The 70,106-nt window shown below is 49.8% G+C and overlaps 4 protein-coding genes across 4 annotated transcripts in view; 2 read left to right on the top strand and 2 right to left on the bottom strand.

Annotated features, from left to right (window-relative positions):
- Positions 1–9,225, top strand: part of LOC311187620 (T-complex protein 11-like X-linked protein 1) — a gene marked incomplete at its 3' end in the record, with an annotated part of 10,699 nt that extends 1,474 nt beyond the window's left edge. Inside the window, exons 3-7 of the mRNA XM_084258966.1 lie at positions 357–493; positions 739–953; positions 1,049–1,230; positions 8,005–8,168; positions 8,990–9,225. Coding sequence (XP_084115092.1) covers positions 357–493; positions 739–953; positions 1,049–1,230; positions 8,005–8,168; positions 8,990–9,225 — 934 coding nt within the window. The remainder of the gene's footprint in view (positions 1–356; positions 494–738; positions 954–1,048; positions 1,231–8,004; positions 8,169–8,989) is intronic.
- Positions 9,226–16,009: 6,784 nt separating this feature from the next.
- On the top strand, positions 16,010–30,739 carry LOC311187619 (nuclear RNA export factor 2-like; the record flags this gene model as incomplete). The annotated part of the gene is made up of 19 exons (XM_084258965.1): positions 16,010–16,081; positions 17,994–18,105; positions 21,159–21,351; positions 21,577–21,730; positions 22,018–22,101; positions 22,221–22,325; positions 22,646–22,715; positions 22,851–22,939; positions 23,078–23,185; positions 23,340–23,449; positions 25,038–25,074; positions 25,469–25,537; positions 25,622–25,677; positions 25,814–25,921; positions 26,039–26,094; positions 26,222–26,381; positions 27,566–27,754; positions 30,499–30,559; positions 30,695–30,739. The coding sequence occupies 19 exons, from the start codon at positions 16,010–16,012 to the stop codon at positions 30,737–30,739; spliced, it is 1,878 nt and encodes a 625-aa protein (XP_084115091.1).
- A 7,678-nt stretch (positions 30,740–38,417) lies between these two features.
- Positions 38,418–53,147, bottom strand: LOC311187618 (nuclear RNA export factor 2-like; the record flags this gene model as incomplete). The annotated part of the gene is made up of 19 exons (XM_084258964.1): positions 38,418–38,462; positions 38,598–38,658; positions 41,403–41,591; positions 42,776–42,935; positions 43,063–43,118; positions 43,236–43,343; positions 43,480–43,535; positions 43,620–43,688; positions 44,083–44,119; positions 45,708–45,817; positions 45,972–46,079; positions 46,218–46,306; positions 46,442–46,511; positions 46,832–46,936; positions 47,056–47,139; positions 47,427–47,580; positions 47,806–47,998; positions 51,052–51,163; positions 53,076–53,147. The coding sequence occupies 19 exons, from the start codon at positions 53,145–53,147 to the stop codon at positions 38,418–38,420; spliced, it is 1,878 nt and encodes a 625-aa protein (XP_084115090.1).
- A 4,523-nt stretch (positions 53,148–57,670) lies between these two features.
- LOC311187617 (melanoma antigen preferentially expressed in tumors-like) lies at positions 57,671–60,450 on the bottom strand (the record flags this gene model as incomplete). Its single annotated transcript, XM_084258963.1, has 3 exons — positions 60,020–60,450; positions 58,989–59,588; positions 57,671–58,184 (listed from the first exon to the last, which is right to left on the bottom strand). Exons 1-3 carry the CDS (start codon positions 60,307–60,309, stop codon positions 57,671–57,673), a joined length of 1,404 nt encoding a protein of 467 aa, XP_084115089.1. The 5' UTR covers positions 60,310–60,450.
- Positions 60,451–70,106: the final 9,656 nt, after the last annotated feature.

Genomic DNA, 70,106 nt, shown 5'->3' with positions numbered 1-70,106 from the left:
GACTGAAGGGACAATATCATCTAACAACTACTCAAATATAGTTGTTAAGGCCCTGGTCATTTTCCTTCCACTGACTGCTCTTTTTCTGAGAAGATAGAATGGCTAAACCAGTAAGAGCCCTAAGACTATTAGCTAAAAGATGAGAAGACATATATGTCCCTAGCTCTGCCAGCAACTGACTCCGTGGCCTTGGGTCTCTGACGATTGTATCTTTATTTGTAAACTTAAGTGTGAGTTTTGTTTCTGAGATCCCTTTTAATTCTAAAATACTGTGCTTTTAAGACTCCTTGCTTGTTTCATCTCTCCACACTAGATTTCTATTCATCTCATAAATATTTGATTTCTCCCTATGACAGAGGTATCTTCCGTGTTCTGGGCCTGATGAAAATGGACATGGTCAACTATACAATCCAGAGCCTTCGACCCTACCTACAGGAAAATTCCATCCATTACGAAAGAGCTAAATTCCAGGAGCTCCTTGACAAGCAGCCTAGTATGTTTAAAATTTAAGGGCAGGAAAGGGAGATTTGACCTTGGCCTGACTGCTTAGAGTGATAGAGTATTTTCTATTTTTTAATAGAAAGTTTCTTTCTTAGGTAAGGGGTAGGGGAGAAAGGGTATTTCTCTAAGATAAACATGGGCAAAATCATTTCTTTATTGACTTAAAGTTTATCTTCAAGCACTAGTATTCAAGCCTTGAAGTCTGAAGATACAATTTTTTCCCCTTGTATTTTATAGATCTCCTTGATTGCACTGTAAAATGGCTAACCAAAGCAGCATCAGACCTCACTGCAACATCTCTGAGTTCCTCAAACTCTCCCACCTTCAACATGACCTGTTCACTTACCAGTCAGGAAGCTCACAAATCAGAGTGCCTCACTCCCACAATGATATTATACCAGGGTTACCTAAACATCCTTCTCTGGGATTCTGAAAATGGAGAGTTCCCCGAGGTAGGAATGTGTGTTGGAGCATTACCTTTCTGTCTGTATTCAATGCTTCCTTTGTAGGCTCCCTCTCATAGTTCCGCTCTTCCCCACCTTTCCAGACACTGATGATGGACAAAATCCGGCTGCAGGAAATGGAGTCTCAGTTGCACCACTTAACCATCTTGGCCTCAGTCTTGTTAGTGGCCAGAAGTTTCTCTGGTAATGTTTTATTCAGCTCACCTGAATTTGTGGATAAACTGAAATATATAACCAAGACCCTAACAGAGGAATTTAATTCCAGGTACGCTTCATAGATCTTTCTTAGACTTGAACATATTATGTGGTGGTTTTTTGGTGGGGAGGGGGACATAGACAGATCATGTATTAGTGCTTATTCTTTATCAAAGCCAACACAAAGGACCTTGGGAACCATTTGCAAAGATTGTTGATATCTTTTGATAAGTTGTATTGAGGCTTGAAATAGAGAAAAATAAAACTTCCAAAGAGCAGAGTGTGGAGGCTAGTTTGCTACAAATAATTCATGATCATGTTGCTAAAAATGAGTCATTATATACTTGACTGGGGAGCACTATATTTGTGTGTATGTTTACATAAATATATATATATATATATATATATATATATATATATATATATCTCCAGAAGTTGACCAGTTGGTCAATAATATCAATTGATCACTGCATGCAGGATACCATAACTTAAGTAAAAAGAGAAACTGGAAGTTCAGTTCTTAAATATATGTGGTATTAAATAGTGAAGTAGGAAAAACAACCATGAAGAATAGTCAAGGATATCTTAAAACAATAAGTAAAGTTTATGGGGCTAAAGAATACTGAAGAGATCCAAGTTTCAAACCAAACCCCTGGCCAATTTACCTTGTTTTCTTTGAAATGGAATATAGTACTATATGTATGAATTAGCACTTTTAGGGTAGCAACAAAGGTAGTTCAGCTGCCCACTAGGTCCTCTTATCGGTTGGGAGTTGGAATTTCTGTTGCGTGGACCTGGCTTTGCCCCTACGCCAGGGTCACTCTTTTCTTTTTTTTTTTTTCTTTTTTGGTGAAAATAATGGACTAACTGCACAGATAAGTAATCTAGGAAAGGATTTATTGATTGACCATTGTTTTTTATTCATTTCTCATTTTTTCAAAGATATTTTTTTTATTTTTTATTTTTTTAAATAATAAATTTTATTTTTATATTCCCCCATACAATTGCAAACGCCCCATTCTGACCCCAATCCTTCCCCTCCCGCCCCCCACCCCCCAAAAAGTGTCTCTGGTTCATAGTTTTTTGTTGATTTTGATTTTCACTTTCTTATATTCATTTTCCTGGTCCCTTATTTAAGTTTTCTAGATTCCTGCTATGAGTGAGACCATCCGGTATTTTTCTTTTTCTTTTTGGCTTATTTCGCTGAGCATGATCCCTTCCAGCGCCATCCATGTTGCTGCAAATTGCATGTGTTTATCTTTTTTGAATGCTGAGTAATATTCCATGGTATATATGTACCACATCTTCTTGATCCAGTCATCTATTTTTGGGCATTTGGGTTGTTTCCAAAGCTTAGCTATTGTAAACAGTGCTGCTATAAACATAGGGGTGCAGGTGTTCTTTGGAATTGATGTTTCTGTGTCCTTTGGGTAAATACCTAGGAGTGGAATTGCTGGATCATATGGAAACTCTATGTTTAGTAGGTCCAGAAATCTCCACACAGCTCTCCATAGTGGTTGGACCAGTTTGCACTCCCACCAACAGTGCAGAAGAGTTCCTTTTTCTCCACACCCTCGCCAACATTTGTTGTTGCTAGTTTTTTTAATATGTGCCATTCTCACTGGTGTGAGATGGTATCTCATGGTAGTTTTGATTTGCATTTCCCTGATGACAAGTGATGTTGAACATTTTTTCATATGTCTGTTGGCCATTTGCATTTCCTCTTCAGAGAAGTTTCTTTTTAGCTCTTCTGCCCATTTTTTGACTGGATTATTTTCTTTGTTGTTGCTGAGTCTCATCAGCTCTTTGCAGATTTTTGTGATCAGTCCTTTATCATTAGTGTTGGGTGCAAAAATGTTCTCCCAGTTGGTGGGGTTTCTCTTTGTTTTTGTTATTGTCTCTTTTGCTGTGCAGAAGCTCTTTAATTTGATGTAGTCCCAGCTGTTTATCTTTGTCTTCACTATCACTGCTTTGGGTGATGTGTCTGTAAAGATGTCTTTGATGTGCAAATCCCGTAGTGTTTTGCCTATATTTCCTTCTATGTATTTTATGGTTTCAGGTCTTATGTCTAGTTCTTTAATCCATTTTGAGTTGGTTTTTGTGTATGGTGTGAGGTAGTGGTCAAGCTTCATTCTTTTGCATGTAGCGACCCAGTTTTCCCAGCACCATTTATTGAACAAACTTTCTTTGCTCCAATGTATAGTCTTTGCTCCTTTGTCAAAGATTAGTTGACCATAAATCTGTGGGTTTATTTCTGGATTTTCTATTCGATTCCATTGGTCTGTATGTCTGTTCTTGTTCCAATACCATGCAGTTTTGATGATTATGGCTTTGTAGTATAGTTTGAAGTCTGGGCGTGTGATGCCTCCATTTCCTTCTTTTTTTTTTTTCAGTAGAGCTTTGGCTATTCGGGGTTTTTGGTGATTCCATATGAATTTCATCAATAATTGTTCTATTTCTTTGAAGAATGCCATTGAGATTTTGATTGGAATAGCATTGAATCTGTATATTGCTTTTGGTAGGATGGCCATTTTAATAATGTTTATTCTTCCAATCCATGAGCAGGGGATGTATTTCCATTTCTTTGTGTCTTCTTCTATTTCTTTTTACAGTGTTTTATACTTTTCTTTGTGTAGGTCCTTTACCTCTTTTGTTAGATTTATTCCCAAATATTTGATTTTTTTTTGTTTCGATAATAAAAGGGATGGTTTTTTTGATTTCTTCTTCAGATTTATTGTTTGTGTATAGGAAGGCTACTGACTTTTGCGTGTTGATTTTGTATCCTGCCACTTTACTGAATTGATTGATGAGTTGAATTAGTTTTTCTGTGGAGATTTTGGGGTTCTCTATGTATATTATCATATCATCTGCAAATAGTGATAGTTTGACTTCTTTTCCTATTTGGATTCCTTGGATGTCTTTCTCTTGTCTTATTGCTCTGGCTAGGACTTCCAGTATTATATTGAAAAGCAGTGGTGAGAGTGGACATCCTTGTCTTGTTCCAGATCTTAATGGAATTGCTTTCAGCTTTTCCATTGAGAATGATACTGGCTGTTGGCTTGTCATAGATGGCCTTTATGATGTTGAGGTATGTTCCTTGTATCCCAAGAATTTCAAGGGCTTTTATCATGAATGGGTGTTGCACTTTGTCGAAAGCTTTCTCAGCATCTATTGATATTATCATATGGTTTTTATATTTCTTTTTGTTGATGTGTTGGATAACGTTGATTGATTTTCGGATGTTAAACCATCCTTGTGCCCATGGAATGAATCCAACTTGGTCGTGGTGAATTATCTTATGGATACATTGTTGGATTCTGATAGCTAAAATTTTATTGAGGATATTTGCATCAGTGTTCATTAGGGAGATTGGCCTATAGTTTTCCTTTTTTGTGTTGTCCTTATTCGGTTTTGGTATTAGTGTAATATTGGCTTCATAGAACGTGTTTGGTATTGTCCCTTCCTTCTCAATTTTTTGGAAGAGTTTGTGAAGGATAGGCACTAATTCGTCTCTGAATGTTTGGTAGAATTCATTTGTAAATCCATCAGGTCCTGGGCTTTTGTTTTTGGGGAGGTTTTTGATTACCATTTCAATTTCGCTGCTTGTAATTGGTCTGTTTAGGTGTTCTATTTCTTCTTTATCTAGCTTTGGGTGATTGTAGAGTTGTAGGAATTTGTCCATCTCCTCTAGATTGTTGAACTTGTTTCCATATAACTGTTCATAGTAGTTACTGATTATTCTTTTGATTTCTGCTGTGTCCGTTGTGATTTCTCCTCTTTCATTTATGATCCTGTGTATTTGTGCTTTCTCCCTTTTTTCCTTTGTGAGCCTGGCTAGGGGTTTGTCTATTTTATTTATTTTTTCAAAGAACCAGCTCTTGGTTTCATTGATCTTTTGGATTGTTTTTTTAGTTTCAATTTCATTTATTTCTGCTTTGGTTTTTATTATTTCTTTTCTTCTACTGGTTTTGGGGTTTTTTTGTTGTTCTTTTTCTAGATCTTTGAGCTTCGAGATTAGGTTGTTTCTTTGAGTTCTTTCTTGTTTTTTGATGTGAGCTTGTATTGCTATATATTTTCCTCTTATTACTGCTTTTGCTGCATCCCATACATTTAGGATATTGGTGTCCTCCTTGTCATTCAATTCAAAGAATTTTTTAATTTCTTCTTTGATCTCCTCGTTAGTCCAGTGGTCTTCCAGTAGTGTGGCTTTTAATCTCCATGAGGTAGGATAGTTCCTTGCCTTCTTTTTATGATTTATTTCTAGTTTGATGCCTTCGTGGTCAGAAAAGATGGTTGGTATGATTTCAATCTTGGTGTATCTGTTGATGTTTGTCTTGTGCCCCAGTATATGATCGATCCTGGAGAATGATCCGTGTGCGCTTGAGAAAAATGTGTACTCCGTTTTTTTTGGGTTTAGTGTTCTATAGATGTCTGTTAAGCAAATGCTCTAGGTCCTTATTTAGAGCTTTAGTTTCTTTACTTATTTTTTGTCTTGTTGATCTATCCATTGTTGATAGTGGTGTGTTGAAGTCTCCCACTACGTATGTGTTTTCTCTGATGTCTGTTTTCAGAGAGGACAACAGTTGTCTGATATATTTTGGTGCTCTTTCGTTTGGTGAGTATATGTTAATGAGTGTTATTTCTTCTTGAAGTATTGTCCCCTTAATCATAATGTAGTGACCATTGGGGTCTCTTTTTATTTTTTTGAGTTTGAAGTCTGTTTTATCTGATATAAGTATAGCTGTTCCTGCTTTCTTTTTTGGCCCATTTGCTTGTAGGATTGTTTTCCATCCTTTGACTTTGAGCCTATTTTTATCTTTTGTAGCTAAATGTGTTTCCTGGAGACAGTAAAAGGTTGGGTTTTGTTTCTTAATCCAGGCTGCAACTCTGTGTCTTTTTATTGAAGAGTTTAGTCCATTTACATTTAGAGTTAATATTGATATGTTAGCATCTGTATTTGCCATTATGTTTGTCTTTCCTTTGATTTTATTTATTTATTCTTTTAATAACTTTTTTTTTTTTTTTTGGTCTTCTTTCGTTGTTATTCTTCCCTCTGAGGTTCTGGCTTTAGGATTCCTTGTAGTATTTTTTGGAGTGGGGGTTTAGTCGTAATGAAATTCCGGAGTTTCTCTTTGTCTGGGAAGGTCCATATTCTTTCTTCATGGAGGAAAGAGAGCTTTGCGGGATAGAGTGTTCTTGGTTGGCATCTGTTTTCTTGGAGTCTATTGACTATGTCCCTCCACTCTCTCCTGGCCCGTAGTGTTTCTTCAGAGAAGTCTGATGTCAGCCTGATTGGTTTTCCTTTGAATGTTATCTGTTTCTTCCCTCTTGTTAGCTTCATTATTTTTTCCTTGTCCTGGACTCTTGGGAGCTTTACTATTATGTGTCTTGCTGTGTTTTTCCTTTCGTCGTGGAAGTTTGGTGTTCTTCTTGCTTCTTGTATATCAATTTTCAGCTCCTTCTTCGCATTTGGGAAGTTCTCTTCAATTATATCCATGAATATTTTCTCTGTTCCTACATCTCTCTCCTCTCCTTCTGGAATTCCTATAACTCTTATATTTCCTTTCCTCATGGAGTCAGATAGTTCCCGAAGTCTTTCTTCATTCTTTTTCCTTCGTACTTCTCTTTCCTTTTCTGTTTTGGTTCTTTTTATTTCTGTGTCTTCAAGAGTACTTATTCGCTCTTCCATTTCACCTATTCTGCTTTCATTGCTTTTCCCAGAGTTCTTTAGTTCCTCCATTAATTCTTTGATCTCCTGCATTTCTTTTACTTCCCTCTTTAGGGACTCAATTTCCTTCTTCTGATCTATCACTTTTTTAATCATGGCAATTTTAAATTCTCTTTCTGGAAGGCTCAGAAGTTCTTCCAAGTTGCTGTCGTTGCAATCTGGGGAGTGGTTTTCTTTTTGTGGTGTGCTTCTTTCCTGAGGAGTTGTTAGGTTGCGTGTAGTTCTTCTACTCCCTACTGTCTGTTTTCTAATTTGTCGTATGCGTTGGGACACTGTGTTGCTCGGACTGACTGGCATCTTGGGTGAACTTCTCCGCTCCCCTCTGTCTTCCTCTGTCTTCCCCTCCTCTTCCAGGAGCCATCTCTGTCTTCTGGGGGAGCTTTCTGCTGGTTTTAGGCAGTTTTTACTGAAGAAATGTCCCTGTTCTAAAATGGCGAAGCGGGATGCAGTCCCTGTGCCTCCGGTTTCAGGCACACTCTTCTGCGCACCCGGTCTGCCCCGGACGTGGGTGCCTGCTCCCTCTGTGGGCTCAGACTGCTGGTCGGAAGGGGCCTGGCGTGGGCTAACTTCCCGGCTGGCCACTGGGTCCTCCAGAAGCCTTCTGCCCTTTTCAAGCAGTCTTAAGAAATTTCCTGTTCTATGGGGTGTTAGTGACTTTTTTTTCCTGGTCACTAGGTGGCGCCAGAGATCTCTCCTATTGTCCTTGGGGGGCTGTTTTTCGCCTCCCCCCACCCCGTGGGACAGGGAACAGAGTGGGAATGGTAGGGTACACCTCAACAGCTTTGGGGTCCTGTGTCTGCCTTGTGCCCCACCGTCGTGTAGAACCCACGCCCCGAATTTTCGTGCCCCGGGTCTCAGTTCAAAGCCCTCAGTTCCAGGACGCGGGCTGTAGCCCAGTTCAGTGGCACGGGAATGGCGCCTTTTGCACCGCTCCCGTGCCTGGGCGCCTGGTTCCTGCTTACTCAGGGAGGGACCTTCACCTCAGTGAGGACCTCCGCGCGTCTCCCCGCAAGCCTAGGTCGCAGGCGCGGGTACCTGGGCAGCCGCGATCCAGGTCTGCATTTGCTTTTCAAGCGCGCCAACCAGGGTCACTCTTTTCTATCTTTCATTGTCTAGACCTGATGAGGTTATGCTGAATGTGAGTGAAAAAGTGACTCAGGAAATCCATGACGGCCTCAAAGGCATGGGCCTCACTGTTCTGACCAACGAAAACAAAGCATCTCTTACAGGGCAACTCCAAAACATTGCCAAGAAGGACAACTGTGTTTGTAATGTCATTGGTAAGAATCTTCATGGTGGTGGTGGGAAGGTTCAAGAATGTGTAAGAGGTGTAAGTCGATCCAGCCCTGTAAGTCAGTTACCAGATTATTTGAAAATGGAAACGTATGATCATTGGGAATGTTTCTTCATCCATAATGTGCAGGGCTGAAATGGATCTCTTTCAGTTTGAAGAGTGGATGTATGGTTTTAAGGTGGACCTGCAGTTAAGATATGTCACTTATATGTGTGAGAAACTAGCTCCCTAATCCTACTATGCCAGCCTGGTCATTATTTAATGACTTTCCAAAATGTACATTGGGAAACTTTGTCCATCCCATATGGGCCCTGCTCCTCCATAACTGATGTTGACTTAGTCTGTAGGATTCCATGGTGAGATGGAAGCAGGGAATTTGGCCAGCTTGCCTCTAACTTTTGTACTTTAACATACTCTGGTCTGGGTGTGTGGGCCTGAATTTGGTACGCTGCAGTGTGTACCCTCAGAATTTCAGGTACAGTATCTAGGGTCCTCTTGCTAGGTCAAATGAACCACAGGATCTCACTTAAGGCAATGAAATCTTAAGAATAGCCAGAACTTTACTAGCTCATCATCTTTCAATAATGCATTCTTTAGGAGCCTGATAACATTCCCTCCTCCCAAACAAAAACAAATCTTACATGTTTTACTTGAATAGGTCAGTCAGTGAATATCTCCTTTAACTTAAAACCTTAGTGAAAAGAGAGTACAAGGAGATTGTGAATTTCTTCTGAAATTTCTTTGATTTTCCACTTGTCTCTCTCTCTCTCTCTCTCTCTCTTTTTTTTTTTTTTTGCTTTCTTATAGATCGACGGATTCGTCTGTTTCTCAAATGCTGTTTGGTTCGTGGCATGCAGGAGTCTCTGCTAGACTTCCCCAGAAGCTTAATGCTCATTGAAGGGGAGCTGACAGAACTAGGCTGGAAGTTTGTCAATCTGATGCATCACAATCAACAGGTCTTTAGCCCTTACTATACTGACATCCTGGAAAATATCATCAATCCAGCTGAGGCATGTAAAACAGAATCGAAACCTACCCAATAGTGCTGGATCCCAGTTATGGATCCAGGAACCAAGGGAGAGGGCTTAGCATGTTCCTGGGAAGAGAACACCTGTGGCCAGTGAAGCATCCTATCCTCTTCCTCACCGCAGCCAGCAACCAGCACACAGAGCTGCAAGGTTCAAGCACACACTCACACTAGCTGGCCCAACCCCCTTCATTAAAATAAACTTTTGAGCTGTGAGAAAACCCTTTTTTCTTTTGTGTTGCAACTGAATCCAGATTCTGTGCCCTGATCCCCATACTAGCTGAGAAGCCAGTGGGCCCTCAGTTTTCCTTTCATTGGAGGATCACTCTTCAACACACTGGCTTGAGAAGGCAGCATAGCATCAGGGGCAGCATTTTCTCCAGTAGAAAAGTCTTTTTCTTGGGGGATAAGCAAACTCTTTGCGAAATTATTCAGACTGTTAGTGAAAGTGCTTCTGGAAGTCAAATTCACTAAGTCAAATTCAGTTCAAGAGGAGACATAGATCCCCATTTCCAGCACCACATTTTCCCCTAATTTTATTTATTTTAAAGATTTATTTATTTATGCATACAATAACTGGGGTACAGGCCAGCGGTGCAGGGGGTGAGAGGATTTACCAGAGACAGAGCAGGGAACAGAATAGGCAGATTGACTGAAATACACTGCTGAGGGGAGCAGCGGGCGAGACAGGAGAAGTCATCTGCACCATGTGGGTCACTTCCCTGGCCAGCTGGGGATCGAACTCATACTGCAGAGGCTGTGGATAGCTTCATAGTGCTGTGCTTAACCCTATGCGCCACCAGGGAGGCCCTCCTCTTAATTTTAAAGGATGCAGCCAGTAGTAAGAGCTCCCACTTCCTATTCAAGTACATGGCTTGAAGCAGTATGGAAGTTGAGAAGTGGGTGAAAGGTGGTTACTAGCAGGCATTCAATTCTCTTTTGTTCCCCTCCCTCATGTGAACCTCACGGCAACCACAAAGCAAAAACCTATAGTAAATGCACAAAAGATCAAGGGAAAGTAATATGCACACACCACTAAAGGAAGTCCTAAACCACAAAGGAAGAGAGCAATGAAAGAAAAGAGGAAGAGAAGGCCCACAAAACTTAGCCACTTTTTTTTTTCCTGCTTGGTGGAATCTGCAGTTGATGCTCTCTTATATTTTGCAGTTCATTTGTTGTATTCTTGAGTTCCAGAATTTCTTTGTGGTACTTTTTAAAGCTTTCTATCTCCTCCTTGACCTTCATTTCCTAACTTCATTTGAGATGTTTATATGTGTTTCTTCGTAGCTGGCCAAGTCCTTAAAACAACTATTTTGAATTCTTTGCCAGGCAGTTCTTTGCTTTCATTTCTATGAGGTCAGCTACTGGAAAATAACCTTGTTTCATTTATGCTTTTGAGAGTTACCTTGTCCCCCCAAGGCTCATGTTGCTGTCTTCACATTTGAGGAAACAATCACTTCCTCCAGACTTTATTGATTTTCTCCAACACAGAGAGGCCTTCCCAGGTTAGCCAAGCTGGGGGTCCTGGGCGTCTCAGAGACCTTTTCTATGGGCCAACCTGCTGCACTCCTCTATTTTCTCATCGAAGGAAGTGTTAGGATTGTGTGCCTTCTTTCTTTTGCACAAAGCCAGAACACAGCCTGAGAGCCTCAAGTCTTTTTCCCTAGGGCAGTACCCTGAGGCAGTCAAGACCATGCCTTCTCCCAATTCAGCAGGGTTGAGCCGGCTCTCTATAGGTGCTCAGGCATGATCTCCAGAGGCTCCAGTGCATGATCTACAGGGGCATACCTGGGGCATCAGCTGGGGGTGGGGTGGGGAGAAGGGGCATGCAGAGTACTGGGGCGGGTCATGGGCTAGTGTGGTTTCCAGAGCCTTGCATTCTCTGTGGTTTGCAAGTGAACCTCTTGGTAGAGTCCATAAAGGGGTTAGTAGAAATTGGGGCCCTTTGTTGAATTTCAAGTTCCATTTGCTGTGAGCCCTTGCAAGAGTCCCCTGCTCTTTGCTGTCTGCAGACAATTCAGCCGTGCCACTCTTCTCCGTGTTCTTGGTGTGACAAGAAGGAAGTGGGCCTTTGGGGAGCATCCTGCATGGAGGGGAAAGCCAGGTGCTCACTGTACACTCCCTTTCCACCATGGGAGGAATAGAAGTTTGAGGGTTCTCTCTCTTGCCACTGAGCTATGCAGTCTTGCAAGAGGGGTGACCTTGGCAAAGTGAAATTGTTCTTCATACCCTCTTCAACGTGTCTGCTCTTGGGTTTTCTTTTTATTCCAAGAGGGTAGTGGACTGAACACCTGAGCTGCCACAAAGGTCCTCCTGCCCGTGTATGATTGTCAGAGTCAGCCTTTATTTGGGGGGCAGGGATAAGGACTGAAAACTATTCTGGCATCTTGTGATGTGATGTCACATTCTAGATGGATTATTTGAGCAGCAAAATGTTTGAATGCAAACGAGGCAATCTGGAATAATGTTAATTCTCTCAAGTAATTTAAAAATGGATGAGCCACAGTTATTTATTTTTAATAAATTTATTCGCATAGTTTTTTTTCTTCCCAAAAAGGTACTGGAGGGCCTCCCTGGTGGCTCAAGGGGTTAAAGCACAGCACTATGACGCTATCCACAGCCTGTGCAGCATGAGTTCGATCCCCGCCGGGCCAGGGAGCTACCCACATGGTGCAGCAGAACCTCTCCTGTCTCACCTGCTGCTCCCCTTAGCAGTGTATTTCAGTCAGTCTGCTCTTCTGCTCCCCACTCTGTCTCTGGTGAAACCTCTCACCCCTTGCACCTCTGGCCTGTACCCCCTTTCTTGTATGCATAAATAAATAAATCTTTTAAAAAAGGTACTGGAGAATCATGCCCTCATAATTGACACAGCTCAAAGTGTGGAATTCCTGCCTTCTCACTCCCATCCATCCTTTGCCTGGAAGAAGTTTGCACTATGGATGTGATTTTCCATGTATATGCTTTGGAAAGTCCCCAAGGAGTCAGCCTCTTGCCTACATCTGAAATTTAAATTGTGAGGGGACTACCTTCAGCACTTTGCCATGGAGCAGAATCTGCAACTGCTTCTCTTTCCCAAATTGCTTAACACTGGTAATAAAGTTACTTCAAGATAGTTAATTTCACAAAGGAACAACAAAAAGCATGTTTTGAATATGATTTCCATAACGATACAGACCCATCTGACGATATCTCCTTATACTGTTGCTAGGTGAGTCAATCTTGCCTTCTGAAAGTAAACTCCCATGGGACATCTAGATTAGTTTTCCACATTTGCATTTGAACCCAAAGCATTTAACTTAACATCACAGCTATCCTGTTACGCCCATTTTCCACTTCTGTGTTAGACAAGCCACTCTTCCCAAGCCACTAACATTCATCTCAAGATGCCAAACAGAACAGAAAATCAGAAAAGAGAAAAAAATTCTTCTCATTACGTAATGAGGTCACATGCAAGGGAAATGCCTTAGCATCCTGCCACACCTAAATAAGCACAGCGCCTGATAAACGTCGTTCCTAGCCGGGACCTGAGACGTCCATCATGCGCCAGAGTCACCTCCTGCTACAAGGTATTCTAGACAGTGCTCACCGCTTCCCATGGAAGTAAGCAAATGACTTTTAAGAGGACCTGAGAAACTTCTGATAATCATCTCACAGAAAGATTGATTTAAGTATCAGGTCTGATGGAGCTGAACCTGAGTTAAAGAAAGCCATTGTTAGCATCCCTAGATTTGCCTTTTGGTGAAAGAAGCTGAACACAGGTGGGCTAGATGAAGTTCTCGGGCATCTTTGGCTGTTCATGTCTATTACTACGTAATCTTGGGAACCGGGTGTGGGACTGGTATCAGGTCTTCATGTCAGGTTCCATCCTGTATAGTGGATGCGCCCTCTACCCAAATGAATGTTCCTCAATAGTCTCCCTTGCAAACAAGTATATGCCTCCAATTTTGTATCCTGAATTGACATGTGTCCAAAATAATTCTCCCAAATTAACCAAAACCTACTGACCTGCCCACACACTGTCTTTGTATTCTTCACTCCAAGCATCGCGACTTCCTTCAATAGACCAAGAACCCCACACAAATCTCTAGTCCTCCTTCCGTACTTCAAATTGAAACACAAAAGAAAAGGCAGTTAATTTATACAGTCATGCCACATTGCCGAGAACTAGCCAACTAATTCCAACACTTGGATAGTACTGCTTGCCTAGGCCAGCAAATCAGAAAGATGGCATCACATGTAATTCGGACAGATGAAGTTGCTGTTTCTCATGCCAATCAGCAAAAGTGGTATTCCTGAAAATGCTGTTTTAAAAATCCGACCACATATGTTTTGTCACCTGTTCTCCTTTCTTCAGCATTTCTGGGGAGGCACAGACAGAATATCAAAATGTCACACTTTAACGAGTTCAGATTCCATGCATGTGTAATTGTTGTCATTCCACAAGGGGGCAAGTATGATGTTTCACTTTAGGATAGTTCACTTCTTTGCTTTTATTTAAAAGAAGGGAATGTTTTCATTAACATCAAGCACTTTATATGCTCCTCTAATTAACAACTGTCTCACCTATTAGTGATAGGTTTGTATCTGGACATAAACCTTAATTAGAGGGCACCACGTTGATACAGCTTTGGTTCTAACTACTGAGAGAGAACACTTTTTAGTGGTATTTCAAAGAACTCTCCAACAGCTCAACTTTTTATGACCTGGGGCTAGTAGTCCTGATTTTGTGAGTCAGTAAGACTGAACTAACCTTAAATTCCTACGAGGAACCAGGTGAGTGACCAGAATACAGTCTGGAGCCAGACTGCCTGTGGGCAGCTCTTAGTTTGCCACCTACATCTGTGAACACCTACATCTGTGAACACCTACATCTGTGAACTATTAGGTGAGTGATTTAATAAGTAGCTACATACATCCACTTCTTCATCTGGAGAGTTCTGTAACAGTGTCAAATCCATAGAGTTAGTTGCCTCCCTCAAGAGTTGTCCTTTGAAAACACAGGGCACATAGTAATCATTGCAACATAATTTTTGTCAAACCAACCACTAAAATCAATGAGATTTGCTTGATTTCCTTTAGATATGCATGAAACTGAGTCAACGACACTTAGAAGTATCAACCGCTTAGGCTCTTACAGTATCTTCTCTAGTGTGTCAGTGATTACAGTTTACAGAAGAATGTGTTTCCCTGTTATGTCTTTCATGTGTTACGTATTAAAATTCATTTTATTTTGGGAAATGGACAAAAAATGAACACATTAGGTAAAGCTCAACCCCGTGTGCTGTGGGAGGACACAGGAGGGACCCACACCGCAGAGAAGACCAGGAGAGCGGAAAAGCTCAGAATCCCCAGTCTCTCAGGGTCCATGTGCTCCTGAAACATGAAGACCAGGACACCCCAATAGGAGCAGGGGGTTGGCGGGGTCACACGACCCACTGTGGTCACCGGAGACCCATCCTTTGAGTGACCGGAGGGTCTCCCGAACCGCTGCAGCCTGGCTTAGCCTTCTCAGGCGCCACCCCCATCTCCACCCAGGGGGCAGAAAACCTTTAGAACGGTGGCGCCCGCCCCGGTTCAGCTGGACTTCCGACAAGGCTGTGGCCCAGGTGCCACCCTTCCACAAGAGAATTGGGCTGTCAGGGGCAACGAAGCAGCCTCAGGCCCAGGTCCGGCCCAGAGCAGAGGGCCTGGCAGGGGGAGGCTGGGCCCTGTTCCATTAAAGCCTTATGAACATGGGCGTAGGAAGTTCAAATCATTTTCAAGAGTCGGAAATATCATTGCTTTGATTATTCTACAGTTCAGGTCAATAAAACCCACTCTTGGACGGCAGGCGGCGCACAACAGGCCTGCAGCCAGGTTCGGCCCACGGGCCATGCTTCCCGAGCCCTGTTCTCGGCTAATGGGATCACTGGGTCCCCAAAGCAGCACCGGGTGGAAAGTCAGCAGAATGAGGATACAACCACTCTCGGATGTGCTGATGAGCACAAGCCAGAAGCCGACGCTTCAACACAGTGGCTTTCAACCTTGGCTGTGCCCTGCTGGCACGAGCAGAGTGGAGAAACCGTGGGTCTGCCCCCAGTCCTGCTGGAAGTGTTGCGGGCACAGCCTGGAGACAGTGACTCTTTCAATGTCCCCAAGTGGCACTTGGGGAGAAACAAGGTTAAAAACTAACCAGGCCATTAAATGATGAGCGAGCGAGAATTTTACTCACTTAATATGACAGCTTTATCCTTGTGGCTCGGGAGCAACAACAGTCCAATAATAAGCACATACAACCTTCCCACAGGAACGGACACGTAGCTATGCTGGAAAGCAGACGTGCCCTTGTAAGCGAGGGAGAAGAATCTCCTTAAAGAAGGAAGGATATGGTCAAAGGCAGGGGTAGGGCGGGGAGGAGGAAGGGGGAGGGAGGAAGCCCCAGGCACTGGCAGGGGCAGAGCAGGTGTAGCGCGGAAAGCAGCGCCCGGGAGCCCAGGGTGCACCCGGCAGCCGAGCCGCCCCTGCAGGACAGAGTCCCAGCCCAAGCTAAGTGGGGAAGGGACTGAGCACATTCAACACGCGGACTGACTTGCGCTGAGGGAACAGAAACAGCAGAAGAGGCTGAAAAGGACCCGAAGGTGCCAGGTCCCTAGAGACACGGGCCTGGTAAGGGAGGCAGTTGTGCTCACCAGGTAGGCGCAGAGGACCGACCCAGAGATGGGTGACAGGCACCAGGCTCCACTTGGCTGCCCTCCTGAGACCTCATCACAACGGCCTCGGCAGGATATTAAGCAGCCCCCAAAGAGGCAAGAGCACGGACGATGGGAGAGCAAAGGAACAAAGAAGCAACCGACTGTGCCGAGGTGAAGAAGGCGGACATGAAGGAGTACAGGGTGTGCGACTCCACTTCAGCCAGGTTCTCGAGCAGGACAGAGTAACCCACAGACGCCAAGCAGACGGAGGCTTGCAGGGGCCCGCAGGATGCAGGGGCGGTGGGCCGGGAACGTTCAGGGGAGCGGTAAATTGTCTGTACTTCGATAAAGGAGGAGCTAGGCCCTGACCCGTGACGCTTTACAGATGAGGGATGTAGGAATAGGAGAAGGTGGGTGACCCTCACCCCTGATGCGGCTTATTGATAGCGAGAAGATACATCTTCTTCTCAGCGAAACACAGTTTCTCTCATGCTGGGCAACGAGCACCTGGCGAGCAGCCGGGCAACCCCGACGCGGGCACAGCCGTTCTTGGGCGCAAGGAGAGCAGAGATCTGAAAGTGTGACCCTCCAGCCTTCCATGCACGCGCTTATAAGCACGGTGACCCTGACACGTGTCCCTGCACGGCTTTCTGTCACTGCCCACTGCCACAACGTACGCAGTCGCCACGATCTTCTGAGAATCACGCGGCAAGACTCTTTCATGGCCTGGCTTCCTTCTCTCCGGACTCATGCGCGCTGGGGAATAGTCCATCTTGTGTTCTGTGGCCTACCACTGCATCCCGAGCCATTCCTTGAATGGCACATTTCCCCGCAAAGACTGGAAATGGGCGCACACGTCCCCCACGCCGCTCAGTCCTCCATCAGGTTTCAGACGCTGACCTGGTTCCGCGGGCCCCCTCAAGCAGGAGGGCGGCTCATTCGCACAGGGCTCCCCTCCTTGTGTGCCACCGTCACTCTCGGTAGCACATGCTCAGTGCTGCCGCCGCCACCCTCCCCAAACACGCGACCACTTTGCTCCTCGTGACGCCAGTGCAACGGCACACGGGCGTGGCGTCCTGTAGGCCAGACGTGGCGCCGAGTGCCAGCTTCGTGATGGCGAGCTTCTCTGTAGTGGTTGCTAGGTCGCGGCCTTGACCCGGGAGCCTTCCGTGCATTTCCACATGTGAACTCACGGGCCGCTCACGCTAGCCTCATGGGAGAGAACCCATCACTGTCTCTGCTTTCCAGGGAGAAAAGAGAACTCGAGTCACCCTGAGGTCAAAGTCACTTGGCCCGCGCCATGGAAGTTCCCACCAGGATCCAACTCTCGTGGAGCTGACTGGAAACCCTACGCCGATAACCCGCCATGCCACGGGCTGGGACTCACTCCGAGGCTGATGGGCAGTGACGGGGGTGGTATGTGGCACCAAGACGCGCTGAACTCCAGCCTCGTGCCCCCGAGTGCCCTCGCCGTGCACGGCTGCCCTTCACTGTGCACGGCTGCCCTTCACTGTGCACGGCTGCCCTTCACTGCCGTCCTTTCTCAGAGAGCCCGGGGACTGGCGGGCAGGTCTTCTCCTGCAGGTGAAGTAGCAGAGGCAGAAGGGCTGTGTCCATGGAGGGGAGAGAAGGTCTCCGGAGGGGTGCGGGTCCCCAGCGTGGCATCAGTGGCTCAGCGGCCTCTTCTGTTTGCGTTTCATTTTCCTCCCAACACACTCCCTCGACACCCTCACCTGCACATCCCGTCCCTGTCTTTTCCCTCTGTGTGTGCCCACACTCAAGTCCCGCCTCTCCCACCCGTCCCGGGTGCCAAAGACGATCATTCACCCCACTTCGGACACTTCCCCGGCCCCACTGCCGTTCTGTGCCGAAGAGCCGATAAAGCACGGCCAGAAACTCACGGGCAGATATTGAGGCAGCGGACATTGTGTGCGATCCCTGGAAAAGTGAGATGTCTGGGTGAGAGCACAGAATGAATTGCGAATGGGCACACATGCTGCGGGACATCAGCTCTGGCGCGTTGCTGGTGGAGATGTACGCTGGTGAAATTTCAACACATATTCTTAGGAAACTGCCTCTTGCGCTTAAAAATATTCACGTCCTTCTTCCCGAGGGCTGGAGAGCAGGCTCTCAGATCCTGGGCCTGCCCCGAAGCCCCAGCTACGCTCCGCGGGCTACCCGGACCTCCCCACTGGGGCCGCTCTGCAACCCTGGTCCGCGCTCGGGTATTGTGCCACTATCGTTTTGTACAGAGAACTCTGTTCATTTCTTAACTTGAAAAAGCCATTCAAACACCCATGTGTTTTTTTCAAAGAACGTGTTGGAGAGCACGTCAAGGAAACGGAGAAAGACCGGCCATCGAGCTACACTAGGGCCCCGTTTTGTGTGGCAGTGCGTTTGCTAACATGATTTGGACTATGTGGGTTTGTGTGCTGATTAGAAGCACGGGTGGTGCAAAACACTAACATGCAACGTGTGTACTCACGAGTGCCTGCACACATGTTAAGCACACACCCGTGAATGGACACGTGTGCAATCGCACACGCCCTCACACGCACACCTTTTCATTCCTTCTGAGACAGGGGCGGCGGGCGTGTACCGTGTGTCACAACGCTGAGCGCCCACGGGCATGCCCTCAGGACCGGAACTCTCTGCCGCCACAAGGCAGATATCCCGGAAACCGCGTCTGCTGGGTCCAAGGAAAGCCTCTCTTGTTTCTGCCAGCGCTATTTACACACACCACTCCCCACCAAGATCAGAAAAGCTGCAGTGTTGGAGTGCCAACAAGAGGAACTTAACTCTCTTTCTGACTGCCCAGTAAAGGGAAAACTGGAAGGTTGCCAAAGAAAACGTTTTCGAGGCATGCTGGCTTTACAAGCCGGTTGTGGAAAGGTGGTGCCGCTCTTTGCATCTGGAACAAGCAGATGGGGTGGAAGTGGGCTCTCAGAAGGGGCTGGCTGGCTGATCTCCAGTCCGCAGGATGGGCACTCATGTTGCAAATGTCCAGGAATCCTGGGCTCCTGGCAGCCACAGCCCCCCCCCCCCCCCCCCCGTGACTCCTAACTGCGCCCCCTGGGGTCCAAAGCGACTTCGCCATCGGGCCCAAGGCAGGCCGCAAGCTGTTCCCCAGACGCCTGGTCCTACCCAAGCAGGCGTCCCTAGCTCCTGCTCACAAAGCATCAGCCCTGGTCTGCTCCCAGAAATGTTGAGCCCGAGAGTTCACCGAGAGAGCAGATCCCGTGCTGCGGCGGCGGCAGAAACACCGAGGAGGTGACGGCCGGCCAGCAGGCGAGGGCGCGACTCCTGCGCGGCCACTCACGCGGCCGCGGAAACCCTGGCCCTGGGAGGAGCCCCGCGAGGCCGGCACTCGCGGTCTGAAAAGGGACCGTGGACCGGGTGCTCACGCGGCTGCCGTGAGGACTTCGAGAACCCCCGCGCGGCCGCCTGCGCCGAGCAAAGGTCGGGCCCGCTGGGCACGCGCCGGCTTCGTGTCCACCCCGGCCTCGGCCGGCGCAGCGGGGCTGCCGCGTGCGCCCCGCGGCCCACTCGGTGATGCAGGCAGAATTCCACAGGGACACGAGAGGGCACCCGTATGAACGCACGTGATGTCACACAGGTTACTCGGGACTGACTTCCTGGAGACAGAAGTCAACACTGGCGGAGCCTGAGGGGGCACCCAGGCAGCTGGGTGACAGGCGCCGGCTCGGCTGTAATACGCCTCTGGTCGCCTGCACCGCGGCAGCACGGCCGCGAGACAGGCCGTGTGCCGCCATGAAGACGTTCAGTAAGTACCGTGGGCGTGCCGCGCCCCTCTGTGGCTTTGGCCCGAACGCCCGCGCGGGTGGGCACGCCGAAGCCCCGCCAGGCCCGCGCTGGCGCGCCTCTGGACCCCTCCGCCGAGGGCGAGGGCGGGTCAGGCTCTCGCTGGGCGCCCACCTGAGGCGCTCCGGGGCTCGCCCTAGCTGTTTGCCCGCCGAAGGTGGCACCTGCCCTCGGCGATGTCGACGTCCTCGCTGTAGCTGGCCGGTTCCCAGAGAGAGGCTCCAAACCTCCGTGGGCACGCACGCCGCCCCGCGCCCCTACTGCTGCGCGTTAAGACTCCAGTCTCGCCGTCCGCTGGCGAACTTCGTGCACACGAGTGGGTTGCCAGACATTCTCCACAGGCCACCCGAGGGTCCTCTTTCCTGGTGCCACTCTTGGGTCGTGTCTTCACGAGCGCGCGCCTCCTGCGCCTGTGGAGGGGCCGCAAGCTCTGCCGCGTGCTTGGGGCAGAGGGGGGAAGTACGTGGCGGCTCTGCTGCTCCAGGGCAGAGGGGGTGAGGGGAGCAAGGGCGAAGGCAGAGGCGCTAGTTCCAAAGGCCTCTGACCCGGGAGTGAGAGGGCGGCGTCTAGGTCAGAGGGGTAGCGGCGGAGGTGGGCAGAAGGGCCTGTCCTCTGGGTATCTTTGGAGAGAGGGGCCAAGAGGATTGATTTCCCCATCGGTCGGATGTGCGATGTGAGAGAAGGCGCGTCCTCCGGGCCACCTCCGGGCTTGGGGCACTTGGCAAGGGGCACTGCTGGGTCAAACGCTCTACGATGCTTGATTTCACTGCTGATGCCACTGGAGAAAGTCCCAAGGTGGGGGGCGGGGTGGTGTCAGGAGCAGGATGGTGCTCACAGCCGGCCCCACCGTGGAAGACATGGCCCCGCACAGGGGTCCCGACAAGGCCCGCTGGGAATCAGTGTGGCGCGGTGCCCAGCCCTGAGCACACCCTGCTCTGTGTGCCCCCCAACTGCATGGCCTAATTAGCTTACAAAGGGCACAGCGCCCCAACCCAGAGAACCTGACCTCCAATACTGGAACCCAAAGGGAAGCTGGTCGCTACCAGTCTGCCTGAGGTAACCCTCCTCCCGCACCCCAACCCATAGTGTGCTTACCTGCTGCTACCCTGTTTCCGGGGAGTGTGGTCTCAGTAAGGCGCCCTTGGTGAGCCCACCTGTGGGACAGAGAATTGAGAGGACCTTATTTCTGATGGAAGATAGCCGGTCACTCCCAATCTTCCAGTCACGGGGTAAATCCGATGCTTGCAGGGACTATTATTTGGGTAGGGAAGGGTGAGCAGCAGCACGGCTCCCACACTTCATCAGCTAACTGTGGCCACGGCGTCCAATGACTTAGACGTCTGAGCAAAGACATGAATCAGAGACGAAGAGAGGCAACACAGAATGGCGACAGGGTCAGTCCCCCGGGGCGCCCTCAGAACCCTAAATGATCTTGCATTTTCGCCCCCCTTTTCAGGATGCAATAGTGGCGGCAGTGGCTCACCACAAGGAGAAAGGAAAGATCGGCCTTCTCTCCCAGGCAGCTGCGGCAAGAGGAACCCTCGTGGTGAACATGGCGAAGATGAGGCTCAGTCTTCACACTGCCAGGAGGAGAAGGGCCATGGGGATGGGGACATGAGAGATGGCCAGGAGGACCCGGAAGTGAGACAGTAAGTGGCCGGGCAGCCGGGTTCGCAGGTCGCAGCCCCTGGGACTGTGCAACAGCCGCAGCGGCATGGCCCTCTCGTTCTTCTCTCGCCGGAAGGCTGAAGGAAGCTAGAGGCGGATTACGACTGACCCATCCCAATCGTAGCCCAGGTGTCAGAGAGGCAAGGGTGAGCAGCTGACTTTGGGGGCATTCATGCCCACCCTGCTTCTCTCCACTCGCCCCCTAGCTCTCCCTATGGTAACCGGTGGAACAAGAGGAGAGTAAAGCCGCAAAATGAAGACGGCATCCATATCAACGTGTGGAGAGAGAGAAAATCTGCGGAGAGAGAAACGGGGAAGAAGAAACAAGATGAAACCCTGGGCAACTGGTTCAAGATCATAGTGAGTGTCTAGGCAGGGTGTGCTTCAGACGGGACTTCCCAGAACCACACGGAAGCGAGAACACAGTAACCGCCTGGTGTCGAGTGTTCTGAGCAGAACTTTTGAATGGAGAGAAAGGGGGGTTGGCACGTCCCTATTGGGCGCAGAGATCAGAAATCGGGCCGGTGGGTCCATCTTTAGGAGCCCCTCACAGCTCAGCAGCAGGTCAGAAAAGAACCTGCGATGGTTCTGTTCTGCAGCCTAATTCCATGTTGTGCCTCTCCCCTCTCAACCCCTCTCTCCCTCAGGTTCCCAGCGGCATCAAGTACGATAAGAGCTGGCTGATGGATTCACTGCGGACACATTGCAGAGTCCCCTTCACTCCCGTGGATGTAAGAGAGGGCGGTGGGGGCAGATGCGTGGGCTCCGGGACGGGGGGTGAGGTGAGGTGGGGGTAGGCCGAGCAGGAGATCTCTGCCCTCCAAAACGACTGTGGCACCCCCTCCTGCAGTTCCACTACGTGAAAAACCAAGCCCAGTTCTTCGTCCAGGATGCTAGGGCTGCAGCTGCACTGAAGGACATCAGCTATAAGATTAGTGATGAGGACAACAGAAAGGTGTGTGCCCAGGGCATTGCCGGTACCCGGTCCTGGGATAGGAGGACAGGCCAGGGGCCGGTCATCCCCTTTGGGATTAAAGATCCGGGTGCTTACCCCACCTCTCCTTCCATCAGATATGTATCTTTAGCAATAAATCTGCTGTACCCCGCTCAGTGAAGAACATGTTGAAGGCAGAAGAACTGGAGCACCTAGAGGTAATGCAGACTGCAGGCATGTCGCGTGCCCACACACACCCACACCCACCTCTCCTGCCCCAGTCCCCACTTTCCCAGTTACCACCACAGACTCAGAGCGGCCCTCTCCACCTCCCCGCGCAGCTGACGATGAACAAGCGATACGATGACTGCCAGCAATCTCTAGACCTGCAGCGTCTCCGCTATGACCCAGGTACGATGACTGGCAGCATCATTCTAGGGTGGGTGAGGGCGGAGGGGGACAGCCCAGAGGGGATGGTATCACGGGGCGGCAGCAGGCCCTGGACCCCTCTCAGCCTTTTGATGCCTTCCTGCCCACTTCCTGAAGACTTGGTGGGCCGTGATATTGATATAATCCTGAATCGAAGAAACTGCATGGCTGCCACCCTGCAGATCATCCAAAAGACTTTCCCCCAGGTGAGACCTCATGCCCTGTGGCACTTCGGCAGGAGGTAGGAAAGATGGGGGGCTTGAGGAGGGGGGCGTGGGAGGGCAGAATTGTCTCCCAGGCCCCAGATACTAGGAGCTGAAGCTCTAACTCTTCTTCCCCAAAAGCTCTTGTCCCTCAATTTGTGCAACAACAAGCTGTACCGGCTGGATGGCCTGAGTGACATTGTGCAGATGGTCCCCACAGTCAAGAGGCTGAATCTCTCCAGAAATATGGTGAGAACAGGGTGTCAGATCACACTTAGGATGGGGGTGTGTAGTGATGACAGGCGGCAGCCACCTGACCGTGAGGGAAGCTGGGGTCAGGCACAGCAGCCCAGATGTCTCTCTCTCACACCTCGTTTCCCAAATTCTTCCCCACGTGTCTCAGCTGAAGTCCACGTGGGAAGTAAACAAAATCAAAGGCCTTAAACTCGACGAACTTTGGCTGGATGGCAACCCCTTGTGTGACACCTTCCCAGACAGGGCCACCTACGTGAGGTCAGTGGGATGCCCCTGCCACCTTTCCTGGGACCTTCACCCGGGAACCTCAGCTACCGCTGACAGTGCTTCCCACCAGAAGCTGGCAGGCCTGGTCTACGGGATAACCTTGGGCCCGAGTCTGCCCTCTCCCCTCCGTGTCCCTCATCTGCGCTCAGAGCTCTCCTCTCCTTCCTCCGACCCGCTCGCTGTCCTCCCAGTCTGGGGTCTGGTCCTGAGTCTGCCTCCAGCCTCTCTCTCGTGACCTGCCAAGCGTGCGCCCCAGGAAGCAGGGCTTCCCTCCCCGCCGGGACCACCAGTCACCAGCCTGAGCCCGATGTGGTGCCCTGGACGAGAAGGGACGTCCAGCCGGGCTGGTGCTGAGATGGGCCTTCTGGCCCCGTGCTGGCACCAGGCTGCCCTCTCCTGTTCTCGGGGTGCCCACTTTCCTAGCTCCAAGGGCCCCCCTCCAATCCCAGCTTGACACGGGGCTTTCCTGGCCCGGGCTGGGGGCTGAGGCCCTGGGTGGCTGTCATCATGTCATCGTCCCTCCGGCCCAGAGCCAGGAGCTGGGACCTCCTTGGAGAAACCTGGGTTTCCTGAGCCGGGGGTCAGAGGTGGGCCACCCCCGGTGAGCAGAGGCTTCCCGAGGGAGGGAGGGAGGGAGGGAGGGAGGGAGGGAGGGAGGGAGGGAAGGCAGAGGGCAGCGGCGTCTGAGGACACAGAGGACGGGCCTCTCGGGCACTGTCCCTCCCTCCCTCCCTCCCTCCACCCAGCCATGGTGCCGCCTGGCCCCGCAGAGGTGCCCCGGGTAGCCCGCCAGGGGTCTGAGTTCCCAGGCAAGGGGCCAAGGAAGACAGGCACAGGTGCCCAGGGCCAGCAGAGAGAAGGCGGGGACATCAGCGGGGCCGCAGAACCACCCCCCACGCTGAGCTGGGCCTGGCCCTTCACTCCTCTGGGGAGGGTGTCCTGCCCCCGTGGCTACCCTTTGTCTGTGCCCGGCTCGGTGGGCTGTGGGGCTGAGGAAGGCCCAGCGGCACCCGGAGGGCCCCAGCCCCACAGGTGCATGCTTCCCACGCCCACGTGGGGCCTCAGGGCCAGCCAGGGGCAGCTGAAGGGAAGGCCTGCAGCGGGGGAGCCAATTCCCCTTCCTTCCCTCTGCTTCCTGCCCCCTTCCCTTTGCCTTCTCTCTCCTGTGAGCTGCGCCTCTGGGACTCTCCTGTCTCCTGTCCTGCCTTCACCCCTTTCAGTCTTCATGCGCCCCCTTTCCATCCTGCCTGCTGAGTTCCACCTCACTCACCTCCTGCCCAGCATCCGGGCCATCCCCGGGGGGGGGACCTGGTCCTGGGACCGTGCTGGGCCTCCAGTGAGGTGGCTGGGCTCCCACCCCGTGCCCTCTTCTCCCTGGAGCCCTCAGGGGGGACACAGAGGCAGCCAGGGAGGTGGGGGGGGGAGTCCTGGGGCCTGGGCTCCAGATGCTGTGTCTTGTGGCGGTGGAGAGGGAGTGGGGGGCGGGGAGTCTAGCCAGGAGCTACTATGGAAGGGACGGGGGAGCAGGGGCTTGACAACCCTGAACTGTCAGCCACTCCTTTCCGTTTTGTTTGGACAGTGCCATCCGGGCCTTTTTCCCCACGCTGTTACGCCTGGTAAGTGCCTGTGCTCGTCGCCCTCTCTTTCCGTGCTGACGATCTCCACCCTGCCCTCACCTCCTTGGGGTCTCGCCTGGATGACTTGCTCATCAGACCCTTACCCCTTTTAGAGACATGGACTCCAGAAAAAGAACTTGAACGTACTCTCTGCAAAATGCACTACACGCACGCAGGCACGCGCGCACACACGCACTCTTGCACACTGCGTCCAAATTTACATACCACAGTAGAGACTGTCTCAACCTCACGATGTGGTTCAGCCCAGGAGATTTCCCAGGTTCCTTCACCCCTGACCTCTGACTCTCCTCCTCTCCTGGAGGTCCCTTTCCCCGGACCTTATCCGTGGCCGCCTCTGCGGTCTCCGCTGCTGACCTCCTCTTCCCTTCCCCAGGACGGCAAGGAGGTAACCCCGCAGGTTGCTGTTGACACTGGCATCCCCAGCTTAATAAAGCCCTGCAAGGTGAGGGAAAAGGAGCAAGCACTATTGGGGTACTGCAAGGGACACCCTGTGAACCCCCTAGCCTCAAGCGTCTCTTGATTTCAGGAAAGCTATGAAGGATCTGAGACCCTGAAAAATCTAGTGCTGCACTTCCTGCAGCAGTAAGTACTCCTGGGGCCACGCGCAAAGGGAGGGCCTGGAGAGATGGGGTCACGAAGGCTCAGGATGGCTCACCGGGTCTTATCTCATTTGGGGTCCAGACCACAGAGATCCCCTTTGCCCTTTGATTCCCCACAGATATTTCTGGATCTATGACTACGGAGACCGCCAGGGTCTCCTGGGGGCTTATCACGAGCAAGCCTGCTTCTCCCTGACTGTTCCCTTTAGCCCCGAGGACCCCGCTCCGTGAGTATCACAGCCCAGACTCTCATCCTGCTGCCGGGATGCCCCAAAAGATGGGCCAGCTCCCGAGAACACCCCTCCTGGCCTGACACCACCTCCTGTTCCTCTTTCTCCTATTAGCAACATGTGGCAGTACTTCAGAGACAGCAGGAACATAATAAAGCTCAAGGACCCCTGTAAGTGGGTGATGGGGGAGACTGGGCAGGGAAAGGGCACGTCGGGGGGGGGGGGGTGTGTCAGTTGCAGGGCCCAGTGTGTGCCGGCCCGTGACCTTTGCTTGCATCGCCCCCTCCGCCCCCACAGACACGCGGTATCAGCTGCTGAGACATACAAGCCCTGAGATTGTGAGCACCCTGTGCGTGCTGCCCCAAACTCAGCATGACCTCGGCTCCTTCCTGGTGGACTTGTGGGCCCACACGGTGAGCACCCGCTTCCGCCCTCGGGCAGGCCCAGAAAGCCACAGGTGGGTGGGAGGCTTCGGTGGTGACTGAGCACCCGGGCGCTTCCCTTTCAGGAAGCCATGCTCTGCTTCTCTGTCCACGGGGTGTTCAGGGAACGTGAGTATTTGTAGAGCGTCCCCCAGGCCTCTTAGAGCTCCCGCCCGCTGACTGGGCTTCCTCAAATTCTGCCATTTTCCCAGACCCCTTTCCCTGCTCCCCCATTCCCTGTGTTCTTCAGTCCCCCCCCCCACCCAAGTACATCCTGGCCTGCCCTGCCCCCCGCCTGTCTGCCCCACACCCACACCGCTGGGGGGTGAGGGAGGGACACAGGCTGCAGGGTTCCATGGCTCTCACCCCAGATGCTTCCTCTGGGAACTTGGAGCCCCTGCTGAACCTCTCAGTTGCCTCACTTTCAAATGGGGCTGCTGACACCCCAGTCTCGGTCAGCTGCGGAACGCAAGTGGTTGAGCCCCTGGGCCGGTTGTCCCAGGACCCCAGCAGGGCCGTGTCCCTGGGAGCAGGTGGCGCCTGTTGTTGCCCTGCCCGTTCCCGACACCCTGACTCCCAGAGGACAGCTGTCCCCCGCTTCAGCCCTGGGTACCCAGGGAGGCCCTGACCGGGGAACGCCACTGAGTGTGTGAAGCGTGTGAACCCCAATGTGGTGTTATGGTTTGTTGTTTGTCGTTGAAGTGGTAGGAGGGTCTCCAGGCTCCATTCGTGCTTTCACCGAGACCTTCATCACTATCTCTGGCAGCAATTCCAGGTGAGACCCGTTTTGGGTATGGGACGCCCAGGGCGGCCTGGGCCAGCAGTGGGGGATGTGGCCCTGCAGGCCCCCGGATTTCTTCAATGTTGTGCACAGTCTGCTGGTGGATCGGGGAGCAGTCTGGCCTCGTGGTTAGGAGCATGGGCCCGGAGTCAGCTCTGGGGTTCCCTGCCTGACCCTGACCCTCACTAGCTGTGTGACGTTGGTCTAATCCCATGACCTGTGTGTGGCACGGGGTCTCCTCTGCAGATGGGCTTAGAGTGTCCTCTCGCTAACGGGACTGTGCTTTACACAGCAAACACGCTGGGGTTAACCCTGTACGTGAGGTGAAGCTGGAGGCGATCTCTGACGGGATCTGGCTGCTGAGGTGCAGAGGGAGGAGCAGATCGTCGTTGGGCCGGTCTGTCTGTCCAGTTGTCTGAGGGCCCGTTCTCCCTCCAGTCTCTGCATCGTGAATGACGAGCTGTTTGTGAGGGACGCCACCCCCTATGAGACTCAGAACGCGTTCTCCACGCCACTGCCCGTGCCCACCGCCGGCTCTGTGCCCGTCCTGTCGCAGCAGCAGCAGCAGCAGGAGATGGTGCAGGCTTTCTCCGCCCAGTCTGGGATGAACCTGCAGTGGTCTCGGAAGTGAGTGCTGGGCGTGCGGGGGCCTAGGGGTGAGTTGGGACGGAGGGGGAGTGAGTCACGAAACTCATGGCAATTTGGAAAAAATCACTATTTGCATATTCTGCTTCCAAAGAAGAAGTGGTCCCACGTAAAAGGTATCACAATCATATATGGGAAGGGTTTTTCACGTGGCGCAAGGCTCAAATCTCATTATCTTGTACTTGCAAAATCCAAAAGAGCCACAAAATAACCTAGAGAGCCAATAAACAAGTTCAGCAAGATTTCAGGTTACAAGACAAAAATACATAAATCTTTTGTTTCCCTTGTACTTGTGAACAATACCAAAAAATGAAACTAAGAGAGCAAGTCCAGTTAGAATAGGATCAAAATACTGAAGTACGCGGGAACAACTGTAACAAAAACAGCACAAATCTTATGCTCTGAAATCTGTAAGACATTGTTGAAAAAAAATTGAAGAAGACCTAAATAAATGGAAAGACAGCCCAGGTTCATGGGTTGGAAGACACTATTGCGAAGATGGAAACACTACCCAGAGCAATCTACTGATCCAGCACAGTCCCTACCAAAATCCTTCTTTGCAAAACCTGACAGAGTTAACAAAAGCAGTAATTCAAAAGGACACCTGCCACCCCAATGTTTATTGCAGCACTATTTACAATAGGTAAGCTATGGAAACAACCCAAATGCCCCCAAAGAGACGACTGGGTCAAGATGCGGTCCATATACGCAATGGAATGTTACTCAGAAATCAAAAAAGATAAACTCATGCCATTTGCAGCAACATGGATGGCGCTGGAAGGCATCGTGCTCAGTGAAATAAGCCAGGAAGAAAAAGAAAAATACCGGATGGTCTCACTTATAGCAGGAATGCAGAGGATCCAAATAAGGGATCAGGAACAAAAACTCATCATAATAAAGTACAAATCAAGATCAACAGGCAACTATAAATCAGAGACATGCTTTGGGGGGCAGGGGAGAATGGAGTGGGATCAATACAAGGGTGGGAAGATCACAAGGGACCATGGTGATAGTTCACGGGTGAATGGGGGGTGGGAAGTTTACAGGGACTATAACCAAGATGAAAATGCATACCTTGTGCCAAAATTTAAAAAAAATGATGTTAAAATATATAAAATAATTAACAATAAATAAATTGAAAAAAACCTGTCAGGGTTATCTTAAGCTTCATGCGGACGTGAGCCAAGACAATCTTGACAGAGAAGCACAAAGTCAGAGGACTTGCTCTTCTTGATTTTAAAACTTGCCACAAAGCTACAGGCACCAAGACTGTGTGGTACTGGCATATGGACGGCGTTTGGGTCCACAGAATACAATTGCCCGTCCACCAACAAGCCCTTACATGTACGGTCAGGCGATGAGCCACCAGAGTGCTGAGACAATGCAATGGAGAAAAACAGTCTTCAACACGTGTTGCTGGGAGGACCGTTTTCCCACATGCTAAAAGTTTGACCCCTGACACATACCGTATGTAGACATAGACTGAAAATGGATCACAGGTCTAAAAGCAAGAGCTAAAGCATTGTAAAAAGGAGCTTAGAAGAGGGAAACCGAGCCGTAAGTCTCCCCGCACCAGGCAACTCGTTGTATGTGACACCAAAAACACAACCCCAAAGCTTCTTCAAAACATTAAACATGGGGCCGCCCCGGTGGCGCAGGGGGTTGAGCGCAGCGCTGTGGGGCTGTCCGCAGCCTCTGCAGCGCGGGTTCGATTCCCGGCCGGCCAGGGAGATACCCACATGGCCATGGCGTGGCAGACCTCTCCTGTCTCTCCCGCTGCTCCCCTCAGCAGTGTCCGTCTGCCTGTTTTGCTCCCGGCTCTGTCTCTGGTGAATCCTCTCCCCCTCCTGCACTTCTGGCCTGTACCCCAGTTCTTTTATAAATAAATAAACCCTAAAAAAAAAAAAATTAAACGTGACCCAGTCATCCCACTCTTAGGCGTAGGCCAGGAGAAATGAAAACATCCGCACTCTCCAAAGATGTGTGCGAGGCAGCATTATTCACAAAAGCCCCAAAGTGGAAACAACCCAAACATCCCGCAGCTGACGACTGGAGCAATAAAGCGCATACATACATCCATCGAGTGGAATTGCCTTCCGTTCATAAAGAAGAAAGGTTTGGATGTCTGACGCGCCGTGGAAGGACCTTTCCGCTAAGGGAAGGAAGGAAGACAGCCGCAGGAGGTCCCCGTGGTGTAGGAGGCCGCGCACACGGACCGTCTAGAATGGGCGAGTCCTTGGGGAACAAGAGTAGATTCCTGGTGGCCTGGGTGTGGGCGCGAGCGGGCCACGGGGAGGGATAGCTAGCGGGTAAGGAGTTTCTTTTTCGCCAGGATAAAAATATTTTGGAATTCGATGGTTGTGACGGTGCGCAGTCCTGCGAACACACCGCAGGCGCTGAGCTGCACGCCCGGAACGGGGAGTGCGGCGGTCTGTGCCGTCCATCCCAGGGCAAACGATAGGAGTATCTGTCCTTCCCAAACGTTTGTGTTCTTTTCCCTGAGCATCGCCGTTTATCAGTCCATCTTCGGTCGCCTGGCTCTTTCTCAGGGCTCGCTCTCTTTCTGTTTTGCGTCCGTGGGCAGGAATGCCGGCGACAGGAGCTCTGGCTTCCGCCTAGGTCTGTCCTTGTCACCACACGCGGCGCTCACGCGGCACGCGTGTCTCAGCAGGGTGGCCCGGCCTGAGCCGCGGCGCTCACGGAGCTCCCCTGGTCTCCCCCCCCAGGTGCCTGCAGGACAACGAGTGGGACTACCTCAGAGCTGGGCAGATCTTCACCGTGCTCAAGGTCAGGTCTGGGGATCAAGGGCTTAAAGATGAATGTTTGGGGGCCTTGGGGAGGCCCAAGAAGGTGGGGCCGGGTGGCGGGGGAGTGGGGCTCGGGGAGCTGGCTCTTCTGACAGTCCATCTCCTTTCCCTCCAGAACCAGGGCAAGATCCCGGAAGAGGCCTTCAAACCAACCCCCTAAACAGGCCCTCGGATGTCCTGCTTGTCCCCCTCTACGTCATCTTTGTTTCCCTCTTCTTCACCCTAAGGCCACCCCAGAGTGAGGGTTGGCGGCCTGGCTGGCCAAGGAGCCACAGTCCCCTACCGTAGGGTCAGTTGGCTCCGGTGTTCCCTGTTTTCCCCACCCGGATTGTTGGCATTTTCATAGTAAAGAGTGGCGTTGTGTGTCGTGTGTCCCGGTTGCTCTCTTCCCTTGCCCCAACCACGTGCCCGTGGCCCAGGCTGAGTAGCTCGCCCCAGCTGCCCCCACCCCCCGCCCCTCCCTGTCAACGCTCACACCGGCAGCCCCGGCGGTTACCCAGGCCTGGCCAGGACTCTCTGAGGAGAGAGGACACACCCCGCTTCCCGGGATGGGCCTTGGAGACAGCGTGACGCGCGACTCGGTCCGGGGCTCCATGGGAGGCCCACACAGGCAGGCCTGCTCCCTGCAACAACTGGGGCTCTGGGAGGGACGCCTGCTGGCTAGCGAGGGCGGTGGGAGCGTGGGAGGGGGGGGCTCGCGTGTGGCACTTCTCATTCCTCATCGTCCCGATGCTTCCCAAGGCCATTCTGTGAACACTTCGGTGGTCTGCACGCAGGTGAACGGGAAATGCGCCTCTGCCCACCGCTGCTGCCCTCATCGACCCACTGCACTGCCCGTTCCCCTTTTTGATGGTGCACTCGGCGGGGAGGTGGCGGGGGGGGGGGTGGGTGGGGTGTCTCACTTCAGCAGCTGACAGTTAGGAGGTGTCAGTCTGCCTGCCCAGTGCATTTCTCAGAGAGCTGACCCCTGGTGCTCCATGCCCCCGTGCTGGAGGGCGTTCAGCCAGTTAATTTGTCCTTCCAAAAAAGCAGCAATAGCACGAAATCCCACACTGTGGTGCCTTCTGTGAGAACTTTCTCAGTGACTGCCAGCCAACAAGCACTTCAGAAATGAAAGGGACACTGCATGATTACTTTTGCACTTTTGTAATATTTGCAATTTGGACAGAAAGTTAGTGTTGTTGTTGTTTTTTTTTTTTTTAAATAGAGGCATGTTTTATTTATTTATTTGTTTGTTTGTTTGTTTGTTTATACAAGCACTGGGTACAGTCAGAAGCGCGGGAGGGTGAGAGAATTCACCAGAGGCAGAGTGGGGAGCAGAGCAGGCAGAAGGACCGAAGTACACTGCTGAGGGCAGCAGCGGGCGGCAGGAGAGGTCTGCGCGCCATGTGGGACCCTCCTCTGGTGGCCGGGGAGCAGCTGGGGATCGAACCTCCATCGCAGAGGCCGCGGGCAGCTTCGCAACCCAGCGCTCAACCGCTGCGCCACCGGGGAGGCCCAGTTAGCGTTGTTTTTGACATTAAAATAATAGCAGTAAATATTTCCAAGTTGTTGTCCTACAACGAGAGCTGGGGTACAGACTGGGGGTACAGCCGGGGTACAGGCCAGAGGCGCGGGACAGTGAGCAGCAGGCGAGACAGGAGAGGTCTGCCGAGTCATGTGGGTATCTCCCTGGCCTCCCGGATATTGAACTGGCACTGCAGAGGCTGTGGACAGCCCCTCAGCGCTGTGCTCAACCCCCTCTGCCACCATGGAGGCCTATTTATTTTCATTTGAAAGAAGAGAAAATTTTTACTCAGAAGAGAGAAACTGTTAATAAAGCTCAAGATTTGGGTAAGTACTCCGTTCCCCTTGCCACCCTCAATACTAATATAGGTTCACACTCAGCATAAAGACTATATAGTTGGTAACTTGACAAGATACATGTGTGTTTGTGTTCATTGCTGCATTATTTAAAAGATGAGAAAATACATTATTGAGCAAATGAATATAATAAAGATCTCAGCAGAACTTCCAGCCCAGGTTCAATGAACATTCCATTGCAGGCATAATTAGCAAGTTTGCTGACTTACAGCTCCTCCTTCACTTTCAAGATTCATGGCCAGGGCCTCAGCACTCTTATCTACAAGGTCGGGCGCAGGCCAGGGTGGTCTCTCTCTCTCCAAGGCCATCCCCGAATGCCTGCATCTTTCCCCTCTTGCCTTGCCCCTTGTCTGGGGACTTTGACGCAAATGGTTGTGCCTACTGAAAAACGATGTTATCAATGTGACAGATATGGAGACCGTTGTGTATAAAAGGAACCCTTGGTCTTTAAACCAGTGCTCAGATCTTATGGGGCTCCCCAGGTCTGGGACATTATGCCTGAGTAATAAAGCCGCTCCTGACCTCACCATTCCTGAAGTACCGCTTGTTCTTCCTCTGCCTGGGTAAAAGGCTAGAATTCATTTCTACAACATTTTGGTGCGTTGGCTGGGAACAACAAGCGGGTTGGCCCTTTGAGCCATTGGCACAGGAGGACGCGGAGTGGGGGAGGGGAAAGAGAGCTAATGTAGGGGAAGTGTGCTCCTCTGAGGACTTTTGGGGTCTCTGACTTGGTTGTTCCTGCCCAGCCCCCACGATGCCTTCCCAGCCGGACTTCCAAAGGGATGAGTGAGGCCAGGACTTGGTGCAGACTCTCGGATCAGGTAAGGTTCCGGGACCCTGGTTCCCATATGGCCTACCCAGAATGGTAGAAGGAGAGGTTGATCACCTCACAAGGAGACCTCAAGAGTCTCTCATTTTTTTTTTTTAAAGATTTATTTATTTATTTGTTTGTTTGTTTATTTATTTATTTTTACAAGCACTGGGCACAGTTAGAAGCACGGGAGGGTGAGAGAATTCACCAGAGCCAGAGCGGGGAGCAGAGCAGGCAGAAGGACCGAAGCACACTGCTGAGGGGAGCAGCGGGCGGCAGGAGAGGTCTGCGCGCCATGTGGGACCCTCCTCTGGTGGCCGGGGAGCAGCCGGGTATCGAACCAGCGCTGCAGAGGCTGCGGGCAGCTTCGCAACCCAGCACTCAACCGCTGCGCCACCGGGGAGGCCCCTCATTTGGTTTTGATAGGGAATCTTGGAGCTCCCATAAAGGGAGGGATGGAATAGTTATAACCTTCGGGGGGTGTGTGTGAGAGAGAGTGGTGTGTTTATGAAATCTCCACAGCTGCAGCTGTGGAGATAGATAGGCTTTATCTGTGGTTCTGCCGACAAGTCATATGGCTGAACAGTGACTGGACTTGTCAAAATCTCTGAGAGAGGAAGGCCAGAAAAGCATGTGTGCTCCCCCTTCCCTTGCTGCAACATTGAATACAATAGGAGGGAATTGGAGCAAACAGAAGGTCCTCCAGACAGTGCTTAAAAAAAAAAAAAAGGAAACTGATAGGGTATTTTCTGCCCCACTTCCTTTAGAACCTAAGGGGCATTCTTACAAATATAACTTGAGAAATGTTTTCTTATATGAAAGAGTAAGTTAAAAAGAAATATTTAAAAGTAAATTAGTAATTGTTGTCAGCTTTGTCAAAAATACTGGTAAAATAACTGTTTCTAAAAATAGTGCAAATGGCCAAAATTCTACATGGAAGAGATCTCTGTGTCTGTGTCTTTGCCTTTGTGTCTTTTGTCTCTGGAGGATTGCTGTGTTAAAATTATTATAAATGGTGCCTATATAAATTCTACTAGAAAAGAACCCAAATTTTGAGGTCGCAATCTAAAACTTTTGGTAAACATAAATTAGTTCAAAATGTAATGGTTTAATTGAAGCATTTCAAGTCTTAAATTTATCATGTTAGGAGTCAATAGTTCTGTTGTATGTTTAAATGTGATTATTTGGGGAGAAAAACAACTTGGTGTACTCAAAAAGAGATATTGATCTGGTCTATGTTAACAGAGATAAATGTGGATAAATGTGGCTTTGTTTATACCTGGACTTCTTTTGATAAAATTGTTTTCTAAAAAGACTAACCCACTCCTTCTTCCCTTAAAAGAAGTACCTTTGTTCCCCAGGTAAGCATCTTAATTGATTTTTCCTTGTCTTGCCCTAGCCCCCCCCCAAAAAACCCTCTGGTATATGAAATTGCTTCATTCGTAACTCTGAACTTCCTATCCTAAGAAAAACTACAGCTGCAGTTGGTTTCTATATCTTAAATCTGTTCTTTTTATCATTATTTAAATTGTGGTATCTTTCTCCTATAAAACTAAGGAACTACTAAGTTTAATAATGAAAATTTGTTGACTACTTGATGAGCTTTTGGTGTATTTTTGCTTCTTATTGTAGGAAAACTAAACTTTATTGTCACCTAAAAAAAAAAAACGTGTTTATGTATGAGTTATCCAGTACAAAGGAATAATAGCATAACAGCTCTTACAATGTCTTGAAGTGAAAAATGTGAGGCTGACCTGTTAATTAGCTGGAGTAATTTTGTTCAAGGCCTTGGTGTTGATTAAAAGTTTCAGGGAGTGACTGATGGACTTTCTCTGGCCAGGAACCTGACTTGTGTGCCCCAGATGACCAGATGACCTCTTGGGAGTCTCCTGCTTCTATACTTCCTGCTTGCTGTACAGTGAGAATGTGAATGTGCCCCTGCTGGGGCAATGGATGCTCTGTTGCCTAATTGCTTGGGGGATGCTCAAACTTTGGAAAGAGATCTCCTCTGGGCCTGCGGGCATAAATAAAGATGAAACTCTGCCATAACAGTGTTACAATCTAAAAATTAAAAACTAGAATGTTGTAACTCTAAATGCAAATAAAGTGAGGTGTGTTAAGAAATGTATTTAAGACAGATATGTTAAAGGTCTTGGAAAATTCAGTGTCAAAACAAAATGGCTATCTTTGAAAAAAGGGTGCAAAATAGGAAGGAAAAGTGTTGAAGGTCTGATAGAGGTATCTTAAGAAAATGCTATGTACTAGAATGACTTGTTTTAAAAATATTTAAGTTTATTATCAGTAGTGTACTTATGAAAAACCAAACTTAATTTTTTTTTTCATGTGCAGCAAAGACTCAAGTATTCTTAAACTGCTTTTACTGGTTCTTGATGACAAATTAAAAACTGTTTAGGCTATCTACAATCTTGGTTCTCTTTTACCCTCAGTCTTGGTTAACTGGAAAATATAGCATTGTTGAGCACTGTAAAAATATATCTACTTTTAGAAAACCTCTACTTATCACTCTGGGTAATTTAGTGTTATTTTATGAAAATCTATATATATTTATTAAGCCTGTGACAAAATTTTTCTTAAAGTCAAAGGACTCTTAATAAATTATTTTTCTTTGTAGGAAAATGCTAAAACACATTGGACCAATCTAGAGATGTTAAAACTTCACAGAAAAAAAACATTGTAATTGAGGGGAAAAGTTATACATTTTTAGCATATATAAAAATTGGTCAAAGTGTTTTAAATATGTGAGAGTTTTAAAACCTAGTATGTTCTGAAATATATATGGTGTGTGTGCATGTCACAAAATTGAGCAAGCATCCTTGTCTTTTGTCTTAAACCATAATTTTAGGTATGGTAATTTTCAAGTTTTTTTTTTATTTCTAAAGGTTACTTGCTGAGCTTTGTCTTCAGAAAACTCACAAAAAGAGTCTGACAATATAGATATGTTTTGGAACTAAGAAGACCTACTAAGTTTAAAAAAATTGGATTTATAAAAAATTACCAACAGAAGATTGAGACTTAATACACAGGAAAAGTACACTGAGGGGGATTTGTATAATATTTAATGACTTTTAAAAAAATTGGTCTTTAATGTTTTCTTTTGTTTTGTTTATCTCTAGAAAACTTGTATTTTAAACTGGGCTATGATCTTAGCGGTGGCAATTTGCATCTTTTTATGAGCAAACAGGAACATTTGCTTTTCTCTTTCTCATCCCCAAAACTTGTAGGCAATATTTGTACTTCTCAGGACAATGTCTATCTTAGCATAATCTCAATAGGGAATTTTTTTTAAAGATTCATTTATTTATTTATACAAGCACTGGGTACAGTCAGAAGTACGGGAGGGTGAGAGAATTCACCAGAGCCAGAGCGGGGAGCAGAGCAGGCAGAAGGACCGAAGTACACCAACTATATAGTCTTTATGCTGAGTGTGAACCTATATTAGTATTGAGGCTGGCAAGGGGAACGGAGTACTTACCCAAATCTTGAGCTTTATTAACAGTTTCTCTCTTCTGAGTAAAAATTTTCTCTTCTTTCAAATGAAAATAAATAGGCATCCCTGGTGGCAGAGGGGGTTGAGCGCAGGGCTGAGGGGCTGTCCACAGCCTCTGCAGTGCCAGTTCAATATCCGGGAGGCCAGGGAGATACCCACATGACTCGGCAGACCGCTCCTGTCTCGCCTGCTGCTCACTGTCCCGCGCCTCTGGCCTGTACCCCGGCTGTACCCCCAGTCTGTACCCCAGCTCTCGTTGTAGGACAACAACTTGGAAATATTTACTGCTATTATTTTAATGTCAAAAACAACACTAACTGGGCCTCCCCGGTGGCGCAGCGGTTGAGCGCTGGGTTGCGAAGCTGCCCGCGGCCTCTGCGATGGAGGTTCGATCCCCAGCTGCTCCCCGGCCACCAGAGGAGGGTCCCACATGGCGCGCAGACCTCTCCTGCCGCCCGCTGCTGCCCTCAGCAGTGTACTTCGGTCCTTCTGCCTGCTCTGCTCCCCACTCTGCCTCTGGTGAATTCTCTCACCCTCCCGCGCTTCTGACTGTACCCAGTGCATGTATAAACAAACAAACAAATAAATAAATAAATAAAACATGCCTCTATTTAAAAAAAAAAAAAACAACAACAACACTAACTTTCTGTCCAAATTGCAAACATTACAAAAGTGCAAAAGTAATCATGCAGTGTCCCTTTCATTTCTGAACTGCTTGTTGGCTGGCAGTCACTGAGAAAGTTCTCACAGAAGGCACCACAGTGTGGGATTTCGTGCTATTGCTGCTTTTTTGGAAGGACAAATTAACTGGCTGAACGCCCTCCAGCACGGGGGCATGGAGCACCAGGGGTCAGCTCTCTGAGAAATGCACTGGGCAGGCAGACTGACACCTCCTAACTGTCAGCTGCTGAAGTGAGACACCCCACCCACCCACCCCCCCCCGCCACCTCCCCGCCGAGTGCACCATCAAAAAGGGGAACGGGCAGTGCAGTGGGTCGATGAGGGCAGCAGCGGTGGGCAGAGGCGCATTTCCCGTTCACCTGCGTGCAGACCACCGAAGTGTTCACAGAATGGCCTTGGGAAGCATCGGGACGATGAGGAATGAGAAGTGCCACACGCGAGCCCCCCCCTCCCACGCTCCCACCGCCCTCGCTAGCCAGCAGGCGTCCCTCCCAGAGCCCCAGTTGTTGCAGGGAGCAGGCCTGCCTGTGTGGGCCTCCCATGGAGCCCCGGACCGAGTCGCGCGTCACGCTGTCTCCAAGGCCCATCCCGGGAAGCGGGGTGTGTCCTCTCTCCTCAGAGAGTCCTGGCCAGGCCTGGGTAACCGCCGGGGCTGCCGGTGTGAGCGTTGACAGGGAGGGGCGGGGGGTGGGGGCAGCTGGGGCGAGCTACTCAGCCTGGGCCACGGGCACGTGGTTGGGGCAAGGGAAGAGAGCAACCGGGACACACGACACACAACGCCACTCTTTACTATGAAAATGCCAACAATCCGGGTGGGGAAAACAGGGAACACCGGAGCCAACTGACCCTACGGTAGGGGACTGTGGCTCCTTGGCCAGCCAGGCCGCCAACCCTCACTCTGGGGTGGCCTTAGGGTGAAGAAGAGGGAAACAAAGATGACGTAGAGGGGGACAAGCAGGACATCCGAGGGCCTGTTTAGGGGGTTGGTTTGAAGGCCTCTTCCGGGATCTTGCCCTGGTTCTGGAGGGAAAGGAGATGGACTGTCAGAAGAGCCAGCTCCCCGAGCCCCACTCCCCCGCCACCCGGCCCCACCTTCTTGGGCCTCCCCAAGGCCCCCAAACATTCATCTTTAAGCCCTTGATCCCCAGACCTGACCTTGAGCACGGTGAAGATCTGCCCAGCTCTGAGGTAGTCCCACTCGTTGTCCTGCAGGCACCTGGGGGGGGAGACCAGGGGAGCTCCGTGAGCGCCGCGGCTCAGGCCGGGCCACCCTGCTGAGACACGCGTGCCGCGTGAGCGCCGCGTGTGGTGACAAGGACAGACCTAGGCGGAAGCCAGAGCTCCTGTCGCCGGCATTCCTGCCCACGGACGCAAAACAGAAAGAGAGCGAGCCCTGAGAAAGAGCCAGGCGACCGAAGATGGACTGATAAACGGCGATGCTCAGGGAAAAGAACACAAACGTTTGGGAAGGACAGATACTCCTATCGTTTGCCCTGGGATGGACGGCACAGACCGCCGCACTCCCCGTTCCGGGCGTGCAGCTCAGCGCCTGCGGTGTGTTCGCAGGACTGCGCACCGTCACAACCATCGAATTCCAAAATATTTTTATCCTGGCGAAAAAGAAACTCCTTACCCGCTAGCTATCCCTCCCCGTGGCCCGCTCGCGCCCACACCCAGGCCACCAGGAATCTACTCTTGTTCCCCAAGGACTCGCCCATTCTAGACGGTCCGTGTGCGCGGCCTCCTACACCACGGGGACCTCCTGCGGCTGTCTTCCTTCCTTCCCTTAGCGGAAAGGTCCTTCCACGGCGCGTCAGACATCCAAACCTTTCTTCTTTATGAACGGAAGGCAATTCCACTCGATGGATGTATGTATGCGCTTTATTGCTCCAGTCGTCAGCTGCGGGATGTTTGGGTTGTTTCCACTTTGGGGCTTTTGTGAATAATGCTGCCTCGCACACATCTTTGGAGAGTGCGGATGTTTTCATTTCTCCTGGCCTACGCCTAAGAGTGGGATGACTGGGTCACGTTTAATTTTTTTTTTTTTAGGGTTTATTTATTTATAAAAGAACTGGGGTACAGGCCAGAAGTGCAGGAGGGGGAGAGGATTCACCAGAGACAGAGCCGGGAGCAAAACAGGCAGACGGACACTGCTGAGGGGAGCAGCGGGAGAGACAGGAGAGGTCTGCCACGCCATGGCCATGTGGGTATCTCCCTGGCCGGCCGGGAATCGAACCCGCGCTGCAGAGGCTGTGGACAGCCCCACAGCGCTGCGCTCAACCCCCTGCGCCACCGGGGCGGCCCCATGTTTAATGTTTTGAAGAAGCTTTGGGGTTGTGTTTTTGGTGTCACATACAACGAGTTGCCTGGTGCGGGGAGACTTACGGCTCGGTTTCCCTCTTCTAAGCTCCTTTTTACAATGCTTTAGCTCTTGCTTTTAGACCTGTGATCCATTTTCAGTCTATGTCTACATACGGTATGTGTCAGGGGTCAAACTTTTAGCATGTGGGAAAACGGTCCTCCCAGCAACACGTGTTGAAGACTGTTTTTCTCCATTGCATTGTCTCAGCACTCTGGTGGCTCATCGCCTGACCGTACATGTAAGGGCTTGTTGGTGGACGGGCAATTGTATTCTGTGGACCCAAACGCCGTCCATATGCCAGTACCACACAGTCTTGGTGCCTGTAGCTTTGTGGCAAGTTTTAAAATCAAGAAGAGCAAGTCCTCTGACTTTGTGCTTCTCTGTCAAGATTGTCTTGGCTCACGTCCGCATGAAGCTTAAGATAACCCTGACAGGTTTTTTTCAATTTATTTATTGTTAATTATTTTATATATTTTAACATCATTTTTTTTAAATTTTGGCACAAGGTATGCATTTTCATCTTGGTTATAGTCCCTGTAAACTTCCCACCCCCCATTCACCCGTGAACTATCACCATGGTCCCTTGTGATCTTCCCACCCTTGTATTGATCCCACTCCATTCTCCCCTGCCCCCCAAAGCATGTCTCTGATTTATAGTTGCCTGTTGATCTTGATTTGTACTTTATTATGATGAGTTTTTGTTCCTGATCCCTTATTTGGATCCTCTGCATTCCTGCTATAAGTGAGACCATCCGGTATTTTTCTTTTTCTTCCTGGCTTATTTCACTGAGCACGATGCCTTCCAGCGCCATCCATGTTGCTGCAAATGGCATGAGTTTATCTTTTTTGATTTCTGAGTAACATTCCATTGCGTATATGGACCGCATCTTGACCCAGTCGTCTCTTTGGGGGCATTTGGGTTGTTTCCATAGCTTACCTATTGTAAATAGTGCTGCAATAAACATTGGGGTGGCAGGTGTCCTTTTGAATTACTGCTTTTGTTAACTCTGTCAGGTTTTGCAAAGAAGGATTTTGGTAGGGACTGTGCTGGATCAGTAGATTGCTCTGGGTAGTGTTTCCATCTTCGCAATAGTGTCTTCCAACCCATGAACCTGGGCTGTCTTTCCATTTATTTAGGTCTTCTTCAATTTTTTTTCAACAATGTCTTACAGATTTCAGAGCATAAGATTTGTGCTGTTTTTGTTACAGTTGTTCCCGCGTACTTCAGTATTTTGATCCTATTCTAACTGGACTTGCTCTCTTAGTTTCATTTTTTGGTATTGTTCACAAGTACAAGGGAAACAAAAGATTTATGTATTTTTGTCTTGTAACCTGAAATCTTGCTGAACTTGTTTATTGGCTCTCTAGGTTATTTTGTGGCTCTTTTGGATTTTGCAAGTACAAGATAATGAGATTTGAGCCTTGCGCCACGTGAAAAACCCTTCCCATATATGATTGTGATACCTTTTACGTGGGACCACTTCTTCTTTGGAAGCAGAATATGCAAATAGTGATTTTTTCCAAATTGCCATGAGTTTCGTGACTCACTCCCCCTCCGTCCCAACTCACCCCTAGGCCCCCGCACGCCCAGCACTCACTTCCGAGACCACTGCAGGTTCATCCCAGACTGGGCGGAGAAAGCCTGCACCATCTCCTGCTGCTGCTGCTGCTGCGACAGGACGGGCACAGAGCCGGCGGTGGGCACGGGCAGTGGCGTGGAGAACGCGTTCTGAGTCTCATAGGGGGTGGCGTCCCTCACAAACAGCTCGTCATTCACGATGCAGAGACTGGAGGGAGAACGGGCCCTCAGACAACTGGACAGACAGACCGGCCCAACGACGATCTGCTCCTCCCTCTGCACCTCAGCAGCCAGATCCCGTCAGAGATCGCCTCCAGCTTCACCTCACGTACAGGGTTAACCCCAGCGTGTTTGCTGTGTAAAGCACAGTCCCGTTAGCGAGAGGACACTCTAAGCCCATCTGCAGAGGAGACCCCGTGCCACACACAGGTCATGGGATTAGACCAACGTCACACAGCTAGTGAGGGTCAGGGTCAGGCAGGGAACCCCAGAGCTGACTCCGGGCCCATGCTCCTAACCACGAGGCCAGACTGCTCCCCGATCCACCAGCAGACTGTGCACAACATTGAAGAAATCCGGGGGCCTGCAGGGCCACATCCCCCACTGCTGGCCCAGGCCGCCCTGGGCGTCCCATACCCAAAACGGGTCTCACCTGGAATTGCTGCCAGAGATAGTGATGAAGGTCTCGGTGAAAGCACGAATGGAGCCTGGAGACCCTCCTACCACTTCAACGACAAACAACAAACCATAACACCACATTGGGGTTCACACGCTTCACACACTCAGTGGCGTTCCCCGGTCAGGGCCTCCCTGGGTACCCAGGGCTGAAGCGGGGGACAGCTGTCCTCTGGGAGTCAGGGTGTCGGGAACGGGCAGGGCAACAACAGGCGCCACCTGCTCCCAGGGACACGGCCCTGCTGGGGTCCTGGGACAACCGGCCCAGGGGCTCAACCACTTGCGTTCCGCAGCTGACCGAGACTGGGGTGTCAGCAGCCCCATTTGAAAGTGAGGCAACTGAGAGGTTCAGCAGGGGCTCCAAGTTCCCAGAGGAAGCATCTGGGGTGAGAGCCATGGAACCCTGCAGCCTGTGTCCCTCCCTCACCCCCCAGCGGTGTGGGTGTGGGGCAGACAGGCGGGGGGCAGGGCAGGCCAGGATGTACTTGGGTGGGGGGGGGGACTGAAGAACACAGGGAATGGGGGAGCAGGGAAAGGGGTCTGGGAAAATGGCAGAATTTGAGGAAGCCCAGTCAGCGGGCGGGAGCTCTAAGAGGCCTGGGGGACGCTCTACAAATACTCACGTTCCCTGAACACCCCGTGGACAGAGAAGCAGAGCATGGCTTCCTGAAAGGGAAGCGCCCGGGTGCTCAGTCACCACCGAAGCCTCCCACCCACCTGTGGCTTTCTGGGCCTGCCCGAGGGCGGAAGCGGGTGCTCACCGTGTGGGCCCACAAGTCCACCAGGAAGGAGCCGAGGTCATGCTGAGTTTGGGGCAGCACGCACAGGGTGCTCACAATCTCAGGGCTTGTATGTCTCAGCAGCTGATACCGCGTGTCTGTGGGGGCGGAGGGGGCGATGCAAGCAAAGGTCACGGGCCGGCACACACTGGGCCCTGCAACTGACACACCCCCCCCCCCCCGACGTGCCCTTTCCCTGCCCAGTCTCCCCCATCACCCACTTACAGGGGTCCTTGAGCTTTATTATGTTCCTGCTGTCTCTGAAGTACTGCCACATGTTGCTAATAGGAGAAAGAGGAACAGGAGGTGGTGTCAGGCCAGGAGGGGTGTTCTCGGGAGCTGGCCCATCTTTTGGGGCATCCCGGCAGCAGGATGAGAGTCTGGGCTGTGATACTCACGGAGCGGGGTCCTCGGGGCTAAAGGGAACAGTCAGGGAGAAGCAGGCTTGCTCGTGATAAGCCCCCAGGAGACCCTGGCGGTCTCCGTAGTCATAGATCCAGAAATATCTGTGGGGAATCAAAGGGCAAAGGGGATCTCTGTGGTCTGGACCCCAAATGAGATAAGACCCGGTGAGCCATCCTGAGCCTTCGTGACCCCATCTCTCCAGGCCCTCCCTTTGCGCGTGGCCCCAGGAGTACTTACTGCTGCAGGAAGTGCAGCACTAGATTTTTCAGGGTCTCAGATCCTTCATAGCTTTCCTGAAATCAAGAGACGCTTGAGGCTAGGGGGTTCACAGGGTGTCCCTTGCAGTACCCCAATAGTGCTTGCTCCTTTTCCCTCACCTTGCAGGGCTTTATTAAGCTGGGGATGCCAGTGTCAACAGCAACCTGCGGGGTTACCTCCTTGCCGTCCTGGGGAAGGGAAGAGGAGGTCAGCAGCGGAGACCGCAGAGGCGGCCACGGATAAGGTCCGGGGAAAGGGACCTCCAGGAGAGGAGGAGAGTCAGAGGTCAGGGGTGAAGGAACCTGGGAAATCTCCTGGGCTGAACCACATCGTGAGGTTGAGACAGTCTCTACTGTGGTATGTAAATTTGGACGCAGTGTGCAAGAGTGCGTGTGTGCGCGCGTGCCTGCGTGCGTGTAGTGCATTTTGCAGAGAGTACGTTCAAGTTCTTTTTCTGGAGTCCATGTCTCTAAAAGGGGTAAGGGTCTGATGAGCAAGTCATCCAGGCGAGACCCCAAGGAGGTGAGGGCAGGGTGGAGATCGTCAGCACGGAAAGAGAGGGCGACGAGCACAGGCACTTACCAGGCGTAACAGCGTGGGGAAAAAGGCCCGGATGGCACTGTCCAAACAAAACGGAAAGGAGTGGCTGACAGTTCAGGGTTGTCAAGCCCCTGCTCCCCCGTCCCTTCCATAGTAGCTCCTGGCTAGACTCCCCGCCCCCCACTCCCTCTCCACCGCCACAAGACACAGCATCTGGAGCCCAGGCCCCAGGACTCCCCCCCCCACCTCCCTGGCTGCCTCTGTGTCCCCCCTGAGGGCTCCAGGGAGAAGAGGGCACGGGGTGGGAGCCCAGCCACCTCACTGGAGGCCCAGCACGGTCCCAGGACCAGGTCCCCCCCCCGGGGATGGCCCGGATGCTGGGCAGGAGGTGAGTGAGGTGGAACTCAGCAGGCAGGATGGAAAGGGGGCGCATGAAGACTGAAAGGGGTGAAGGCAGGACAGGAGACAGGAGAGTCCCAGAGGCGCAGCTCACAGGAGAGAGAAGGCAAAGGGAAGGGGGCAGGAAGCAGAGGGAAGGAAGGGGAATTGGCTCCCCCGCTGCAGGCCTTCCCTTCAGCTGCCCCTGGCTGGCCCTGAGGCCCCACGTGGGCGTGGGAAGCATGCACCTGTGGGGCTGGGGCCCTCCGGGTGCCGCTGGGCCTTCCTCAGCCCCACAGCCCACCGAGCCGGGCACAGACAAAGGGTAGCCACGGGGGCAGGACACCCTCCCCAGAGGAGTGAAGGGCCAGGCCCAGCTCAGCGTGGGGGGTGGTTCTGCGGCCCCGCTGATGTCCCCGCCTTCTCTCTGCTGGCCCTGGGCACCTGTGCCTGTCTTCCTTGGCCCCTTGCCTGGGAACTCAGACCCCTGGCGGGCTACCCGGGGCACCTCTGCGGGGCCAGGCGGCACCATGGCTGGGTGGAGGGAGGGAGGGAGGGAGGGACAGTGCCCGAGAGGCCCGTCCTCTGTGTCCTCAGACGCCGCTGCCCTCTGCCTTCCCTCCCTCCCTCCCTCCCTCCCTCCCTCCCTCCCTCCCTCCCTCGGGAAGCCTCTGCTCACCGGGGGTGGCCCACCTCTGACCCCCGGCTCAGGAAACCCAGGTTTCTCCAAGGAGGTCCCAGCTCCTGGCTCTGGGCCGGAGGGACGATGACATGATGACAGCCACCCAGGGCCTCAGCCCCCAGCCCGGGCCAGGAAAGCCCCGTGTCAAGCTGGGATTGGAGGGGGGCCCTTGGAGCTAGGAAAGTGGGCACCCCGAGAACAGGAGAGGGCAGCCTGGTGCCAGCACGGGGCCAGAAGGCCCATCTCAGCACCAGCCCGGCTGGACGTCCCTTCTCGTCCAGGGCACCACATCGGGCTCAGGCTGGTGACTGGTGGTCCCGGCGGGGAGGGAAGCCCTGCTTCCTGGGGCGCACGCTTGGCAGGTCACGAGAGAGAGGCTGGAGGCAGACTCAGGACCAGACCCCAGACTGGGAGGACAGCGAGCGGGTCGGAGGAAGGAGAGGAGAGCTCTGAGCGCAGATGAGGGACACGGAGGGGAGAGGGCAGACTCGGGCCCAAGGTTATCCCGTAGACCAGGCCTGCCAGCTTCTGGTGGGAAGCACTGTCAGCGGTAGCTGAGGTTCCCGGGTGAAGGTCCCAGGAAAGGTGGCAGGGGCATCCCACTGACCTCACGTAGGTGGCCCTGTCTGGGAAGGTGTCACACAAGGGGTTGCCATCCAGCCAAAGTTCGTCGAGTTTAAGGCCTTTGATTTTGTTTACTTCCCACGTGGACTTCAGCTGAGACACGTGGGGAAGAATTTGGGAAACGAGGTGTGAGAGAGAGACATCTGGGCTGCTGTGCCTGACCCCAGCTTCCCTCACGGTCAGGTGGCTGCCGCCTGTCATCACTACACACCCCCATCCTAAGTGTGATCTGACACCCTGTTCTCACCATATTTCTGGAGAGATTCAGCCTCTTGACTGTGGGGACCATCTGCACAATGTCACTCAGGCCATCCAGCCGGTACAGCTTGTTGTTGCACAAATTGAGGGACAAGAGCTTTTGGGGAAGAAGAGTTAGAGCTTCAGCTCCTAGTATCTGGGGCCTGGGAGACAATTCTGCCCTCCCACGCTCCCCTCCTCAAGCCCCCCATCTTTCCTACCTCCTGCCGAAGTGCCACAGGGCATGAGGTCTCACCTGGGGGAAAGTCTTTTGGATGATCTGCAGGGTGGCAGCCATGCAGTTTCTTCGATTCAGGATTATATCAATATCACGGCCCACCAAGTCTTCAGGAAGTGGGCAGGAAGGCATCAAAAGGCTGAGAGGGGTCCAGGGCCTGCTGCCGCCCCGTGATACCATCCCCTCTGGGCTGTCCCCCTCCGCCCTCACCCACCCTAGAATGATGCTGCCAGTCATCGTACCTGGGTCATAGCGGAGACGCTGCAGGTCTAGAGATTGCTGGCAGTCATCGTATCGCTTGTTCATCGTCAGCTGCGCGGGGAGGTGGAGAGGGCCGCTCTGAGTCTGTGGTGGTAACTGGGAAAGTGGGGACTGGGGCAGGAGAGGTGGGTGTGGGTGTGTGTGGGCACGCGACATGCCTGCAGTCTGCATTACCTCTAGGTGCTCCAGTTCTTCTGCCTTCAACATGTTCTTCACTGAGCGGGGTACAGCAGATTTATTGCTAAAGATACATATCTGATGGAAGGAGAGGTGGGGTAAGCACCCGGATCTTTAATCCCAAAGGGGATGACCGGCCCCTGGCCTGTCCTCCTATCCCAGGACCGGGTACCGGCAATGCCCTGGGCACACACCTTTCTGTTGTCCTCATCACTAATCTTATAGCTGATGTCCTTCAGTGCAGCTGCAGCCCTAGCATCCTGGACGAAGAACTGGGCTTGGTTTTTCACGTAGTGGAACTGCAGGAGGGGGTGCCACAGTCGTTTTGGAGGGCAGAGATCTCCTGCTCGGCCTACCCCCACCTCACCTCACCCCCCGTCCCGGAGCCCACGCATCTGCCCCCACCGCCCTCTCTTACATCCACGGGAGTGAAGGGGACTCTGCAATGTGTCCGCAGTGAATCCATCAGCCAGCTCTTATCGTACTTGATGCCGCTGGGAACCTGAGGGAGAGAGGGGTTGAGAGGGGAGAGGCACAACATGGAATTAGGCTGCAGAACAGAACCATCGCAGGTTCTTTTCTGACCTGCTGCTGAGCTGTGAGGGGCTCCTAAAGATGGACCCACCGGCCCGATTTCTGATCTCTGCGCCCAATAGGGACGTGCCAACCCCCCTTTCTCTCCATTCAAAAGTTCTGCTCAGAACACTCGACACCAGGCGGTTACTGTGTTCTCGCTTCCGTGTGGTTCTGGGAAGTCCCGTCTGAAGCACACCCTGCCTAGACACTCACTATGATCTTGAACCAGTTGCCCAGGGTTTCATCTTGTTTCTTCTTCCCCGTTTCTCTCTCCGCAGATTTTCTCTCTCTCCACACGTTGATATGGATGCCGTCTTCATTTTGCGGCTTTACTCTCCTCTTGTTCCACCGGTTACCATAGGGAGAGCTAGGGGGCGAGTGGAGAGAAGCAGGGTGGGCATGAATGCCCCCAAAGTCAGCTGCTCACCCTTGCCTCTCTGACACCTGGGCTACGATTGGGATGGGTCAGTCGTAATCCGCCTCTAGCTTCCTTCAGCCTTCCGGCGAGAGAAGAACGAGAGGGCCATGCCGCTGCGGCTGTTGCACAGTCCCAGGGGCTGCGACCTGCGAACCCGGCTGCCCGGCCACTTACTGTCTCACTTCCGGGTCCTCCTGGCCATCTCTCATGTCCCCATCCCCATGGCCCTTCTCCTCCTGGCAGTGTGAAGACTGAGCCTCATCTTCGCCATGTTCACCACGAGGGTTCCTCTTGCCGCAGCTGCCTGGGAGAGAAGGCCGATCTTTCCTTTCTCCTTGTGGTGAGCCACTGCCGCCACTATTGCATCCTGAAAAGGGGGGCGAAAATGCAAGATCATTTAGGGTTCTGAGGGCGCCCCGGGGGACTGACCCTGTCGCCATTCTGTGTTGCCTCTCTTCGTCTCTGATTCATGTCTTTGCTCAGACGTCTAAGTCATTGGACGCCGTGGCCACAGTTAGCTGATGAAGTGTGGGAGCCGTGCTGCTGCTCACCCTTCCCTACCCAAATAATAGTCCCTGCAAGCATCGGATTTACCCCGTGACTGGAAGATTGGGAGTGACCGGCTATCTTCCATCAGAAATAAGGTCCTCTCAATTCTCTGTCCCACAGGTGGGCTCACCAAGGGCGCCTTACTGAGACCACACTCCCCGGAAACAGGGTAGCAGCAGGTAAGCACACTATGGGTTGGGGTGCGGGAGGAGGGTTACCTCAGGCAGACTGGTAGCGACCAGCTTCCCTTTGGGTTCCAGTATTGGAGGTCAGGTTCTCTGGGTTGGGGCGCTGTGCCCTTTGTAAGCTAATTAGGCCATGCAGTTGGGGGGCACACAGAGCAGGGTGTGCTCAGGGCTGGGCACCGCGCCACACTGATTCCCAGCGGGCCTTGTCGGGACCCCTGTGCGGGGCCATGTCTTCCACGGTGGGGCCGGCTGTGAGCACCATCCTGCTCCTGACACCACCCCGCCCCCCACCTTGGGACTTTCTCCAGTGGCATCAGCAGTGAAATCAAGCATCGTAGAGCGTTTGACCCAGCAGTGCCCCTTGCCAAGTGCCCCAAGCCCGGAGGTGGCCCGGAGGACGCGCCTTCTCTCACATCGCACATCCGACCGATGGGGAAATCAATCCTCTTGGCCCCTCTCTCCAAAGATACCCAGAGGACAGGCCCTTCTGCCCACCTCCGCCGCTACCCCTCTGACCTAGACGCCGCCCTCTCACTCCCGGGTCAGAGGCCTTTGGAACTAGCGCCTCTGCCTTCGCCCTTGCTCCCCTCACCCCCTCTGCCCTGGAGCAGCAGAGCCGCCACGTACTTCCCCCCTCTGCCCCAAGCACGCGGCAGAGCTTGCGGCCCCTCCACAGGCGCAGGAGGCGCGCGCTCGTGAAGACACGACCCAAGAGTGGCACCAGGAAAGAGGACCCTCGGGTGGCCTGTGGAGAATGTCTGGCAACCCACTCGTGTGCACGAAGTTCGCCAGCGGACGGCGAGACTGGAGTCTTAACGCGCAGCAGTAGGGGCGCGGGGCGGCGTGCGTGCCCACGGAGGTTTGGAGCCTCTCTCTGGGAACCGGCCAGCTACAGCGAGGACGTCGACATCGCCGAGGGCAGGTGCCACCTTCGGCGGGCAAACAGCTAGGGCGAGCCCCGGAGCGCCTCAGGTGGGCGCCCAGCGAGAGCCTGACCCGCCCTCGCCCTCGGCGGAGGGGTCCAGAGGCGCGCCAGCGCGGGCCTGGCGGGGCTTCGGCGTGCCCACCCGCGCGGGCGTTCGGGCCAAAGCCACAGAGGGGCGCGGCACGCCCACGGTACTTACTGAACGTCTTCATGGCGGCACACGGCCTGTCTCGCGGCCGTGCTGCCGCGGTGCAGGCGACCAGAGGCGTATTACAGCCGAGCCGGCGCCTGTCACCCAGCTGCCTGGGTGCCCCCTCAGGCTCCGCCAGTGTTGACTTCTGTCTCCAGGAAGTCAGTCCCGAGTAACCTGTGTGACATCACGTGCGTTCATACGGGTGCCCTCTCGTGTCCCTGTGGAATTCTGCCTGCATCACCGAGTGGGCCGCGGGGCGCACGCGGCAGCCCCGCTGCGCCGGCCGAGGCCGGGGTGGACACGAAGCCGGCGCGTGCCCAGCGGGCCCGACCTTTGCTCGGCGCAGGCGGCCGCGCGGGGGTTCTCGAAGTCCTCACGGCAGCCGCGTGAGCACCCGGTCCACGGTCCCTTTTCAGACCGCGAGTGCCGGCCTCGCGGGGCTCCTCCCAGGGCCAGGGTTTCCGCGGCCGCGTGAGTGGCCGCGCAGGAGTCGCGCCCTCGCCTGCTGGCCGGCCGTCACCTCCTCGGTGTTTCTGCCGCCGCCGCAGCACGGGATCTGCTCTCTCGGTGAACTCTCGGGCTCAACATTTCTGGGAGCAGACCAGGGCTGATGCTTTGTGAGCAGGAGCTAGGGACGCCTGCTTGGGTAGGACCAGGCGTCTGGGGAACAGCTTGCGGCCTGCCTTGGGCCCGATGGCGAAGTCGCTTTGGACCCCAGGGGGCGCAGTTAGGAGTCACGGGGGGGGGGGGGGGGGGGCTGTGGCTGCCAGGAGCCCAGGATTCCTGGACATTTGCAACATGAGTGCCCATCCTGCGGACTGGAGATCAGCCAGCCAGCCCCTTCTGAGAGCCCACTTCCACCCCATCTGCTTGTTCCAGATGCAAAGAGCGGCACCACCTTTCCACAACCGGCTTGTAAAGCCAGCATGCCTCGAAAACGTTTTCTTTGGCAACCTTCCAGTTTTCCCTTTACTGGGCAGTCAGAAAGAGAGTTAAGTTCCTCTTGTTGGCACTCCAACACTGCAGCTTTTCTGATCTTGGTGGGGAGTGGTGTGTGTAAATAGCGCTGGCAGAAACAAGAGAGGCTTTCCTTGGACCCAGCAGACGCGGTTTCCGGGATATCTGCCTTGTGGCGGCAGAGAGTTCCGGTCCTGAGGGCATGCCCGTGGGCGCTCAGCGTTGTGACACACGGTACACGCCCGCCGCCCCTGTCTCAGAAGGAATGAAAAGGTGTGCGTGTGAGGGCGTGTGCGATTGCACACGTGTCCATTCACGGGTGTGTGCTTAACATGTGTGCAGGCACTCGTGAGTACACACGTTGCATGTTAGTGTTTTGCACCACCCGTGCTTCTAATCAGCACACAAACCCACATAGTCCAAATCATGTTAGCAAACGCACTGCCACACAAAACGGGGCCCTAGTGTAGCTCGATGGCCGGTCTTTCTCCGTTTCCTTGACGTGCTCTCCAACACGTTCTTTGAAAAAAACACATGGGTGTTTGAATGGCTTTTTCAAGTTAAGAAATGAACAGAGTTCTCTGTACAAAACGATAGTGGCACAATACCCGAGCGCGGACCAGGGTTGCAGAGCGGCCCCAGTGGGGAGGTCCGGGTAGCCCGCGGAGCGTAGCTGGGGCTTCGGGGCAGGCCCAGGATCTGAGAGCCTGCTCTCCAGCCCTCGGGAAGAAGGACGTGAATATTTTTAAGCGCAAGAGGCAGTTTCCTAAGAATATGTGTTGAAATTTCACCAGCGTACATCTCCACCAGCAACGCGCCAGAGCTGATGTCCCGCAGCATGTGTGCCCATTCGCAATTCATTCTGTGCTCTCACCCAGACATCTCACTTTTCCAGGGATCGCACACAATGTCCGCTGCCTCAATATCTGCCCGTGAGTTTCTGGCCGTGCTTTATCGGCTCTTCGGCACAGAACGGCAGTGGGGCCGGGGAAGTGTCCGAAGTGGGGTGAATGATCGTCTTTGGCACCCGGGACGGGTGGGAGAGGCGGGACTTGAGTGTGGGCACACACAGAGGGAAAAGACAGGGACGGGATGTGCAGGTGAGGGTGTCGAGGGAGTGTGTTGGGAGGAAAATGAAACGCAAACAGAAGAGGCCGCTGAGCCACTGATGCCACGCTGGGGACCCGCACCCCTCCGGAGACCTTCTCTCCCCTCCATGGACACAGCCCTTCTGCCTCTGCTACTTCACCTGCAGGAGAAGACCTGCCCGCCAGTCCCCGGGCTCTCTGAGAAAGGACGGCAGTGAAGGGCAGCCGTGCACAGTGAAGGGCAGCCGTGCACAGTGAAGGGCAGCCGTGCACGGCGAGGGCACTCGGGGGCACGAGGCTGGAGTTCAGCGCGTCTTGGTGCCACATACCACCCCCGTCACTGCCCATCAGCCTCGGAGTGAGTCCCAGCCCGTGGCATGGCGGGTTATCGGCGTAGGGTTTCCAGTCAGCTCCACGAGAGTTGGATCCTGGTGGGAACTTCCATGGCGCGGGCCAAGTGACTTTGACCTCAGGGTGACTCGAGTTCTCTTTTCTCCCTGGAAAGCAGAGACAGTGATGGGTTCTCTCCCATGAGGCTAGCGTGAGCGGCCCGTGAGTTCACATGTGGAAATGCACGGAAGGCTCCCGGGTCAAGGCCGCGACCTAGCAACCACTACAGAGAAGCTCGCCATCACGAAGCTGGCACTCGGCGCCACGTCTGGCCTACAGGACGCCACGCCCGTGTGCCGTTGCACTGGCGTCACGAGGAGCAAAGTGGTCGCGTGTTTGGGGAGGGTGGCGGCGGCAGCACTGAGCATGTGCTACCGAGAGTGACGGTGGCACACAAGGAGGGGAGCCCTGTGCGAATGAGCCGCCCTCCTGCTTGAGGGGGCCCGCGGAACCAGGTCAGCGTCTGAAACCTGATGGAGGACTGAGCGGCGTGGGGGACGTGTGCGCCCATTTCCAGTCTTTGCGGGGAAATGTGCCATTCAAGGAATGGCTCGGGATGCAGTGGTAGGCCACAGAACACAAGATGGACTATTCCCCAGCGCGCATGAGTCCGGAGAGAAGGAAGCCAGGCCATGAAAGAGTCTTGCCGCGTGATTCTCAGAAGATCGTGGCGACTGCGTACGTTGTGGCAGTGGGCAGTGACAGAAAGCCGTGCAGGGACACGTGTCAGGGTCACCGTGCTTATAAGCGCGTGCATGGAAGGCTGGAGGGTCACACTTTCAGATCTCTGCTCTCCTTGCGCCCAAGAACGGCTGTGCCCGCGTCGGGGTTGCCCGGCTGCTCGCCAGGTGCTCGTTGCCCAGCATGAGAGAAACTGTGTTTCGCTGAGAAGAAGATGTATCTTCTCGCTATCAATAAGCCGCATCAGGGGTGAGGGTCACCCACCTTCTCCTATTCCTACATCCCTCATCTGTAAAGCGTCACGGGTCAGGGCCTAGCTCCTCCTTTATCGAAGTACAGACAATTTACCGCTCCCCTGAACGTTCCCGGCCCACCGCCCCTGCATCCTGCGGGCCCCTGCAAGCCTCCGTCTGCTTGGCGTCTGTGGGTTACTCTGTCCTGCTCGAGAACCTGGCTGAAGTGGAGTCGCACACCCTGTACTCCTTCATGTCCGCCTTCTTCACCTCGGCACAGTCGGTTGCTTCTTTGTTCCTTTGCTCTCCCATCGTCCGTGCTCTTGCCTCTTTGGGGGCTGCTTAATATCCTGCCGAGGCCGTTGTGATGAGGTCTCAGGAGGGCAGCCAAGTGGAGCCTGGTGCCTGTCACCCATCTCTGGGTCGGTCCTCTGCGCCTACCTGGTGAGCACAACTGCCTCCCTTACCAGGCCCGTGTCTCTAGGGACCTGGCACCTTCGGGTCCTTTTCAGCCTCTTCTGCTGTTTCTGTTCCCTCAGCGCAAGTCAGTCCGCGTGTTGAATGTGCTCAGTCCCTTCCCCACTTAGCTTGGGCTGGGACTCTGTCCTGCAGGGGCGGCTCGGCTGCCGGGTGCACCCTGGGCTCCCGGGCGCTGCTTTCCGCGCTACACCTGCTCTGCCCCTGCCAGTGCCTGGGGCTTCCTCCCTCCCCCTTCCTCCTCCCCGCCCTACCCCTGCCTTTGACCATATCCTTCCTTCTTTAAGGAGATTCTTCTCCCTCGCTTACAAGGGCACGTCTGCTTTCCAGCATAGCTACGTGTCCGTTCCTGTGGGAAGGTTGTATGTGCTTATTATTGGACTGTTGTTGCTCCCGAGCCACAAGGATAAAGCTGTCATATTAAGTGAGTAAAATTCTCGCTCGCTCATCATTTAATGGCCTGGTTAGTTTTTAACCTTGTTTCTCCCCAAGTGCCACTTGGGGACATTGAAAGAGTCACTGTCTCCAGGCTGTGCCCGCAACACTTCCAGCAGGACTGGGGGCAGACCCACGGTTTCTCCACTCTGCTCGTGCCAGCAGGGCACAGCCAAGGTTGAAAGCCACTGTGTTGAAGCGTCGGCTTCTGGCTTGTGCTCATCAGCACATCCGAGAGTGGTTGTATCCTCATTCTGCTGACTTTCCACCCGGTGCTGCTTTGGGGACCCAGTGATCCCATTAGCCGAGAACAGGGCTCGGGAAGCATGGCCCGTGGGCCGAACCTGGCTGCAGGCCTGTTGTGCGCCGCCTGCCGTCCAAGAGTGGGTTTTATTGACCTGAACTGTAGAATAATCAAAGCAATGATATTTCCGACTCTTGAAAATGATTTGAACTTCCTACGCCCATGTTCATAAGGCTTTAATGGAACAGGGCCCAGCCTCCCCCTGCCAGGCCCTCTGCTCTGGGCCGGACCTGGGCCTGAGGCTGCTTCGTTGCCCCTGACAGCCCAATTCTCTTGTGGAAGGGTGGCACCTGGGCCACAGCCTTGTCGGAAGTCCAGCTGAACCGGGGCGGGCGCCACCGTTCTAAAGGTTTTCTGCCCCCTGGGTGGAGATGGGGGTGGCGCCTGAGAAGGCTAAGCCAGGCTGCAGCGGTTCGGGAGACCCTCCGGGCACTCAAAGGATGGGTCTCCGGTGACCACAGTGGGTCGTGTGACCCCGCCAACCCCCTGCTCCTATTGGGGTGTCCTGGTCTTCATGTTTCAGGAGCACATGGACCCTGAGAGACTGGGGATTCTGAGCTTTTCCGCTCTCCTGGTCTTCTCTGCGGTGTGGGTCCCTCCTGTGTCCTCCCACAGCCCCCAAGTTAATTTCTTCTAACATTCTTATAAAGGTCAGTAGAGGTTCTTATTCCTGTGTTCTGCCACAGTCTACATTTCTTATGTTTCTCAGGAGAGGCCTGACTCTTCTTTGAATTTATTCTACTTGGTAGCCTTATCATGACCTCACTCCCTGATGAGTTCCAAAAAAGTTATGATTGTGTAGCTTGACTTTTTCTCCTTGATAGAATGGAATGATGCTCTTTTTAGCTTTCTGCAGCTTACGTAAAAGTATAACTCCTTACTCTGAAGCTTCTTTATCCTTGAGTCTCCTACTGTAATGAGAAGTAATGTAGCAGCTCAGTTCCTAATGAAGTTGCTTTAAAATGAATCCACAGAATCAGGCCTCCTGATGTAAACAAAAGGAATTCCAGGACTCATGTTAGTCTGTGTTTGTCATTCTAACAGATGGTCTAGAGAATTTTTTGTAAAGAAATAACAGTCAATTCTTTGAATATCCTCCAAGATTATTTTTTAATGATCTCCTTCCTGACAAGTCTTTTAGGCCATTCTTTCAATTTGCAGAGACCAGAGTTGGGAACAGCAGTCTTGCAAAAGGAATTTCTGAACATGTCATTTATGCTAACTCCACTCCCATGGTGTTCCTAATGATCCCTTTGTTTAGTGCTCTAGTTTTCAACCTTTGTGATTTCCAAGGCAGGTTAAACAGCTTTAGGATTAGCTAGTTTGAGTATTTTTACTGGGCACCGGGACAAAGGAGTTATCCCTAGTTGTTTGATACCTGTTCCTGGGGTGATTAGGACATTGGGATTGTGGTCCAGAGTTCATGAGCCTTATGAGAGCTCACAAAGAAGGTGACTGAGGTGGTAAGAGCTCTGTATTGGTTTGTAAAAGAAAAGCATGTTCAGGGGTGGGGAGTTTGCTATCTCCAGGAATTAGCTAGCCTCAAGGGGGGCAATCACTCTACTCTTAGCATGTCCCCAGATGTCAAAACTTCAAAAAACGAAATGCAGAAAATAAAAAGACATGATTATTTTATCAACAGAAGTATCCTCTACCTGCATGGAGCTTATGATTTCATGCCTTGTAGTCCAATAAAAATATAGTCGAACAACATCTACAAAGTAAAAACCAAAATAAAACATTAAAGAAAACAGGTGGATTCAATTTTAACATTTTATTTAACACAAAAGTAAATATATATATAATTTCAACATGAAAACAGTATAAATTGTTAATTATTCTTATACTTTTAGTAAGTCTTTGAAATGTAGTACATTTCACCATGTAAGCAATATGAACAAATTATCAATTAATTTTGTACTTTTCTTACACAGCCTTTGAAATACCATGTGTTATCATTTCAACAAAGAAAAAACACTCACAATGCAGTGTGTTATTACAAAATGGAAATAAGAACAAACTTTTGTTTTTTTTTTAAAGATTTATTTATTTATACACGATCTGGGGTACAGGCCAGGAGGCAAGGAAGGGTGAGAGAATTCACCAGAGACAGAGCAGGGAGCACAGAAGGACTGAAATACACTGCTGAGGGGAGCAGCGGGTGAGACAGGAGAGGTCTGCTGTGCCATGTGGGCTAGCTCCCTGGCCGGCCAGGAATCAAACCCACACTACAGAGGCTGCGGACAGCTTCACAGAGCTGCACTCAACCCGCTGCACCACTGCGGAGGCCCAAGAACAAACTATTTTGATCACTAATTTTTACATTCTTTTTTTCTGAGGAAGTCTTTGAAATTCAATATTTGATCATTTTGACATGCAAACATAAACAAATTATTAGTTATTTTAACATTTTTTCTAAGTCTTTGAAATGTAGAATTAATATTTCAACATGTAAATGATATAAACAAGTTAATTCACATTACTTTCACTGTCTTCGACATGTACTATGTTATCATTTCAACATATGAACAGTATAAGTAAATTATTGCTTCATTATTCTCCATCCTTTGTTTCTTACTATGTCTTGAGAATATAGAGTGTGCATTTAACACTTACAGTACATCAGATTTCAGAGTAGCCAAATTTCTAGTGCTCAGTAGCCAAATACGGCTAGTGTGTCCCAGCTGTATAGTGCAACTTTAATGGAAGAGCACAGGGAGCAAATACACATGGAATCATGTGATACATAAGGGAAATATACATGGCATATGAAAGAGAACAGCAAATTAAACCTATTGAAATAAGAAAGAGAAAACTTCTCTGAGGAGGGAATATTTAAGCAACGACTTGAGGGTTAAGCAGCTATCCAACAGCATAAAGAGACTAACATGAGCAAATTATGTAAGGGAAAAAGTGGGGGGAAATCTAGGCTACTAGAGGGTGATAGATAACTACCAAAAACCCTAAGGAAGAGTAGAGAAACTAACAAATCACAGTAACATCTGTACCCAGAGTGGCTTGAGATCAGGGATTTTGCTTTTACTAGCACCTGCAACAGTACCTAAATCATAATAGATGGTGAATGGTAAATGTGTGTGATATAAAGAATAACTAAGCCAGGGTCCTGAGACCCAGGAAAGCAGGTAGCAACAAGTTGGTGAAGACACCAGTAGTTAGGAAGCATAGTTGTTTGTTTCCTTTACCCTGTATACAGTTTCTCATAAGCAATCTAAGGCAATCAGAAGTAAAAGAAGCTTGTAGCACCCAGAGAGGAAAATTCCTGGTATCAACAACTATCTCATTCACATCAAGTGGCTGTAAGTGGCCAAACAGACAGAAAAATGATGCACGATGACTAGGCTGGCTTGTATCACATCCCAACACTGTGGTTAGTAACTCGAAGCTGTAATGGGCATAGGGCAAGAGAGGCACAGGACCTTTCCAATTCCTCTATTTCCTTTTTTATAAAGGTCAATTACATATCCAATTTTCCTAACCCCAGTTTCCTGGAACAGTAAAATTTTGCAGACATTTCTTCACAGACGTGGGCTTCAGGCAAAAGTCTGAATGCTTTTATGACTACACAGCAGTGCTGAAACAGCTTCTTGCACTGTGGAAATCAGTCAAGATAGGTGGTCCAGCTCATGTCCTCCCGCTTTTCCTCTTGCAGCATCTCCTTCAATTGGGTTTGCACTTCAGCAAATTTGTCATGGTCCACATTGCCATGAAAATTCCCCTGTTCATAGCAATGAATAGGGACAGGATAAATCACAAACTTCAGCTCCTTCATGGCTGTTAATTGCTGCAGAAGGTTGACGAGAGCAGGCATCGTAACGGGGTTGAAGGCAAAGCTAAAGACACGGAGTTGAGAACACTGGCTCAGGGTTGTGATGAGAGTAGTGAGAATACCATCAGTTATCAGGCAATTATTTATCTCCAGATGCTGCAGGGTGCCTGAGAGCTTCTCCAGTAGAATGAGGAAGGGCTCATCAACGTCCCAGAATATCTGGTTGTTACTGAGATTCAACAGCCTTAGGTGGGTGGCGTGAGAGCTCTGGGACAAGACAGTGATATCTCTTTTAGAAAGGTCACTGAAGGACAGACACAACGTATCTAACTGAGGTGGCAGGACTCTGCAGAGAGAAAAAAGAAAGTTTATTCCAGAAAAATGAGGTTTGAACCAGGGTAGTGAGCCCTGAGTTATAGCCAACTCGGGCTTTAGAATAAAGTAATTTGTACATCTTTTGCAACAGCAGTTGATAATGTGGGCTTTGTAACCAGACTTCTCAGATTTGTGACCCAAAGAAAGTTACTTTTCTACCCTGAGATATAAGTCTTCAATCATTAAAATGAGCACAATGGCAATTATTATACAGGGTTGTGGGGAAGATGAAGAGAAAAAATTGCATCCACTTAGTATACATAATCAATGATGGACCTTATTTGATTAGGAGAGGTCTGAGAAAGCAGCCAACTGAGGATTCTCTTTTCTAGTTCCCAGAAGACAAGTTATCCACTCAGCATCTAAGCCCTGGGGGCAAATAGGGATGAAATAATCTGGTAAAATTAACTGCTATGGCCAGCCCGTGGGAAATATGTCAGCACTACAGCATAAAACATTTCCCCTCTGAATGCCTCCCCTGTCTCTAGTCTCTGTCTCTCCACTGCAGAAGGAAGACTGATTTTTTCATCAATATATTTATAGATTTATCATAGTGTCTGCACATGGCCGACTCAATGTATGAGCACAGCTCCATTTCCTAGTTCTGTCTCTTCCATCACCATGAGGCATCCCTCTCTAGTCTGGCCAGTTTCAAACTCCCGGCAGTAGCCATGCCGAGAAAGGAAAAACAGAAGTTTGGGAATCTCTAAGCCTGGATTCGCTCCTGTCTTACGAGTGTAGTGTTCAGCCAGCCCTGGCTTGCCCCTCCCTTCACCTGAGCAGTCTGTGCAGTTGATTTGTGAGGCAGAAGCAAGACAAGTTAAGCTCCTGGAGGCTTTCCAGCCGCCCGAGGCAGGTGAGAAAAGTTCTTAAGTTTCTCCCTTTACAAGATTTGAAGGGAATGTTAGACAGATTAAGGCTCTCCAGGTGGCTCATCTGAGACAAAATGCTGCTGACTTCATTCAGTAAAACGTCATCGACTTCCAGATGATCAATGCATCCCATATCCAGAAACTGCAAATTACTCCTCAGGGCAGACATTTTATCAATTTGCAAATTTCTGCAGCAAAGGTGCAAAGACCCAAAGCTCTGCTCAACTTTATTCCGAAGGAAAGAAAGAAAATGCTTTGCTTTCACAGCATCATTGAAGGAAATGTCCATTACTAATTCCAGGGGTTCCCAGACTGACTGAGGAACCGACTCTGAATCACCAATTCCAAGGCACCTGACATTATGCTGGGCTTCTTCTATCTTAAGGATAGAGTGGTCAGAGTAAATACAAGACTGGAAACAGAAAGAGTGGGTGGACTTGTCAGAGCATGTTGTCTCACAGTCCAGATCCTGTCTTAAATCTAGGATCTTCAGTTTGGTCCCCCTGTAGAAGAGGAGACAGAACACATGAGAAGTATTAATATAACCCAGGAAGACCGCGATCAGAAGAATGGACAGAGTCTTTTAGGCCTGGCTTTCCCTCAATATCCATTCACCAAGTCCTTTCCATACAAGCTCAGTATCTGTCATTCTTTTCCCCATATTTTCTTCATCTCTGGCCCTCCCCAGTCTCACTGGCCATATCCTTCTGCGTAACTGCATTCAGGAGATAAATCTGCCATGGTGTCCTCAACCACCTTTATTGTATAATTAACTCTGTAAGACACTGGGGTCCTTAAAGTGACCACAAACGTTGGACCAAGAGCCTCATCAGCATTTATCATTGGCTGCTTTTGGTAGGCTGGTCATAGTCCCCTGCCCCAGTTCCAGCATACCCTCCTGCTGACTCACTTTGTGCCTTTTGGACAGTCTTACCAAGAAGAAGAGTCCTGGGTAGGGAGTAGCTGCAGACCATCAACCATGGCTTCTAAGACCTCGTAGCATGTTTCTTGTACACTCAGTGCCCCGATGTGGAGACAGTAAAAGGGCCAAACTCTCACCATTGCCTTCAGTGTCTCCTTGTGTCCGCCCAAGAAGGCAGCATTGAACAATGGAACAAAAATATCTCTTGGGAGTTCTCCCAGGGCATGGATAGCTGCAGGCTCATTACTCAGCAGACTCTTTGCAGCAAGCTGCAGTAGTGTGGCTGCGGACTTTTGGGCCATCTTCAGGAACCTACTTCAGGGTGAGAAATATTTAGAAAACCAGAGAAGATATCTACAGACTTATGTTTGCCCCCAAGATTAGCTACAAACAAAATGTTTATTGAATAAATATATGGTGCATCCGCGTGACCTCAAGAGACCTCTACTATAGGAATGGAATAAAAATAGATGCGTGTAAGTATATATTAGGGTATATGCATGTGTATGTATATATAGAGAGACCTATTTTACATAAACAGAATGCAATTAGAAATCAGAGATACGTTAGCAGCAGATAATATTGATCACCTAGCTGCCTTCCTCTCAATATTTCTTCCAGAAACATACAAATTAACATGAAGGAAAATGTAAAACTACACAAAAGCCACTCCTTTTATCATTAACTTAAAATGTAGAATGCCAAAACTTCAAAATAATTGTGAGTGAAAAGACGAAAATCCTGAAATCCCAGCACACAATCTGTCACACTCTCATCACTTGGCTTAATGGCAAGCAAAGACAGGTCAAGAAAAGTTCTAAGAGATACACAGGAAGGAAGATGATGAGGGGCTTAAAGTGGATCTAAAACTACCTTCAGAATAAGCACAGGATAAGTCTGAAAAGAGCAAAAATGTGTCTTTGAAGATGAGAGCAACAAGTATAAAAAAGAACTCCAAAATATGAACATTTAAAGGGGGTAGATATTATGTAAAGGTGCAATCTTTGAAACACATAACTTCTGGAAAGGAAGACAAAGAAATGGGGGAAACATCCTTTGGCACTTAGGAAATGATGGGGAAAAGAAACAAAAAAGACAAAAATTAAGGCTCTTGTTAGATATCAGAGTACCCACAACCAGAGCATTCACAACTTCTCCACCGATCACTAAAACAAAAAGGATAAAGGACCTGGACTTTGCTATATAGACAGACGATGACACCATTAAACTAGGAATGTTGTGAAACAACCCAATATCATACAAATGAACAAAAGGAAGGGGAATTAAATACAAAAACATTGCAAAAGAGATGAGGAGACAACCTGAAGAATATGAAAACACTAACTTGAAAAGACACATCCACCCTACTTGTGGCACTATTCACAGAGCCAAGATACGCAAACAACCCAAGTGCCCAATGGCAAAGCAGTGGATAAAGAATATGTGGAATAATATTCAGTCATATATAAGATGAAAGCATGCCATTTGGGACAACATGGATGGATTTGAGGGGATTATGCTAAGTGAAATAAGTCAAAAAGAAAAAGACAAATACCAGATGATTTTACTCATTTGTGGAATATAAAGAAAATAAAAACAGGTCCTTATACTCTGATAATAGAATGCTGACTACCAAAGGGGAATAAATATGTGGAAACAACCAATTGGTTGGTGATAGACTGGACACTTGGTGACCCATTGGGGATGGGACCAATGAAATACCACCTTGGAATCTATACAGTGTTTTCAATCGATAGTTCAAAAAAAAAAAAAGTCTGAAGTATACAGTCTTTTTTTTTTTTTCTTTTTAAAATCCAGCTGTAGGGCCTCCCTGGTGGCGCAGGGGATTAAACATAGGTTTCAGAGATGTCTTTGTAGAGTCATTTTTAACAGCAAAGAAAACAAAAGAAAATATAAATATATAAATAACTGGCACTACATCAAGCTAAAATGTTTTTGCACAGTGAAAGAAACTCACTTAAATAAAAAGACACGCCACTGAATGGAGAAAATATTTGCATCTAAGAAGGGGCTGATATCCAAGATCTACAAAGAACTCATACAACTCAACAAATGGAAAACAAATAACCAACCAAATAGAGGGCATAAGAGCTAAACAGGCACTTCTCCAAAGAAGACATACAGATGGCCAACAGGTACATGAAAAAATGTTTATCATCACTTATTATTAGGGAAATGCAAGTCAAAACCATGAGATATGGGGCCTCCCTGGTGGTGCAGTGGGTTGAGTACAGCGCTGTGAAGCTGTCCACAGTATCTGCAGCACAGGTTCGATTCCCAGCCAGCCAGGGAGATTCCCACATGGTGTGGCAGACCTCTCCTGTTGCGCCCACTGCTCCCCTCAGCAGTGCTTTTGGTCCATCTGCCTGTTCTGCTCCCCGCTCTGTCTCTGGTGAATCCTCTCACCCTCCTGCGCTTCTGGCCTATACCCCAGCTATTGTATAAATAAAAAATAAAAAAAAATCTTAAAAAAAAAAAAAACACGAGATACAACCTCGCACCCATGAGAATGGCCATATCAAAATTGGGCAGTCACAAAAGACCAGAAACAACATGTTGGCAAGGATGTGCAGAAAAGGAGCTGTCGGTGGGAATGTAGACTGGTCTAGTCCCTGTGGAAAACAGTATGGAAGTTTCTCAAAATATTAAGTGGATCTATCATATGACCCAGAAATTCCACTCATAGGCATCCACTCAAAGAAGGGAAATATGCACTCCTTTGTTCATTACAGCACTATGGACAATGGCCAAGTTATGGAAACAACCTAATTATCCAAAAACAAGTGTCCAAAGATGCGATATAGATACATAATGGAATACCACTCAGCTATTAAAAAAAGATCAACTCTTTAATTTATGACTACATAGCTGGAACTGGATGGGATTATGTTAAGAAATAAATCATAAAGATAAAGACAAATACAGGATAGTGTCCCTTGTGTGTGGAATATAGAGAAACAAAACAAAAGGTAACAAAGATAAACCAAACCAATAACAAACCCCAGAAATCTGACTGCAGAACTGATGCTGCCAGGGAGGCAGAGGGGTGAGAACAAAGTTGGGGAGGGGGAACACCTATGGTGATGGACTATGGGTACTTTGGTGGTGGGTTTGCTGTGGTAATAGCACCTGAAGGGGGCAGAGCCTATACTTCTAAAGCACAATGTTCTAAACCAATGTCGTACTGCAATAAAAATAATAAATAATCGCCCAATAAAACTAAAGAAACATAACCAATATAGTTAAGGAAAAATATATGATTATCATCATAGATGCCAAGTGAACTTTTTGGAAAATTCAACACCAACTCATGTTGAAAAAAGAAAAACTGGGGGCCTGCCTGGTGGTGCAAGGGGTTAAGCATCAGCACTATGAAGCAATCTGCAACAACTGCAGCACGAGTTCAATCCCTGGCCAGGGAGGTGACCGGCATGATGCAGCAGACCTCTCCTGTCTCGCCTGCTGCTCCCTCAGCAGTGTATTTCAGTAGATCTGCCTGTTCTGCTCCCCACTCTGTCCCTGGTGAATCCTCTCACCCCCCTCACCTCACACCCCAACTCTTCTATGCATAAATAAATAAATCTTAAAAAAAGAAAAAGAAAAACCTCAATAGGATTCAGGGATGCTTTCTTAACATGATAAAAGATATACGATTAATCCCTAGTGCTAGCATTTTATTTAATGGGGAACTACTCGAGACTTTCCACTAAGGTCAACAAGACATGTATGCTTCACTCCTATTCAATTTTGTATTATCAGTTGACTACAGAAATCAATTACATTCATAAAAATGAGTAACAAGAAATAAAGCCATGTGCAAATAATATGTAGTATACCTGAAAGGTCCTATAGAAACCTAACGAATTAACAGAAACAATAAATCAGGAAGGTAGCAAGAAAAAAAAGAGCATATTTTCATAGTCTTAAAATATTCCCACAAAATAATCTGTTACTTACAAAACATAAAAATAGCTGCATTACAATGGAGCCTTCTCAATAGAGTATGAATATCATCATTAATACAACATAGGAACATCAGATAACCTCTGACGTGATACATGAAAAAGGAAAAAATCGGGCCTCCCCTGGTGGCGCAGGCGGTTGAGCGCAGCGCTGTGAAGCTATCCGCAGCCTCTGCAGTGCCGGTTGGATCCGGCCGGTCGGCGAGGGTCCCACATGGCGCAGCAGACCTCTCCTGTTGCGCCTGGCAGACCTCTCCTGTCGCAGCCGCTGCTCCCCTCAGCAGTGTATTTCAGTCAGTCTGCCTGTTCTGTTCCCCGCTCTGTCTCCGGTGAATCCTCTCACCCTCCCGTGCATCTGGCCTGTACCCTGGTTCTTGTATAAATAAATCTATCTTAAAAAAAAAAAAAGGAAAAAATCGCCTTTGCAGTATTGTGGTCTAAGACCTAAAGGTAAGATCCAATAATATGAATGCCTTGGCATCTGGGGAAAACCAAGAGGGGCTCTAATGGCTTAAGCACACATTCCTCTACTGTGCTCCCAGAAAGAAGGTCCCCTAACCAAAGAACCCTTCATATCATGGGACTAGGCACAGAGCCGGCCAATCCTTCAGAAGGTTTCAATTCTCCAAAGAATTATTCAAACAAGCCAAGCACATCTTTCCATGTGAACCAAGAGTCCCTTCATCTCTTGTCACTACAAAGACTGACCGCAACTGCCCCTGCTTGTTCACTACTCTCTTCCAGACTGCAACACCTGTGAGGGTCCCCCTGGGTAGTATCTGGGGAGTGTCCTCCAGCAACCTCCCTGGGCTGTGAGTAAATGTTTCTGATAAACTGCTATGGAACTCATCTGTCAGGATTTGTGCGTTCAGGCACCTCCATAACAGTAGGGTGGAAATTCCTCCCTTACCAGTTAGGTGAAGCAGAGGAAAATAAAACAGGTATTCTTACCAATGATGTGTAACTTTAACCTGACCGTAAGAAAAACATCAGACCAACCCAAATTGACAGACATTCTAGAAAATAACTGACCAGTGCCTTCAAGTGTTCGAGCTGTGAAAGACCTTAGGGATGAAGTAACTGCCAAATGCAATGCAGTATCCCAAATGGAATTCAGAAATAGAAAAAAAAGCCATTAGCAAATGCAAATATTGTAAAATCTGCAGATTAGTTTACAGTACTGCATCAATATTAATTTTCAAGTTTAAAAATCTTTTATTTGGTTGGGCCTCCCTGGCTGTCCACTGCAGCACGAGTTCGATCCCCGGCCATGAAGCTACCCACATGGCACAGCAGATTTCTCCCCACTGGCCAGCTGCTCCCCTCAGCAGTGTATTTCAGCCAGTCTGTCTGTTCTGTTCCCCACTCTGTCTTTGGTGAATCCTCTCACCCTCCACACCTCTGGCCTGTACCCCAGTTTTTGTATGCACAAATAAATCTTAAAAAAAAATCTTTTCTTTGGTTATATAAGATGCTAATATTCAGGAAATCTAGATAAAGACTTTGTGTACAATTTTTTGCAACTTTTCTGTACACCTAAAAATATTTCAAAAAAAAGAATAAAAAAATTGGTGGTTAAAGGAATGGCTATTCTATAACTGACACTATTTATTAATAGTTTAACGAACTGAAATATATTTAAGATGGTTAAATGTCATATCACATCATCCATTTCAAAAACGCAAACTGCTTAGGCGGCCCATTACAAGAAATGGGCTCCGAGATTTTTTCAAGCACAAAAGAAATGAACTAAAACAGAAAGATATATATATATATATATATATATATATATATATATATATATATATATAACACACACACACACGTCAATATTTATAATTTAAAGCCCGGGATATCAACGCTAACTGCAAGCAAAACTAAGAGGCAAAGAAAAAGAAATGTTTTTTAAGAAAGACTATTCGAGGAATTTTAAAGAGAGAGTGTGAAATGATTAGCGATAGACTTGAAAGTAATCAAGTGAGGATAGGTGGATGTATAGACTATGGAATGAATCGTCGATCATTGAGCAATCCAGTCATTTTATCTTTCTTATTAATCCCTAAAATCATAATCCTGGGTAATTTAAACCAACATAGGTATAATTTACCAAAATGATTTTATTATGATTTACCTAATTGGAAGATGAGTTGGGAAAAACTTCGGAATTCAAACAAGAGTTCAGTAGCAGGGTCCCCGTATTTTCTCTCAGGAGATTGCCAAGAACAAATCCCAATCTTCGTCGTGGTTGGCGTCTTAACGGTTCTTTCTCAACATCCAACTACCGCGAGAGGACTCCAATTGGCTCACTTAAGTCGGGTGACCCCCTTCAGTCAATCATCTCTGCACTGGGAGGCGGGGTTAGCCGGCCAGCGGAACGCAGTTCTTGAAGTTCCACGAGGTGGAAGGATTATGATTATGTGTACCCCACAGCTGAGATTTCTTTGAGTAGAAAGCGAGACACCTAGGCGTGAATCTGGGCATTGCTTGGCCATGGTTTCTACCAGGCTGGGTCACAAACCCAGAGAACTATTATAATATCCAAATTTATTATATATGCAGCAGTATTAATTAAAACTTAAAAATGAGTGGGCACTTGATGGCGAAAAAAGAGTACATTAACTGCCCTGGTGCTCTGATATAATAAAAGGAGTTGATTCCCATCAAAAATAGGTTAAAATGTACCCCCTATCTCTGTGCAATGAAGCCAGCATAGTATTTATAGTGACACTACAGCAGCACAATGGAGAGAACGTCCACCTGTCAAATAATAACACTGCCAATTACAAGGATAACTCACTTTTGCTTACATTTTCAAACTGCACCTAACACTCTTCATTCTACTTCTCCCTGTGTGTTTCCTTTTTTAGAGTATTCACAACCTTCTGGAATTACAATATATTTTACTCATTGCTGAAGTTTTTTTTTATTTTACCCATCTCCTAAGGTGGAAAAATATAAACTCCGGAAGAGCAGGAATCTTTTTTTAATATTCATTAATATATATTAAGTGTCTACAGTAGTACTAGTTCAATGGAAACGTGAATCATACATGAATGAATGAATGAAGTATTTTTTTTCTAGAGACACTAGACTTTTTTGTTCTTCTAACACTCTCACCAAGCATAGTCCCATGCCATTATGTGTTTTCCTGTAACAACCTGTCTTCAGATATCCCTGTAATAAACTTCAGTAATTAATACACAACTCTAGTCACCTTTTCAGACAAATCTTACTTTACTTCATGACACGTGTGATCGTGGTTTTCGGTTATTTGCTTTGCTTTGTTCTTTGTTTTGGCTGTTTCCTTAGTTTTCATTTCTAATTATTTTTTTCTTATATTCTATTTGCAGGTAAATAGACCAGCCATAGCTGTTTGAATTTTTGCAGTATTATGTCATCTTTCAATTGATGAGATGACGTTCTGATATCTTAAGAGTGGATCCATGGGGCCTCCCCAGCGGCGCAGCAGTTGAGCGCTGGGTTGCGAAGCTGCCCGAGGCCTCTGCGGCTCCGGTTCGATCCCTGGCTGCTCCCCGGCCACCGGAGAAGGGTCCCACACGGCGCGCAGACCTCTCCTGCCGCCCGCTGCTCCCTGCAGCAGTGTACTTCGGTCCTTCTGCCTGCTCTGCTCCCTGCTCCCTGCTCTGGCTCTGGTGAATTCTCTCACCCTCTCGCGCCTCTGACTATACCCAGTGCATGTACAAACAAACAAATTTAAAAAAAAAAAAGCCTCTTTAAAAAAAAAAATTAAAAAAAAAAAAGAGTGGATCCATGGACTTACCACTTAATAGTTACAGGACTTTGGCTAGGTACATTAATTCTTCCAAGATTTTGTAATTCATCTTTAAAGTGTAAATGATATTTGCCTTCATAAAGCTGTTGATGGAGTTTTATTAAGATAACATGACAGGGCTAACAGAACACTTGACAGTATGGACAAATGGATAATTATAATAAACATTATTGACTAAAAGTTATCAGAATAGAGGCTCAGGAGATCTGGGATATTTCCCAGTCTCTATTTTTTTAAAGATTTTTTTAAATGCATACAAGAACAGGGATGCAGGCCAGAGGTGCGAGAGGTGGGAGGATTCACCAGAGACAGAGTGGAGAACAGAACAGGTGGATCTACTGAAATACACTGCTGAGGGCTCAGAGCAGTGGGCGAGACAGGAGAGGTCTGCTGTGCCATATGTGGATTAGCTCCCTGGCCAGGGATCAAACTCACACCACAGTGGCTGGTGATAGCGTGATAGCTCTGAGACTTTAACCCCAGCATGACCAGGGAGGTCCCCTCCAATCTCTATTTCTTTTTTTTTTTTTTAAGATTTATTTACTTATTTATACAAGCACTGGGTACAGTCAGAAGCGCGGGAGTGTGAGAGGATTCACCAGAGCCAGAGTGGGGAACAGAAGAGGCAGACTGAAGAAATTTGCTGCTGAGGGGAGCAGCGGGCATGGCAGGAGAGGTCTGTGTGCCATGTGGGACCCTCGCCCGGCAGCCGAGGATCGAACCGGCACTGCAGAGGCTGTGGGCAACTTCACAGCCCAGCGGTCAACCGCTGCGCCACCAGGGCAGGCACCCCAGTCTCTATTTCTTAAAGATAACTTGTGATTACAAAAATTAATCACTGCTTTACATTGTCCTTCAGTCAAAAGGAATAATAAATCCTGTCTAATACTTATACCATGGCATAAGATAGTGGTCTAGCTTCATTCTTTTGCATCTGGCTGTCCAGTTATCTCAATACCATTTGGTGAAGGGACATTCCTTTATTCAATGCATACTCTTGGCTCCCTTGCAGATTAGCTGTTCATATGAATGTTGGTTTGTTTCTGGGCTCTCAATTTTATTCCACTGGTCTGAGTATCTGTTTTTTATTACAATACTATGCTGGTTTGATTACTATAACTTTGGAATCATAGCAAATACATGCATATAATCGTAATCAGGAGACGTAGTTTCCTCAACTTAGTTGGCAATTGAACAATTTTCACTCAGTGTTTGAGTTATAGTGTTCTTCAGGACATGTTTTGGAAATCCTTATTCAAACTAAATCTTTTACAACTTTGAAACATTGTGCCTTTGTTTCTAAGAACAATGGAATGTTATTGGTAATGATTAAAACACATTGGGCCTCCATGGTTTTGCAAGGGGTTGAGACGCAACCTAGGAAGCTATCTGCAGCCACTGCAGCACAAGTTCAATCTCTGGCCAGGGAACTACCCACATGGGTCAGCAGACCTCTCCTGACTTGCCCGCTGCTCCCCTCAGCAGTGTATTTCAGTCAATCTGCCTGTTCTGCTCCCTACTCTGTCTCTAGTGAATCCTCTCACCCCCTCCCCCACACCTCTGGCCTGTACCCCAGTTCTTGTATGCATAAAATAAATAAATATTAAAAAATAAATAAAATAAAACCTATTGCCATTAAAATATTACTTACTGCTTTTTAAGTCATAATGTTCTTGATATGATGGTGGCAAAAGAGAAGTGCATAAATACAAGGCATTAGTGAGTCTTATCCTGAGCAAAGAATGTCTCACTTTTGAAAATAAAATATAACTTGCCTGTCAGGATGAGCAGACACAACACAATCCCTCTCATTTTGTACAAAATGCTCTCGAATTTTAAAAAACAGTTTGTTATTCTTTGATAACTGTAGCTGTCATACTATGAGTGCTTGTTATATCCCAAGCATTGTGATAATTAGCCATATAAGTTAACTCATTGAACACTCATTGTACACTGAGAGGGTGTCACTATAGTTTATGGATAAGATATGTGAGTCAGGAGAGGCTAGCTTATATCGTGACAGGAGACGGTCAGTGCCCCAATCTCAGTGGCTCATCCCTCACTTCTACTACATGTCCATGGCAGGTGTACATCCATCATGAGTTGGAAGATGCTGAATGCTGGATTCTGGGCGATTCTTGGAGACACCAACTGACAGAAAATTGACAGTCACTCTGGGATCAAAGAGAAGAGGGTCCTGAAGGGTCTCAAATCAACAACCATATGTTCTGGCCTGGAAATACCACATGCTACTCACAGCCCGCTAGCCAGAGCCAGTCACAGACAGGGCACCACCAATCAAAGGGAGGTCAAGCAAGAAGTG

This window comes from Talpa europaea (assembly GCF_964194135.1).
Source record: "Talpa europaea genome assembly, chromosome: X".
Taxonomy (NCBI): Eukaryota; Metazoa; Chordata; class Mammalia; order Eulipotyphla; family Talpidae; genus Talpa; species Talpa europaea.
This window is presented reverse-complemented; position numbering and strand designations above follow the sequence as displayed.